At 40.3% G+C, this 72,089-nt stretch overlaps 1 protein-coding gene across 1 annotated transcript; it reads right to left on the reverse strand.

Annotated features, from left to right (window-relative positions):
* Positions 1-1,296: 1,296 nt before the first annotated feature.
* On the reverse strand, positions 1,297-39,262 carry ASIP (agouti signaling protein). Its single transcript, XM_074920298.1, has 4 exons — positions 39,193-39,262; positions 7,385-7,587; positions 3,147-3,208; positions 1,297-1,473 (listed from the first exon to the last, which is right to left on the reverse strand). Exons 2-4 carry the CDS (start codon positions 7,563-7,565, stop codon positions 1,297-1,299), a joined length of 420 nt encoding a protein of 139 aa, XP_074776399.1. The 5' UTR covers positions 7,566-7,587; positions 39,193-39,262.
* Positions 39,263-72,089: the final 32,827 nt, after the last annotated feature.

Below are 72,089 nucleotides of genomic sequence, written 5' to 3' on the forward strand. Positions count from 1 at the left end.
AAGTCTTCAGAGTTGGGGACAGCTTCTGGGTCTGCTACCTCTTTGTTCTCCTGTGACCTATCACATCTGTCCTGGTAGTTTAAGCAAGAAGGAATTTCTTCTTGTGCCATCTTGCATAACTCAAGATTAAGGCAAAGAGCTTCAAGAATAAGAGAAAGATATCTTCTAGACACCTGTTTGCTGCTGCTTTGAGCTTCACCCATACCTTCAGAGCTGTTTCTGAGCCTTTAAGGGTTGATATAGCTTTTTTTTTTCCCCCCCCCTGTGGTCGCTGGTTGTGTGCAGCACATGGACATCGTCACCTAAACTCATGTTTTGGGTAGGTCCTGGAGTTGCTCATAATAAGAATGGGCAAAGAAGGAGAGATTGATTCCTTGTAATGGTTTTCTTCAAGATGTACGTGTGGGGTACATATTCATGTTTTGCTGATCTTCTCTTTCTCCTCAAAGTCCTGGATATGTGTTCCTACTTTTGGGCTCTATATGCACTGTGTCCTTGGCAGCAGGAGAGGAAGGGCTGAGGACTCTATTCCTATGGATACAGCTGGGGAAAAAATGTTTTTTAAGTTATGAGGCACAGATACATTCAGGGTTCAAATATACATGTGTATTACACACCTTGGAGATACTGGTTACTGGTAAAATGACTAAAAGCCCCGGAGGTGGATGTACTGATGCTCATCTGGGGTTGATTAAAAAATTGCCTTATTGTTTTGTATCTGTCTTTTCAGGTAGAATAACCTATATAAATTCTTGTTCTGATTTTTGCTGAATGTATGAAAAGGGAGTTAACCCTGAAACCTGCATTTCCAGCATGATATTTTGGCTGTGCTGGAAGCTGGTGCTGTGCTGTCCTTGTAGACAAACCCTAGTTTTGGTCCCTCACTGGATTAACCAGTCCTGTTTTAGTGTGGCTATCTGCATGCCATTGGCGCAGGTTTTGCAGTGCCAGTTAGACTATGCTGCAGTCTGTGGTTAATGTGACCCTTCAAAGGAAAAAACTCCAAACCCCAAAACCAACAAGAACCCAGAATACTTTTTAAAACTCAAGTCAGTTTTGCTAAAAACACCTGTTTAGTGTTAGTCTCCCTGATTGCCTGCTCCCTAATAAAAAAATCCTATTCATGATAGCATTAATCCAATGAAAAAAAACCACTGTCCATTTAATTTTAAGAGGGGCAAATCCAAGCTGACAGCTTCAAAGCTCTCTACTTTGATTACTATACACATGGGGCAGTTTGAAACACGCTTGAGAAGCTAAGGAAAGAAAGAAGCCTTATTTTGTTCCCAGTTTGGCTTAGCACTTTGGGTTTAACATTAGACATTGGCAGATGGTCTGAAAAATTCGGCATTTGCACAAAGCACAGTAGTTACAACATGAATTCAAGTGTGGTTTGCAGGTTTTGAAGTTTGGCACACAGTCAGCAGCTGGTGTGGGCCTTGGTTTTGGAGGTGCCTTCAGCTGTGCATTTTTCTAGAGGAAAAAAACATAAATATTAATATAAAAATAAAATCATTATGGGTCAGAATAAAGCATAGGTGCAAAGAGAGTGAACTGTGGAATCTTCTGGCTTGAGATTAGTAGGTGGTTGCTAGCATGAGACCTGTATTAGTACCAGTATAGAGATGTGGTGGGACTGGATCAGGGGAAGTGCTGGATTGGGACCAATTTACTGAGCAGAATGGTAAACCTCATGATCCCCATAGTTTGAGCAATTAGAAACATGACTGGATAGAGAGTTGGAAAATGCTCTGTAGCTAAGAATGTGGTAGAAGTGAAGAAAAGGCTGCAAGTGTCTGCAAAGACAACCATTATCAGTAAAACAAAGTAAGGAATTACTCTTGGATGTCCACACCTTTCAAATGAACAAGTGAAACCTCCCTGTCAATCTGTAGGGCTAGTACCTGCTCTGTCTCCTGAGCTGCAAGGCTGAGAGAGAGGGGATGTGACTTGGCAATCCTCTACCTCACATGGTTTGTCAGGCTGCCATTGGAGCTCGGTAATCCTTTGTGCATCACATTTGAGCGTGGGAATCCTTAACTGCAGACACAGGTGAGCTGAAGATCTCAGCCTGCCCAAGGAGTGCTGCTTCTCTGGCTGTGATTTGGAAAGGATCCCAAGAAAACTTTGGGTTGATCAGCATTTGCCTGGGACCTGGGAGAGATCTATGGACCCTTCCAGCTACAGGCACCTTATGCACTTTTTTAACTTCGTAATTTCTCAGGAGTTTCAATTTTAAGGTAAAATGTTCTGTAGTCTCTGAGTGCCTTAGGAGCTTTTAAGCTAAAACATTTCGACAAAGTTTGATTGCAAGAATGTCCTGCTTTGAGCTGAAGGTGGAACTAAATGATGTCCTGAGGCCCCTTTCAACCTGGGTCATCCTGCGAATTTAGGAAGTGTTTCAAGGAAGGTTAACCACACAAGACATCGATTAAAAAGGGAAAGAAGGAGCTCTAAATGTTTCTGGTTGCAGCAGTGTCTGGATTGGCTATAAATGGCTATCACAACACACTAAAAATAAAGTAAAAATATTTTCTACTCTTCTGGGCAATCTTTAAAATATAGGAATCCAGCCTGTGTAATACTTCACATTTAAGACCTATGAGTGACATCATATTAAGGAAATCTATCAGTCTGAATCTACTGATCTCATAAAATCACCTGTTAACATTTTCAAACAAATACCAACTTCATTGTATGCCTTTAATTTTTTGGCACCTGCAGTTAAAAATCGGTAGATAGTGTGTTTGTGCCCTGGGCTGCAGAGCCTGTACAGTTAACCCACACACTGTGACTGGGAATGATGCCTAAATAATTGTAAAAGTACTTAAACCAGCTCATGGTTAAGGTACCTTTTGTGTAAGAGAGGACTGTAAAAAACAAAGCAAAATCAAAACCAACAAGACCCCCAAACCCAAACAATAATTTTTAGCTAATCTAAGATCACATAGTTTCCTTTTCACTGCTAATGTTTTTCATCTTTTTTTTTTTTTTTTTTTACAGTATTTAGAGCCTCAAACTGTATGTAAATTATTTAAATCAGGGAATGGCTGTAAAAGCTTTGCAAATGAATACAGTGAGGAAAACTCTAGAAGTACTGTACTAAACAGTTCTAATTCAATAATGTTTTGTGAACAGCCACCTACCTTGGAAGCTTTCCTGTTCTCTGCCTCTTTCCTGCTGACTTTCTGGGATCTTTTAGTTAAATCTTCAAAGAGAATAGCACAATAATATTAAATCAATTTTACAGCACATGCTATTTAACTGAGATGCTTAATACTATTTTTGTGCAAGAAAGGCAGATAACGTGCAATGCCACCTCATCGCTGCATGTTTTACAGTGAAGACATTTGTCTCTGGGAGCCGTCCTCCCTTACACATAATGTGTCTGAACTTATGCTGTCACCGTTGCTTGTGTGAAAGCAAAAGAACACTGATGTTTGTATTTTAGGAGGGCTTTTTTACACATTGTTTGATCAGATGTGAACAAGGAAAATAATTTCAGAGAAATAAAATTAAAGGTGTCTGTGTAAAAGGTAGGGGTACTTATGCACATTAGACACATGAACAAAAATAGGAAAAACCTTTAGAATGCCCTGTTTTTTTCTGTCAAAAGGTGGTGTTACCTGCATAATTTTGGCAGGAATTGACAAGTGCATGCTGGTTTCCGAAGCAAAATACTCTTGCTGATTTGGCATAAACTCTTCATCTGTATGATGCCACCTTTAATTCTTCAGATCTCTGTTCCTTTTTCACCTACCATCTTATTTTACAAAACGTTACTTGCAAAGGTGTTTCTCTGATGTGCCTGAAGCTTTGAAAGATTTGTGAATATTTATAGAGTTAAATCTTGGATCTGGTAAATTTAGGGCATGGAGTTCAGACTATGCCTGACGCAACTTTTTTTTTTAAATCAAATCACTAGTATTTATGAACTTCCTCATATTATGCCTTGAGGGCTCATAGCATTTACTGCAGTTGTTGTTATTATCATATCAGCTTAATGCTATTTACTACTATATATAAACTCCATGACTAAGACTTGTCTTGGGATGTAACACAGCAAGACTGTTAAAGTGTGAGACACTTCCCAGCTCACTAATCTGTTATGGTATTTTTGATACCTTTATTCTGTGTGTGTGAGGTTTATAATAAGCACTACTTATATGTAATGAATGATCGGGATAAAAAATTTACATATTGAATGGTGATACATAGTGAATGGTGATGAATGGTGGCTCCTTGTCTGTTCCAGTATTTGTTATCCATATTTTTTTTAGTATTTAATAATTGCCAGGATTTGCAGAATTACAGAATGAAGAATACACATTTTGGGCTGTTTTGGGAGGGGCTTCAGTTATTATCCTTGCATCATTATAGTTAGGGTTATACATCTTTAAGAAACAGTGGGAGAAAAAAAATCTTGCTTCAAGCATGTAAAGTTGTCACTTAATAAGAGCACATCTTAAAAAAGGCGTTGTGCTAACTAGGATTAGTGGTTTAGATCCAATTCCAGCTGGCAGATTATGCTGGTTTTGTTATGCTGTCATTTGAAACTTTCTGACAGTAACCAGGATACTTGTCTACATTAATTTAACTTTCTGTAGTACAATTGTACAGGATTGTCTGGATCGCTTTACCCACAAAGTTGTTTTGATAACATTGAGTTACAGTGTATATGATGCATATAAGCAGAGACTTATACATTGGCATGATGTAAACGTGCTTTAATTATTCCAGGGAGTTTGGTAAAGAAGAAAATGATGCCCAGTGTACAAATGAGAGGGAAATGTATAGATGCTTTTTTTTGACAGGTGAGTGGTGTAATTGTCTCTTCTATACTTTCTCTCGGTTGGGTAAAACACTTGCTTTTCCTGACTGGCTTCTAATCTCATATTCCTCATGCTCTACATGCCATGTTTCCAACAGCTGCCCAACTGACGAGCTCCTCACAAATCTCATCTGTGATGATATGGGAAAATGTAACACAGGCTTGTGAAAATATTGATAACACACACCTCTCACCCCTGTTGATACAACTGTGATTTGAAGTGCTATAAAAAACATGTAGTAATTAGATGATTGCATATTTTACTAGTTGATGCTAGCAAAGCCTCTGCTTACCTTTCAAGGTGTAATTCAAATCCAGCCTCAGGTTTTATTGAATTTGAGCCAGACATATCATCTGTGGATACTATAAGTACTACAATTGATGTGTAAACAGGTGTGTAAACAGCTGATTGAAAATGAGTTTTATTACTCAAGTATGGCTACAGCAACATTTAAAAACTGAGCTGTAACATGAATGCCTTCATCTCTGTTCTGTGTGGCCAACCAGAAGGAACCAGACTTGGTAGAAGAAAATGTCACTGAGATGGGAAGCTCTATCCAAAACGTTTAAACCAAGCTGACAAGAAATATTTCTGCTAGCTTATACAAAAATACATTATGTATATCAGCACGGCAAGTTATAACTGATAAATCATAAAGAAATTGACAGTATCAGGAGGGGAGAGGAGGCTGTGGTTATCTAAACACTCTTAATATTCGCTCTAAATTAATTGTTTCTGTGGCAGTGATGGGAAAGACCAGCCTGTCAGCCTTTTGCCATCACACTGTTGTTATAATAATTACCGTGTGCAGCTTCATTCTTCACCCTCCCTTCCCGAGCATTGCAGGGGTTTTGCTGGGGCTGCAGGCAGAGGAAGCAGGTGGAGAAGTCATCTCTGCACCTGCCCCTCCTGCTCCTGTCTGCCTGCTTTTTCCAGCAGCTTTCCCCTGTTTGCATTAGTTTCTCCCATTTTGACCTGTTTCCATCCTCTGCAGGATTGTTTCCAAGGCAGTCTCTCAGCCTCTAGCAACTCTTCCCACTCATTTCAGCCCCCAGTTCTGTGAAGGGCACGGCTCCATTACTTCATCCAACGGCTGCACAATGCACAGACCCTGGCAAAAATCAGCGGAAGAGGATGGGCCTCCAGTTGTGTCTCACAATATGCTGGAGTGAGGCAGGTGACGTGCCTGTGAAGATGGTGAGATCTGCTGTCATCCTGCCTCTCCCAGCGGACCCTGTATCAGCAGGGTTGGAAGGTCCCTTGGCCTGGTCACCTGGACCCCAAAACAATGTCAGTGTCTGTCCATTCTCCTGCACCTTCTTTCTCCACCCATTTGAAAGGTCATGGGTAGGGACTTTCAAATGCTCTTCATAAGCCATGCACTAGTGCAAGCTTTTAATTAATTTATATTTAGTTTATCAAGTTATAACTCAGTTATGTTAGTTAATAAGGGATGGAGATAATGTGGCTACTGGTTGTCTGGAATAAAACCCAGAAAGTTTTGATCATGTACCATTTCAGCTCTAATATAAACTTATTTCAAAACACAGGTCAGATTCCTTTGAATGAGAAAAAGAGGAATGATATGTCTCACTTTTATTACTCACTTTGTACTTTTCCAGTTTTCTTTAGGTGTGGGGTAGTGGAGGATCAGACTGACCTCTTGCCTTTGAACAACTGGGCTGTAGAAAGTCTTTGGGATAACTCTGGAAATGCAGCCCTGGACAATGGTGTGACAGTGGGTTTTGCATCTATATTTTCCTTTTCAGAATAGTCAACCAAGACAAGTGGACTACAGAAGTGTTATACCAGGATCCGCTCCTTTAAATTATTCTTGCATTTTCAGTGTCAAAGGTTCATTCTGGTTCCATGTAGGAAAAGAACGAGGGTAAAGCAGCGCAGTTGGGCTTCACCACGGAGTGCTGAGGACACAAGGATGCTCTGCTGCTGCGGGAGGACGTGTCTCTGGCATTGCCCTAACCAGGTTCTTCCCTAACAGGACAGATGGTCACCTGTCAGTAACAGCAGGGACATAGCTGGTCCTGTCTTGGATAAAGAGGTGACCTCTGGCTCTCCCTTCCAGTGCTCTTTTATTTCCTGGTTAAAGATCACTTGGCACACAGCTAAACTGAGGTTATATTAATACATTAGAGAACTGTTTTCTCTGCCACAAGAGCAGATCCTAAAAAAAAGAGTTACGTTCTCTTCTTCCATTTGCACTAGACTTTCAGAGAAAGATCAATGCCCACCTTAACAGAAAAACACTTCTTTTCAGTATAAAAAGACTTACAGTATGATAGGACCTGAAGTGAAATCCATAAAACTAAAATAAGTTGCCTGATCTTTTACTTTTTTTTTAACTCCAAACTGTAGTTTGCAACACTGCCATTCTTGGGTTCTGTGGCTGCATTGCCACTGCAGTTCTGCATTCTACTAATGCCTTTGTATGAACTGCAGCATTGCAGTAAGCTGTCAAAATAATCCATATTAATTGACAATTGTATTTTCTGCAAATCTTGTTAATTTGGCACCAAATGGGAAATTTTACTAACCTACTATGGAGATGGGTGGAAGATCTGAGAGATTCATTTTGTTGCTTCTTGACAGGTTGCATTCTGTCTTCTCCTCAATTACCATATGAGAATCGGCAGCTCTGAGCAAACTGTAGCAGAGCAATAGGCTTAGGAAGAGGTTCTTACTTTCCATCCTGGGGAGGAAAAATTCCATTGTCATGAAAACCAAAGTCGGTCAAAACCTGCATATAGGAGAGACACAAGGATATGAATCTCAGCAATGGTGTTCTGTCATGTTGTGCAGCTTTAGCAACGTGCCTTTGACAACTGTCTCCAGCACTTTGCCTCTGATACCAGAATACTTCAGATTGCAGTTGTCTGAGTGGAAAAATGCTGTCCCAAATAAAACTCTTAGATGATCTTTTAAAATTTTTTTTCATCCCTTTTTGCAGAAGGTTTATTTTCCCAAAAGCTGTGAGTGAGTTCTCCCCACTGAGTTTTATGGTGTTGTTTATTGTATGACCAAGGGGAGAACTTCTGATGTCACTTTTGACCAGCTCAATCACATCATCAGATGTTTCCCAGAAAATCTTGCTTACAGATTTGTTCTAGAAAACCAAGAAAAACAATGGTAATTAAAAAAAAAAATCAATTAAGTTTCCTGTTACTTTTCTTCATTTGAAAATAAGTCCTGAAGAAAGATCTTGTTTTATTATACCCTAATGTGGCTGCCCTGATCCCACAGTGACTCACAGCCATAACTCATACAAGTTATAAAAGGCCCAGTGCTGTAAAGCATTCATGGGCCTTAGGGTTTAGTGTGAGTTAATAACTTCTAAGATGTAACAAAGTTTATGAAATCTGAGCATACTTATGGAGAAACTTGAGCTTTGCAGAATGTGGCCATACACCTTGGAAGGAAGCCACTGGCCCTGGCCAACCTCTGCGTGACACAGTGCAGCTGTATGGGGTACACAGAGCATATCACCATCCTTGTCTTCTTTTCTTGTAGATTCTTAACACTGTTGCAGTTTGCAGTTATTTTTATTTCCATATGTGTTAGTTTTAGGCTGTGTCAGAGTTCTAGGAACCTTCCCCCAGAGGCACTTCCAGCCTCAAGATTTATGGATAGCTTTTTGTCAGTGAAAAACTACTAGTGGCTGTAAAAAGAGGGAGTGTAACCAAATGTTTTGAGCAACTTAATCTGGCTATAATGACTTAATTACTAGAGAGTTAAAAGATAAAGTTTCTGCATTGGAAGAGCTTCAGTCTAATCACTCCGGCTAAACTGAGTCTGTATTACAGTTGCTTTTAGACCCTCCACGGACCCACTCTTCCTTGTGAGATGTTGAATATTACACCTCTGATTCCAATTGTTTGGGCTCATTTCTAAGACTGTTCTACAGGCCATGCTCATGTAACAGATCAGTGCTGAGGACATCGGCACTGCTGGTTATAGCTGTGCTGTGAGGGTATGCACCCAGACTATTAGGACTCAGTTAGCATTTGCAGGGCCACATGTGGTGAATCCTTTGTGATTTAGACATCTGCGTGAGCTGTAACTGAAACAGATATATCTGAGCGTGGAGTTTTACAGTAGGGGGGATTAATTTATGGAGAACTGAGTGGTGCTATTTCAAATTATTTCTGTATTTCAAATTAAATGCAGCTGGTGTAGTTCAAATCTGATATGAAAGTTAGACCCAAGCTGGATCATAGTCATGAATGTGGATAGATGTATCCTTTGAATGAGTTGATTAAAATTTTGTATATGATACGGGAGGAGTCTTTAAATTGATCACAAATCACCTACTGAAGTACATCTTCTTTAAAAGAAAATGTAATTTGTAATTAACAATAGAACAAGTCATGCCATGAAAATGTATTGTGATGGTAAAATTGTGGGATTGAATTTTCAGCTATTGCAATTTAGTAAAGAATCAAGATGGCATGTCTGTTTTCAATTTTTACATACTCTGGTCTTGCAAATTCTTATACAGAAGTTCAGCCTTTGCCTGTGGTAATCGCCTAAGAATAATGGGAAGTATCTGAAAATATTTGCGAGGTCAGGAACGTAGCCTCATTTTTTTTCTGTGCAGTAGAGATACTCTTTTATAGTTTTTTCCCATCTCTTTTCACAAAAGATGCCCAAACATGACTGAGATGTCTTGATGCTTTCTAAAGACTGTTCTAACACATAGTTATGTATGTAGATAACCATTTAGGTCATAATCATAACCCTTTAGGTCAAAATTAGAACTTCTTTTTATGTAACTAGTTTTGCCAACCTGAGTATCCCTGGTGATGTTCATATTCTACGTATATGCTTAAAATTCAAAAAAGAGCTGAATAACAGCTTTTATTCTCAAAAGCTTGTCTACATTTTCCACATATGCAGTCGGTCAAATAAAATATATTACTTAAAAAAATCCTAGCTTGCTTGACTTTTAAGGATGCTGATTTTTGCAGGAACTAGGCATACAGGGAAGGAAGAAATTTTTATGATGAGGATAGTGAAACCCTGGCACAGGCTCTGGGCAACCATGAACTAAATGCCCCATCCCTGGAAACATTGAAGGTCAGGTTGGATGGGGCTCTAAGCAACCTGATCTACTAGAAGATGTCCCTGCCCATGGCAGGTGGGTTGGACTAGATGACCTTTAAAGGTCCCTTCCAACCAAACTGTTCTATGATTCTGTGACACAGGGAATGTCTGTGACAGGTAGATAGATATTTGGGGTCTAATTCTTTCCATGCTCTGAGCTGGAGTGAAGAGAGCAAGGTATGAGCTGGAAGCTGTTTAGATTTGCACATAGTGGTGTTCATGCAGTAGATTTTGCTTTTTTAAGCGTCATTTTAGGCTAGTTACAGGAGATGCTCTATAACATATCTATGATTTTCAGATCAGTATGTGCTGCCCATCTGCACGGCTGGCACATAACTGTCTGCTGGAGACCATGTTGACATGCCCCCAAAATGCTGTTTAAATAAACGTCTTCCATCCCAAAATGTTGTATCCATTGTAATTCCTTGTCTTTGTCTGAGCAAAACTGCCAATGAATGCGATTGTGCCTGTGCAAATGTAATAAAATAGTAAAATTTTACAGCTTGCATCTGTTCACTTCAAACAGAGTGACATCTGAACATGCTCTAGTGTTAAAATGCAAACCTGGCTGCATGTGTTGATTTGATTTTTTGTGCATGTGTTTTTTTTTCTTTGTTGCCAAAAGCACTTATGTGGTAGGGATTTTGCAGCCTTCTAGTGACTGAACCTGGAAAATACCTATATTATGAATATGCATTTGATCTGAAAACGATACCAGGTAACACTCCTTAGAGCAGCGTAGTCTGCTAGGTCTGTGCAGCAGAGATCCTGAAAGGGTGAGAGGTGGAAAGTGGAATCTGAAGTGTAGATGAGAAAAAAGGTGCTTGTAACGTTGGGTTTCATTTTTTGCAGCGTATCACAAAACCTTTGCCCAAGTTTTCTATTTTCCTAATTTTCTTTCTGGGACTCATCAGAGGCTGTTTAAGGCAATTTGCCTTAAAGCTGTTTTCCTTAGCTTCAGCAAGCTTCATATCCGCTTTTCTACGAACGCTTATTTTTAAAAGAGTTTATTTTCCTATTGAGCTCCTAATAATGGAGAAGTAAATTGCTTTAATAGCAGTATCGTTAGAGGGAGACCATTTATTGCTTTAATAAAGCTAAAATGTACTAGAAGAACTTAAACATATTATTTTTTTCCATTGTTGTTGATGGAGTCTTGGTTTGCACAGCACTCAAATCTAGCCACTGAACTTTAGCTACAGTTCAGCAAGTTCTGTAAGGAAATAGTTAACATATGGCAGTGCCCTTTTTTGTCAAGAGAATGACAGAAGTTTGTTTAGAAACAAAAAAAAAGCAAGTGTTTGAAAGTTTGTTAACTGTCATCAGAGATCTCAGTACCCTTTTCTATGCCATTTCTTCTGTGCTTTGGCTTATTATATTTAATATGTAAATATGGTATTTTAATATTTACTCCAAGTGTTAGCTGTCATGAGCATTTTTCCTGAATGTAAATTTGGAAAATGACGGATGATGTGAAACAGTTTTTGTCTCTTTTTCAATATATATTTTTTGTGATGTCGTATTAGAAGTCTTCATGAAGAAATTTGATTTCCCAAGAACCACCCTGTACATTCAACACTTTTGAGGGGTACTCATTTCCTGTCACAGCTGATTTCACTCTATTTGGAGATTTATCCTCATATAACAACAGAGTGAACAGTTGAGACATTCATACATGAAGTCTGCCATAAACACTGGAGGAGACAAGTTGAAATTATAAATAGCTGAAAACAGCTGCTTAGAAAAACAAGATGTTAAAGCACATGAACAAAGAAACATAAAATACTGAAGACTGTTACATCACTCAGTAGCTTGCTGACAAATCTTCACCTGTGCTCTGCTGCTGTGCTCCCATTTCAAAAAGGATAAGACAGAAAAAGAGAGAATGCATGGAATAAAGCAAGAATTAGTGGATGTCTTGAAAGGTGTTGAGATTTTAAGATTAAGAGAGACTGAAAAAATTAGGAAATCAAATGTGGAGGCTTATAGGAAGACCGTGGAGGTTCTGAGTAAATATTTCATGGTCATCTAGAGCTGTGCTATCTAATCTCCAGAGCAATCCCATCTCAACCAGCAGGTTTCAGCTAAGGAATAGCAATAAAAAGGGAAATGGCATGTTAAGGGGCATTTGAAGGGAAAAAAATGAATCCACCTGAGACAGATGGGAAACGTAGTGCTCCAGGCAGCACTCCACTGGCTCCAGCCACGGGTCTTCCTCTACGGTATTAGTTTCCTAACAGCGTGTTAGTATTGACTGCACAGAATGCAAAGCAAAGATATATGCTTTTTCAAGGCTTTAAAGAGATTGTCAAGATGCAAAAACACATGAGTAAATATAAAGAAATATCGGCTACTCATCTGCAATCCACAAAATAATTTAAAACAAAATCAACGCAAGCAAAGGTCTCCCCACAGAATGAACCTGGAGGCCCTGTTTGGAGTCTAACCCGAATCTCAGTGCATTTCAGATGTTTCATTCAGTGTTGCGCTGAAAATCTTAGGTCCCCTTTTTGCATGGACCTTTCATACACCTCTGAGGTTCTGAGAGAAGGATCACAGGGACAAATCTTGCAACGAGTTTTTGGTGTTTGAGTAGACACATGAATTCCTCAATCCCCTTCCCAAGTTTTTCCATGCTCACCTGGAAGATTCTTTGCCAGCCCCACCCAACACATCTGCCCTTGGTTTGCATGCCATTGAAATATGAGAATAGTTCAATGAGAGCTTAACAATAACAGCTTTACAAACATGTGGCTATGTAGTATGTGTACACGCTTAACATATGCTCAATTCTGGTTGGTTTGGTGTGGTTTCTAGCCTTTGTGTGTTATGAGATCGACCCTTGGAAGCATGAGAAGGAAAACAACAGCACGTTTCTGTTACTCTGTTGTGTTCTAGTCTTTGAGTTCTTAGGCCATTTGAGGATCTAGTTTTCATGCTTTTCAAATGCAATTGCAAAAGCCAAATATTTGAGCACATCCTAAGCAATAAAAACACGAGAAATTTTTAATTTCCTGGATACATCAGGGAATATGTTTTCCTCAGCATTCTGATCTAATAATACTTTGCTTTAAGTACAACTTGGCAGTTGTGATTACACTGTTCAAGTTGTTGGAGGAGGACCAATACAGGTTCTTCTATACAGCCTGCACTTCAGACTGAGGTGAAGAGTTTCTCTGGGATTGCCCATGAAGTTCAGTTTCCAAATGTTTTCTAATCTTTATCACTTTCATTGACTCTGTTAGGTAACAATCTATCACACATGTTAGTGATATGGGAAGCTTATTTCTCCAAAAGGGAGGAAATATTACATCCATGACTTGCCTTGCTGACATTTTGTAGGAAGAGAAGTGACTGACTCGTTCTTCTCTCATCTTCATCAGAAAGACAATATCTGGTGTGGCTTGATCCAATGGGAAGGTGTATACATGCAACAACCGTCAGAGCTGTGCCAAAAAAGTTTTAATTCCTGGCACAATTCCCTAAGCTATATACAAAAAGTAAAAGCTATTCAGGGGTCCGACTGCTGAGAAATGCTCAGTTAGGTACTATAGTATAAGTGAAAGGGAATGTAAAGAGAAACAGTTGAGGAAATATGCCGTGGCAAATATTTTAGCATGCTGTCTTGAACAAAATGACAACTATTGAGGAAAATTGTCAGGAAACCAAAGGTCTAAGAGTTCCTTAACTAATGTTAAACATAAAAAGGTTACTTAATCTACCACTTTAGCAGAGAAATCTTCATCTGTGATTCAAGGAAAGTCACTGAAATTTCTGAAGTAAAGGAAAAAACCCCCTGTCAGTGGCCCAACAGTGATTAAAAGAAACTGTGAGAGTGTGATATATTTGGGAAGGCAAGTTGTCTGCCATTCTGAAGGAGTACGATTACTTGTGATTTCAATAGAAGAAAATAACTTTTAGATTGCTTTTTGCTCCAGACAGGTTTCACACACATCATTGACACGTTTCACACATTACAAGGCTGAATATGTAATAAGAACCACCAATGGAGTCAAAGCTGGTTTACAGTTATTTAGTGAGTAATGACAATCTCAGACTTGATGGTGTTTTAGCAGTATCATTGTTGACCCTTGGAACAATGATGCTTTAGCACTGCCATTGTTGGCTTTGGGAACAATAATGCTAAGGCAGAAAGTGTTAGGTATGAAGATTTGAATTGCAGCTGATGTTAAAGGCTTATCACTAGGAGCACACCATTTCCTCATAAAAATATTAATAAGTAAACTAGAATTTCCTAGATAAAATCTCCAAGGGCTATAGTGACCTTCTATATTGTGTATTCAGGAAATTCATGTGAAATGTCCAAAAAGAAATGAATATGGGGGAGAGAACACCATGAGTAAATACAGCATATGTGTGGTGAAACTGAGAATTAAGAAGAAATGTGAAATCTTCAAAAGCAGTAAGAAGATTAATAACAGAAGTTTACAACAGCAAAAGAGACATTACCCCATAGGAAATTGTCTCATAGTATAGAAGAACCATTAAGAGCGAATACAGATGTTTGACAGAGGAGCAAACTAAACCAATGGAGTTCAAGAAAACAGATACCCATAAATTTGAAAATGATAGGTAAAACTCCACAAGAAACAAAGTAAATCCAAACAATCCAAAGTAAAAAAACCCTCATGAACTCATGGAGTTCAACAAGGCCAAGGGCAAGGTCCTGCACATGGGTCAGGGCAATCCCCAGCACAAACACAGGCTGGGTGAGGAGTGGATGGAGAGCAGCTCTGAGGAGAAGGACTTGGGGGTGTTAGTGGATGGAAAACTGACTGTGAGCCAGCAACATGAGCTCACAGCCCAGAAATCCACCCGTGTCCTGGGCTGCGCCCAGAGCAGTGTGGGCAGCAGGATGAGGGGGGGGATTCTCCCTCTCTGCTCCACACTTGTGAGACCCCCCTGCAGTGCTGGGTCCAGCTCTGGGGGCACCAACAGCAGAAGGACATGGACCTGCTTGAGTGGGGCCAGATGAGACCACAAAGGTGCTCGGGGGGCTGGAGCACCCCCTGTGAGGGCAGGCTGAGAGAGTTGGGGGGGTTCAGCTGGAGAAGAGAAGGCTCTGGGGAGAACTTAGAGTGGCCTCCCAGGGCTGAAATGGGCTACAGGAAAGGGGCGAGGGACTCTGTTATGGAGGGTTGTAATAGGATGAGGGGTAATGGATTTAAACTGAAGGAAGGTAGATTTAGGTTAGATATAAGGAAGAAATTCTTCCCTGTGAGGGCGGTGAGGCCCTGGCACAGGTTGCCCAGAGAAGCTGTGGCTGCCCCCTCCCTGGAAGGGTTCAAGGCCAGGCTGGACGGGGCTTTGGGCAACCTGGGCTAGTGGAAGGTGTCCCTGCCCATGGCAGGGTGTTGGAACTGAATGATCTTTAAGGTCCCTTCCAGCCCAAACCATTCTATGGTTCTATGATTCTATGTTTAACCCTCTACCTCTTGAGGATGGAAAAAGAAAAACTGAGTGGAACTCCTTTAATTGCTGTGTCCAATACACAGTTATCCCCCACAATCAGCACGTTTGTCTCATTGTAGGTTCAAGACTAGACCTCTGTTATTCCAATTGTAAACCCCTTCTGTATCTCCCCCCTTACTTTCCATATAGAAATTGAAATTCCTTTTAATTTTCTGCCTCAATTTATATTTATGGGCCTTGTGGCAACGTTATCCTGCAGCACTGAATTGTCTCCTCTTCCTTTCTTGCTCAGCTATTGGAGAAAACAACCATGCACCCCTCTGTCTTTATTATATAACATGAGATACTTTTATAAGCTGTGGTGCTGTATAACTGTATTCCTTTAATCAACTTTGACAAGTCATTTGCCATTTAGCTGTGCAGTAGTTTAGGCAGTAAGGGACATGTGGAGATCTGTAGTCCTACCTCCTGCTCAAACCAGTGCCATTTTAGATCACGTTGACCTGGGGTGTCAGGCAGCCAAGACCTGAATATCTCCATGGGCAGAGTTCACAAAACTTTTTGTTTGACTTGCTCCTCCTGCCTATCAGCCACTCTGACCAACTTGGTATGACTAGCAAACTTTCTGAGAGTGTACAACTGCTGTTCAACTAAATTATTAATAAAGATGCTAAGCAGTACTGACCCCAGTTTTGACCTTTGATGGACTCCACTAGTAACTGCCCAACAGCTGGACTTCACACCAGTGATCACCACGCCTTAAGCCTGTGAACCAGCCAGTTTTCCACCTCCCTTATGGCCCACTAATCCAGGCTGTATCTTGCCCGTTTGGCTATAAGGAGACTGGAGGAGACTTTGTCAAAGGCCCTGTCGAATTCAGGGTATATGCAGGAGAGCGTATCGCATAATTCAGGAGAGCAATATGCTCTTCTTTCCATTTAGGTATGCATCCAGTTATTCCCACATTCAGTCACCCCAGCACAGAAGGCAATCAGTTTGGTCCGGTATGATTTACCTTGGGTATATCCATGCTTGCTCTTCACAGTTCCTTTTTGTCCTTCCTGTGACTGGAAATAGCTTCAAGAAATATTTGCTCTATTGCCTTCATAAGGACTGAGGTCAGCCCAGCTGACCTGTAGTTCCGTGAATTCTCTTCTCGCCTTTTTTGAAGGCGGATGTGGTATTTCCTTTTTCCAGGCATAAGGAGCCTTCCCCATTTGCCACGACCTTTCAAAGCAAGCAGTCTGGCAGTAACATCAGCCAGCATCTTCGGCACCCTGGGATGCACCTGGTTGGTCCCATGGACTTTTCTACGTCCAGCTGGTTTACACAGAATCACAGAATTGTCTAGATTGGAAAAGACCTTAAAGATCATCCAGTCCAACCATCAACCCAACATTAATAGTTCCCAACTACACCAGATCCCTCAGCACTAAGTTGACCCGACTCTTAAACACCTCCAGGGATGGGGACTCCCCCCCTGCCCTGGGCAGCCCATTCCAACGCCCAACAGCCCCTTCTGCACAGAAATCCTTCCTCAGAGCCAGCCTGACCCTGCCCTGATGCAGCTTGAGGCCATTCCCTCTGGGCCTGGCACTGGTTCCTTGGCTCAAGAGACTCATCCCCCCTCTCTGCACCCTCCTTTCAGGGAGCTGTAGAGGGCGATGTGGTCTCCCCTCAGCCTCCTCTTCTCCAGACTAAACCCCCCCAGTTCCCTCAGCCGCTCCCCAGCAGACCTGTGCTCCAGACCCTGCCCCAGCTCCGTTGCCCTTCTCTGGACACGCTCGAGTCATTCAATGGCCCTTTTGGGGTGAGGGGCCCAAAACTGAACCCACTCATCGAGGGGCGGCCTCACCAGTGCCGAGCACAGGGCTCAGATCCCTTCCCTGTCCCTGCTGGCCACGCTATTGCTGACACAAGCCAGGATGCCATTGGCCTTCTTGGCCCCCTGGCCTCTTTAAGTGCACTACTCTGCACTGTATCTTCCTCTGCAGTGGGCAATGCCATGTTCCCAGAGTCTCTGCCTCTAGGCTGAGGCCATAGCAGAACTGACCGGTCTGGAGAAGACATCAAGTACCTAATCTCTTTATATATCCCTGCTCCACAGACTGCTTGAGTCACTCTGGATACGCACAAAGCCTCCCATGGCTGTGTTGTTGTTGGTTGTGTGGTTGGACAGCAATGGATAATAGCACAAGGGTCCAGAGGAACCTTGGCAGTCTCTCTGCAACTTCCCAAATCTCAGCCCTAGAACAAGTTTGGAGTTTGGCAGATACAAGCCTCCATCTCCAGTAGATTGTCTTTGGTTACTGCCTCTCACTGCTTCCTCTTGATGTGGACACTGGGTTCAGCCTTGTCCTTCTGGATGCCTCGGAGTCTGCTAACCCCCTCCTGCAGATCCCTCACTGGTGACGTGGCACCCCAACCCGTGGGCACCTCCCAGAGGTACGAGGCTCAAGGGGATGCACCGGGTGCTCCCTGAGCCTGAGACCCCGTGGCTGTATCCTCTGTCTGGGTGGTACAACATGGCAGTGGCAGAAGCGTGCCCTGCAGAGTGTCACCACACCGTCCGTGGCAGTCTCGCACAGCTTGCAAACCCAAGCAGTGTCTCCAGGATGTCTTTGCACTGAAAGTTAAGTGCTGCAGTTCACGCTGGACGACTGCTGAACTCCAGTGTGTCCCCCTTCACGTGTAACACTGAATGTGCTGCTTTCACTTAAACATAACCATAACCTAAGTGCCTAACCACCAATAATCATCGTAGCAAAAGTACTTTTATGGCCTCACTACCCACAACAAAGATGAAACAGAGTACAGCGGGTCTCCTCATGTGTGCATCCATCCCCTCTCTTTGACCTTAAGTGCAGGGTCAGTATAAAAGGCTTTTTCCTGTGGGAAATATCCCGTATATCCCCATCTGCTATTGATCATAATAAGAAATCCTCAAAATACTCCCAAGTTTTCCTCTTTTCTTCAGTACAGCTAGATGTAGCATAATACCCTACATAACCTTCAGATAACTTTCTTAGCTACTGCCAGCTCTACTGTTTGCCTCTGCTTGCATAGGCGTATCTGTACGGTTTGTTCCTAACTAGTTCACATCACTTACATTTATAATTGCCACAGCATTTGAGTTCTGCCCAACTCAGCTGTTCTGGAAGCCATGAGAGCAATGTTAATTCCACTTACCAATGAGTTTTGACATTGAAACAGGAATTCAGATTTACATTTTTGTGGATCATTCATATATAACTATAAAAATCATTGCACAAATGTATTTTATACAAACCATAATAGCCATTACATATCTTCTGAACATTATTACATATTTATAAGAGTAATGACTCTTGATTTTTTTTTTTTCCCCCCAATATCTATTTTATATTAGTCAATGGCCAGGGGAAATATCACTGTTTGATTGTCCATTTGTGTACTTTTATCTGGGCATCTTCCATTCTAACAAATTTTCTGATTCACTCTTAGAAAATTGCTGGTGACTGTGGAAAAAAGGTTCCATGTTTTGAGAGACTGTTTCAGTCTGACATGTCATTCATTATTTCATGTTCTACCTTTGCATTTTGACTTGTCTGAAACAATGCAGAATATGCAGTTGTGATGTTTGGGTCTAAATATAACCTCAGCTGGGTTAAAAAATGATCCTGCTATCTGTGAAGATAAACGTGTCTGTAGCTGTAAAGCAACCATTTTCAGACTTCAAGGAAATTTAGGTCCAAGTCTTTTTTCTTTTAGGGGTAATAGTTGAGACTCTTTTTATAGTTCTCCTCTAATGACTCAACTTTGTGCTATCAGCTAAGTTTGTCCTCTAGACTACATATTTTCCCTTAGGCTTTCCAAAAATCACCCTGGAGCCAGAACTGCAAGTGAAGCTCAGTGGTTGCATACCTTTCTCTTGGGGATTTCATCAATCTGCCCAAAGTGCTGCCAGACAGGCATGTGTTCCTGCTGCCTGTGCGAGACCCTCACATGGAGCCCAGTGTGATGGCAGGGCACCAAGTTCCTCCCTGCTGTGGCCAGGTGGCTGCAAGAACTCAGCTTTCACTTTTTATAAAATGGGTTTAAATCCTTATTCACCTGTATAAAATGGTGCAATCTTAACTTGTTTATAAACAAAAAAATGACATGAATTTCTAGGATTTTTTTTTAATGGGATGCCAGTGTGTTACATCCAAATTTCTGCTTCTTTTTGCCCTTAAATTGAAAACAAGGCTAAAGGCAAAGTCAAATTGACAACTGGCATTGGAGGACTTCTCTCAGTTCATTCTCATTCCTTTTGTTTTTTTTTTCTCTTTCCGACTCTTATCTCTGGTCTTTTGCGTATTTATTTTCATCATTCCCAAGTATAGAGGCCTAGCACAAAGGGCACGCTGTCTTTTCTCTTGTTTCTCTAAACCAAAACCACAGTCAGTTTACTGAAACGAACTGTATATATTGTACAGAGATAAGTGCACGAGAGAGACTTCAACAGTATTAGATGCAGTATGGGGTTTTTTGTGCAATTTTAATTTTAACATCTTTTTAAGTTATTGAACCCAGTCTACTCTTCTTGCTCCCCTACTTTTCTTTCTATTTTCTGGTTCTACCTTTTGTTTTGTTTAATTTTCAGTCTTCCACTGTGCCCTGTTGCTTTTGACACAGTTTCCTTTAGACAAATTTCTCTTGCCTTTCATGCATTTGGTTCTTCTTCTTTTTACAGTCTTTCATTTTTTCCCTACCTTGTCCTCATCATCTCCAGCTGGATAATATTGAGGAATGAAGCAGTGAAACTGGATAAGATGCAACAGTGCAGAGGCCAAGTTCAAACACTTAAGCTTGAGAGAAAAAAAATTCTGAACTTAATAGCTTCTGGATTTCAAATGATAGAAGGGGTATGGCTGTATTGATCACAGCATGCCCAAGAGTGACAATGTGTTGCAGCTGTGAAAAAAGAAAATTCAATTATAGGTTGTATCAAGAGAAGTATTTGTAACAGAAATATGAAAGCATTTGATATTGTGTGCAGATAGTGGTCTTCATTTAGAGTGTTGTGTTCAATTTTGGTCACCCATGTGGAGCAAAAAATGCGTTTAAATTAGCGTGGATGCCAGCAAAAAGTAATAAATTGGTTACAAAATACCAGTGCTTGAGATAACATGTGATCTAGCAATGTCTCCAATGATACTGTCCTATTTCTACTCCACCTGAGATAACTTAATGTGGAAAGTGGTGCAGGCCTCCATTCCCTCATACATGTTGATGACAAATGTGAGAACATTTTATATACACGTGATAAACCTGAAAATTATCAGGCAAAAGGATCTTGTTCGATACCTAGAAACAATGCTTTAAGGGTCAAATATTCTTGATTTTTTTTTAGGATTCCTGGATACACTGTTATTACTTGTAACTGCACAGTTTTAAAGCATCTTTTTAACATATGCCATTCCCTCATTTCCTTGATTGCATCAAACTGTTTTACTGTATTTTCAATAAAAGTAAAATGTGCTACAGTGAAAATTGTTTCAAACTTCCCTCTTTAGTTTGAAAAAGGAAGGCAGTTCTGCAGTTCTTAGAGTATCTGAGACATGTTCAATCTCTGTAGTAAACTCAGTTGTACTGACTTTGAGCTTTACTCTTCTTGTGTAGAATGTTGCCTGTTCCTTCATTAAATAAAGAATAACATAACAGTCATCCTTCAAGTCCTCAAATCCTGGAGGACTGCAGTAATTGAATTCTGGGGAAGGCAGTCCTCAAATTCTGGAGGACTGCAGTGCCCAAAGTCTGAATGAGTGGTGTTCTCCAAGTTTGGGGCAACACACATTTCAGTAACTGAAGCAGAGGCTTTACAGCTTTTACACCTTTGAGTATCTCACATTATGCATATGTATAACTAAAGCATCAATATGAAACTGTGGCATCCTCTACAGTCTATTCCTGTTAAGAATAGTCATAATTTGATCAATGGGAGAAAGCTTACCCTTTCCTTTATCTGTGTCTGATAACCATACACACAGATGCAGTTGCAAAAGCCGCACAGACCCTTCTTATGACCTCAAACTGCCTGGGGCTTCTTGATGACTACAGAGCAGATAAGAAAAACAAGGCACGCAGCCAATCTAAAAAGATTAGCCGTGTGCAGAAATATGCAATGACAGGCATAACTGGGCTTGTATATTTCTAAAATCCCTGAGTTACAGATGCTGTATGTATTATTTTTGTAGATATATATAAATACAATAATTTTTAACTCTGTGTGTGTATGTAAGGAGGGGATAGCTCAGCACAGGCTCTTTCAAACCACCCTGCATTTATTTTTCTCTCTGCAGCTACACTTACCTATCCAAGCTCCTATAATTAGGCCATATATCACATTATTTAGACCAAAACTAGTTCAGCTTGGATGGGCTGGAAAGGAAAAAAAAAAAAAAATTCATCTTGAGGATCTTCAGCTGAGTCCACTATGCCCTCAGAGCTCAAATTTTGGGATGGTAAAAAGGGTGAGAATCACTCTATGGCCGCTAGAAGCTGAGACTTGCTGGGGTTCAGAGTTCAATGATGTTTGGACTAAAAAGGAAGAATCTTACTAGAAGAAAAACTTGTTCATCTCAGATACTATACCTCACTATAAATTATGCTGCTTGCTCTCCTTCCTTCTATTGACCATTCAGAGCCACCCCTATCTGCTCAGATGCTGTGCTCTTTGCTCAGGATGGACAGGACAACAAGGTTTGAATCACAGGAGAAAAGTTAGAGTTGAGACATAAGGAACACCTTTCAATGTTCAGGATAGGGAAGCACTGGAATAGCTTGCCTGGAGATAATTATTCTCTCTCCAAAGTCAGAGATATTTAGGAATGTATGTCAGTCATTCTGCTATGTCACTTCTCATATTCAAAGCCAACACAGATAAAAATAACAAATGAAAACCCAGACAAAACTACAGCCTCTTAAAAACTATCCAGTGTGATGGTGCATATAAACCAAAGGCTTGGGTCCTTGTCTCGCTTTTCATACAGATGTTAGATGCCACAGTTGAGGATGGAGTGAATTTTAAAACTAAAACCAGACTGCAATAACGGGAATACTTAGACACAACTAATGTCAGAAGAAGCAACTCTGAATGATGGGAACTGTTGTTTTGCCCAAGTGGAAAAGGCACGGGGAATCAGTAACTCTTGTGCTTCTTTGTAGGGTTCAGTAGGAATGATGTGGTTCTTCTAAATTGTTTCATAGATACTGCTTGTAACAGGGCTATTGTGTTTGTTACTGTATGTTTACAGTGAATATTGAACTGATGATTTAAAAGAGCTCTTGAGAAAGTAGCCAGAAGCCCCTACAATAGGACTGGATGTACAATGTGCTGCTAAATATCTGGGAGAAAGCAAAGCTTTAATGAAGCTACTGGCTTACAAAAGCAAACAAGACCATTGTGATCATATGATCTGAGTTCTTCTATGACAGGCTATAGACCCTGTCTGGATTTCACTGCTTAATTTTTAATTAAACCAAGTAATAAAGTGTCTGGTAAATCGTTAATCTAAATTTGTCTTATTTCAGTTTCTAGGAACTGAATCCCTTTAAACCTTTCTCTTCACTGTGGTAAATGACTTTGTTTTCTTTTTTTTCCCTCCTGAGAGGCACTTGGATGAGCAGATAACTTCCCAATATTCTCCCAGCTCAGGTGAACAGGTTGAGCCCATAGAATTACAAAGTATAAACTACTTTTCTCCCTGGTCTTCAGTTACCCACATGGGTCTTCAGTTTTCTGATTTTTCATTAGAGGCAGTGTTCCTTTAGTGACCTCACCAATGCCAAATAATCTTACTCCACTCTAGTTATTTTTAATCAAGTTCTCTATTTTCTACTCCAAAATTTTTCCAGGATCTGAGTGCACATATAATGGCCTTACTGTCCACATAGCCATTTAAGTTACCATCAATTATCTAGCTGTTCCATGTCTTACTGAAAATGAGCTTCCCACCCATCTTAACAGTTAGCACCTCCTTTAAACTGGTTATGTAGCCTTCCTTCAAGGAGCAACTGATTCCACCTGTATGGGATGAAACTGTGAGGTTGTGGATGGATGGATGGATGGATGGATGGATCAATCAGTCCACTGATTATAGAAGGAATCCTAGATTCCTGCCTTAAGGACAGCAGAGGGAAGGAGCGCTCCTCTCTCTCAATGCTGAACGTACATCTCAGTTATGATAAGCTCCTTGTTCATCAGCCAGCACGTTAAATGCTTTGTGGCAAGTTATTTAGACTGGTTGATTAAAAACAACTTCGGTATCTGTCTTCTGATTGACTGATGGAAGGTAAAGTGTTTTCACTATCCGTTTTTACCCCAGTAGTGAATGGAGTAATTTCTTTTGGTAATTTTGGTCTTTTTTGTGTTGTTGTTTTCAGTTTAAGTTCAAGTCATATGTTATCATGTAATAGATGCAGAGTATTATCAGGGGAGCTTATCTCCAGTGTACATTTCCATTTTGCTTCTTGTTTTCAAAGAATTCAAATATTCTCATTTATTTTTCCTAACATCAACCTCTTATAATATTTTATAATTTTAAAATTAGAGCAGTGTTCTCTTGGTCCTCGGGTTGTTTGAAGCTCAGGGACAAGACCCTTTGATTTTTTGAAAATATACTCCTGCCTTTCTACTGGGATTTAGGGCACTTTATGAAGTGTTCTTTAAGTGTTCTGGGCTGTCCTTCATTTTCTGCATGTTTAAGTCTTTCTCCTAGCTCATTTGGGAGAAATGTAAGATATAATTCCTTCCAGCTCTATGGAGCTGTCTCTAGGAGGATAAGCATGTTCTCAGAAAATGGGAAACTGGCAAAGTGTCTATCTTTGAAGGCTGTAGGAAAGAGGAAGCTGTGAAATTATTGTTGCTCCGTGTTCACTTTCCAGAGAAACAACTATATGAAATACTTATCCCATTATTATCTTGTAAGAGCTTACATATTGTTACATTATGTTTTTGACACATCTTTCTACTCTCTTCCTATGCTTGACTAGATACAGGCGTTAGAGACATGGATACATGAAATTTCCTATTTGTATTCACCATAAAGCCTCTATTGTCAGGTTTTGTTCTATCTGTACATTCAGGAACAAATTAGCTTTTATGTTACAGTCAAGACATTTAAGAAGTGAAGTTATTTTTTTTAAAAAGGATATGAGTTATGAGATATTTGATCTGTGACTGGTGGAGGCTGATGGTGGATTATCTTCATAAATCGTTTGGGCAAGAATAATCCTTCTGGTGATCATGGTAATGTGATAAATAAGAACAATAGTTGATTTATATCTGATGATAAAACCAAAATATAATCACACTCTGGCTTTTCCTGCTGATTAATTTTAAGCAACTTTCTTGAAAGTCAGAGGACAGTTTCCACAGTAAAGGTAACGGAACTGGAAGAAGTGCTGCGTGCCATACGATACCTCTTTTCCGTGAACGGAAAGAAGTGAGTAATAGGAGACGTAGTGTTGGTAGAGGTTCCTAATGTGTGGTACATGCATAGAAGATGGGGTACAGCTGTGGTGATCAGACTTGGTGATGATTCCAGGATGTTACATCTGAAAGGCTGTTGGGGCCTGGAGTGCCAGCAGGGTCTGCAGCCTCTTCCTTGCTGCTGGTGGTTTGGCTGCCTGTGCTCAAGCCTGACTCTGATACAACGCAGCTATAACGTGGGATTAGGCTACTGGGGAAGAGCTGGGAGATGCCTCCTCAGGGTCTCCCTCTTCGCTTGGATGCCAAGGAGAAGGCAGGAATTCCTCCTTAGCTGTTAGCAGAAAGACCTGCAAAAGGGAAACTTGAAGGGCTAGATTTAAAAAACAATGATAAATGTATTTTATTTGTTTTCCTTGTGTAAGAGAACTTCTAAATATCCTACTCACCTGCTCACCCATATCCTTGACATCCTAAACTAGAGGGTTCTGACTTTATGTTAATCTTCCTCTGGTAATAAGCATAATTTCTGCTTGAAGGTACCACTTGCATATTGGTGACATATGTTGGCCTGCCACAGCCAAGAAAGTGCTTAATGGGGGGGAGGGGAGAACTTTCTGGCATGATTGCTGATGACTATGGGGAGAAATTGATGTTTCTGGACATTCCTTCCACATCTGGGCAAGGTCGTGTTATCCTGGCTGTGGCATGGAAAATAATAGCTGTTGGAGCCATTAAAGTTTGCAGCAACATAATGCAAATCAATCTGTTGCACTTACATGCCCTTTTAGAAATGAGGAAATAGAAAAGAAGAATACGATCAATATCATTGTTCTTGTCTGTGTGTAGAAAACCTGGCATCAGTGACTCAGACATTGTGTGCCATATGGAAGAAAAACAGATCAGTCTTGGGTAACTATGCAAGATCAACAAGAGCTCTGGACTATCTCTACAAAGTTTTATGAGGCACAGCTTTTCTGATGGAAGATGGGAAATCCATGTGTGGCCCATAAGTGGGAAATAAGAATGAAGAAAAATGTCTGGAAGATACGTGTCAATTGATAAACTACCCATAGAAAAATAACATGCATTCTAAGAACAAAAAAAATTATGGAAAAACATCTAAGAAAAAAATGAATAATGTACCTTCAGGATGGGAGATACTGTTCTGGAAAGCAGTGACTCAAAAGTGTTTGGGAGTTGTGGTGAAAATGAGCTCACGGTGTAATACTGCTGTGATACGTGCTAATGTAGTGCTTGAATGAGAAAATAGGATCAACTTCAATAGGAGAGAGAATATTTATTTGAGATTGGTGTGGCTATTTCTGGAAGACACTCGAAGAACACCGCTAATTGACTGGAAAGGGTTTGGATAAACTGTAAAAATGATCAAAGGAATGGAAAAGTATGTCTAAAAAGAGCTCTCAAAGCTCAATCTCTTTAACACCAAAGAGAAACCGAGTGTCTCACTTCCTGAACACACTTGGCAGGGATGGAGGGAGGATGGGGTGACAGAAGGGTTTTCAAGCAAGATGCCAAAGGTATAGTGAAATGGAGTCACTGGAATGAGAAGCCAGGTGTAAAAAATTTCCTAGAGCTGGACTATTCTGGCTCGCTAACAATTATGCTTTAGAACATCTATCCAAAGGCTGAATGGGTTTTCTACTATAGTGACTTTATATATATATATATATATATATTTTGTACTAAGAAATACGAATTCTAAGCAAAATTGCTGGAAAGTACATAAATGTCTGTTATGTGCTAACTAATGATTAGACCTTCAGTTTTATTTATGATCTTACAGATCTCTGAGTCCGTGCCAGGAGTGTGGATGTTCACTTCAGCTAGGGCGTGCTGGGGACACACTTCTCAGAGATAATCCTGGAGAGAAAGACACTGGCACTACAGTTTTCCTACCAACTTGACCTACCTCTCCACTGACTTATTTCAAAGTAGATTGCTTTTTTTAAATTATTGTTTTTAAAGACTGAGATTTCTGAAAGCTCTTTAACTCTAGGAAAATAAATCATATTTATCTCCAGAATGTCAGGCTTTGAGTCAGACCTACTGAAGCAGCCCATTCCAAAATCTTAGAAAGCTGAAACAACAAGATTTGAAATGCAACATGCAAATGATAAAAAGCTCAGGGTGAATCCCTAAATAATATATACATAGATATTATTTAGGTATATATAAAAAATATGTAGTAACTGCCATGTACTTATTTTTTTCATACATTGTGTCCCCTGAAATGCAAAGTGTATTACTTTCACGTGGTCTGCCTGAATTTTTTTTCTGCCACTTTTTGTATAAAAACATGATAGGAAATAAGTAATTGTGGATTCTGAAAGGTTTGGTCTCAGAAAGGTGTCTGTACGGCTTCTTTCTAACTCAGGTTTTTAATTGATCACAGGACTGAACTAGATCTGCCCAGCACAGAACTTTATTTCATTTTATCATACATTACAACTGATGATTCAGTGCAGGTCATTGCGGATGGTTCCCCACAGTGGGATCAGTCACCTTTATAATTTTTCTTTTAAGCAAGCCTATTACCACCACCAAGAAGCACGGGTGTTGTTACCAGCTGCAGCCTTCCCATCAGCAGCTGGATATTGGACCTGCAGCTGCTCTGAGCAGAGCTCCTTATTTCAGGGTTGCTTTAAACTGGTGCAGGAAATACTTCAGTTATACACACCTCTGAAAAGTACATGGCAAAATCCACTAAAAAATGTACTCTACAGGAAGAATAGAAACAGGCTTATATGTGTACACTCAGTTTACACATTTTTGACTGGGATACTTCTATTGACAGGATGAAAACATACTTAATATTTTGCTGAACAGTTAATATTATCATGTTGAGTGGGTTTCAAATGCTTAATTAAACTCTATTATTAATGTAATGTCTTCCTGAGTGTTTGTAGGTGAGAATACATCTCAGATTTTTTTCATGGCATGAACATTTAAAAATGCAGAGAGAAGCAAATGGAAAAGGTGTAGTGAGTGCTTCCAGAGTAGAGCGCTGGTCAGTGTTGTCTTCTACTTCCTTATAACTCAAATTCAATATACTTATTTCAAAATAAATAAAATTTTAACCACCTGAGTCAAAGAAGATTAAAGAGAAGTAGTGTGATTTGAAAAACAAATTTCATAAGCAAATGTTATTCAAGAAGTCAGTGGGCTTTTGTGTTACATTTGCTATTTTTAAGAAATGTTAAAACTAAAAAAATAAAAAAGTTAGGCAATATTTCTTCTGTTCAAATATGTATCCCACATGAGCATGCACACTTAATTAGCAAGGTGTTAGCTATCTAATGGAGGTTTTAGTAGGTCTTTACTCTTCAAAATACTGGGGGCTAATTCATGCGTGTAGCTCTACTTACAAGTCAGTTCATGTGTAACAGATTAACGGGACTACTAATGATAAAAACCTATACTGAAGCTGGCAAAATGCTTCTGTTTTCAGTGAATTGTTCTTTTCCATGTACAAGAAAAAGAACATTTTCCCCTAGTTATCTTCTCTATCTGTGATCATTTGTGTATTTTTTGTATTTAGGCTAGAATGCTCATGAAAGCTTTCTTGAACCTGCTTCAATGCAGAAAAAATAATTTTTCTGTACAGTGAGAGATGCATAGGGCAGTGCAACTTTAATATTTGGAAAGCCAAACAAGAAACATGTTCTTTTTAAAAACCAAACAAAACCAAACAACAAAAAAAGCCCCAAACAACTATCACGAATAAACCACAAAAATCCCCCCCTCCCCCCAACCTAATAGCCTCAAAAGACCATTTTGAGAGAGACTGTGACTAAAACTGCTTAAAATATAGACTGGAGAGACTTCAAACTACCCAAATAAAATGCATGTAACTCAAAGGGTGTGTGTGTGCAGACTCTACAGTCAAATAATGCCTCAAAGACCCTTCCTGTCTCGACCAGAAGTGTTTCTGATGTTAAGAAGATGGCCCACAAACTATGAAAATGCCAGCAAAACAACAAAGGCACTTTTGGACATAATGAGCTATCTTTTTCTTTCATCATATGGCTGCAACTCAGAAGAAAGCGAGCTATTATAATATACAAAGAGAAATAAAGTAGGAAAAAAAGTAGACAAAACTATGGAAAACAGGAAGAAATGCATCTGTATAGGAAAATTACAAATGTAATAAAATGAACAATTTTATTGTTCATTTTCTGTGACTGCAGTCACTCCAAAATTGATAGAAAGTGCTGTAGAAATTTAACTTGGAATAAAAATGCTGGTATTACAAATAGCAATCATAAATTGTCTCTTCGTTTCATATCTTGTTAACTACATAAAGCAACTGTTACTTGCTAAACTTGCATAAAATTATAGAATATTACAAATATTAATGGAGGATTAGACACTTGGATATGTATAGCATAGAATTACTTTTTTTGTGATGTGCTACAGAGAGAACTTACAGGGCAAATTAGAGAAAGAATTACAGTCCAAAGTTTGAAAAGAAATATTACCACTCCCCAAACAAATAAACACTATACACTTAAAAACTTTCAGGAGTGATTAAAGCTTCAAGAAAAAAAATATTTTATTTCAGTATTATACAGTAATTTTATTTACCTCACTTGGACTGGGAAAAAAAATAATTTAGCTAACCAATTGAAGCAGTGAAAAAATACAGCTTAGGAAATGTACTTTAAGATTAAAATCGCGCAATAAAAGAGTGTATAGAGATAATATAATGTTTAAAATAATTTCAGAAAAAAACTTAGATAGACTAAAAAGCAAAATTTGCAACAAAAAATTGAAGAGCCAGATATATCAAACAGAATTGAAACAATCTAAATCATGGGCAATACTTAAAAAGAAATATTTGAAGCTGAACAGAAAACTGGAGCAAATAAATGCAGAAGAGCAAAAAGGTAAAATATCAACGTTAAGAGAGTTTTAAAACTTTACTGCTTCCCAGATCACTGAGATAGATTTGCAGGACTGATTTGAGTGCAAAGGAAGACAAGTATTTCCAGTGCCATGTAGCAGTAAAACACGATCTTTTAAGTCCAAGCAACGCAGCGGAAGTTAAATGCCCTGTAGAAGAGGTTAAATGTTTTGGTCCTACCGAAACAGTAAGCTGTTGTCCTATTCATCAGGCCCTAACGAAAATCAACGCAGCTGGTCTCCCTTGTTCTGCTGATCTGCAGAGAATATAGGCAAAGCTTTTGGAGTTGTTTGTCCTCCCGTTTGACAGCTGAGCAGCCTGCTTTTAAATATCACCTCCTCCCGAAAGCAGTGCAGAAGCATTTACCAAATTTTAGCTGACAAAAGTACAATGAGGATAGGCAGTCTATTCTTTTCTACTTGAACTTCTTCTTTTGCTCAGTGCTTTATTTTTTTTTTTTTTTTTTTTTTTTTTTTCCCCCTTCTCTGTTTCACTGTTGGTCTGAAAAAATCTGGTGGAATGTTGACCCTCAGCCCCTCCTTTTTCTCCCCATTGAAAAACCATAGGGACCGTCCTGATCCAGCAGTCTTCAAGCAGAGACATTTTCAGCTGATGGCAGCTAGTTTCTTCTGTCACTCAGGTAGAAAAAGGGGAACAACTGAAAAGACCTGCAGATAAAAAAAGCTGTTGTACTCTTTAGTACTTGTTTAGGGCTCATTACTGCAAGTTTCTGTGTCTGGCAGTCTCAGTCCCTAGAAAGATCATTATAAATGCTGGGCATGTACGCAAGCAGCTCCTCAGCAGTTTCCTAAGCATGAAAATAGCAGAGTTTTTAATCTATTAACTCCACTCCAATGAAACAGTTCTGTGGAGTAACTAAACATAAGAACACAGAGCAGAAAAGGCTTTTTTCTTAAGCTTGATAACTGCACGTACTAAAACCAGATGAGTTTACCAGAATGTGGACACAATTATTCAAGACATATCAAATGTTTCTTTAAAATTTCAAGGGTTTAATTATGCATTTCAATGCTATATTAATACTTTTTGTTGGCTATTTTACAGCCATGTGCATGTCATCTGTGCCATGAGGTTTGGGGTTTTTTATGCCTACTTAGTTAAGTTCTGTGCAAGGGGGATAGATAGAAATAAGTAATTGTTAAGCTATTTAGCTGCTGACAAGATGGCTCATGTTTGCACCAAAAGTTTCAGACTGGAATAAATGACAAAACGTCCATGGGTTTTTGGAAGCCAAATGTTCAAATTTGATTTAACAATCTCAGAAGTGTTTGTATAAAAACGATGATAGAGGGGGGAAAGGCCCTGACATGAAATAAAACTGCAGACCCTTTGCATTTCTTTGTGTGATTAACAAGTCTGTTTTTATAAGGACAGTTTTTTAGTGTTCCCTTAAGATCTCATTAGGACTATTCCTAGGTTGGAAAAAAATACCTTTTTGGGGAGATCTTTTATTTTTTTTTTTCAGTGGGCCTCCCAAAATGTGATAGTTTAGGTGAGAAAGACGATATAAAGTAAGACAAGCTGATTTTACAGAACCTGAAACATGGGCAAAAGATAGGGGCCATGGGAACTGCTGCCTTGGCATTGGAACCACTCCTCACAATCCACATACCGGAAAATTTTGTAAACATCAAAAGTTTAAAATATATTTTTTTTTACTACTTCTTATTTAAGGCACTAGCAGATTGTGAAGCTGCCTTTTTTTTTTCTTTCTTTTTTTTTTTCTTTCTTTTTCTTTTTCTTGAGTGCTCTCTAGAAAGTAGAATACTTTTTGCCATATTTGAAAAGTCTTTCAGTTTCCATCTATTTAACCACTGATTTCTTTTGAGAGGGAACAAAGATACTGTAGACAGTTTCTTTCTAGTAAATTATCCCAACTGTTCACTGACTGCAGCCATTTATTTGCTTGGTTTGAAATACTGTGCTCTTGTGATTGTCCTGAATATCTGTCATGACTGATTTCCTAGGAAACTCCAGTTATTAGCAGTATTGTATGTATATTCTGTAAGTAGGTTGATTTTATTTTTTTCTTTCCTCCATTAAAAGCTGTTTTCTCCTTTTTTGTACCAGGGTTTCAGCTTCGGTTCTCCTCTTCCATAGTGAAACAGAACAATGAACAGACCATGACCATGCAATTTAAAAACGGATTTGATATGCTAAGACTCCAAGGGGACAAAACCCACATAACTATGTACTTTTAGTATGTAGGTAATCTATTAAAGTGAGTGAAGTTATTCAAACACTTAAAAGTGAGCATGGGTTTGTATGTTTTCCCAATTCAAGGTAATTTTTTTTTTTTTCAGAGTCAGAAGTCTAAAGTAGTTTTACTTAAGTCATAATGCAACAATTTCAGTTTTACATGGAGATGATTAGAGTTGGAGAATAAAATTTGACCAAAGATAAGCTTTTTGCAAAAAACTTATACAACCATGTAATATCACTATGCAAATACAATGCTAGGGAGTATTCCTACTGCAGTAAGCTGATAGCACTAATGTAGACTTTCTGCATTTAAATTAAACCCCACCAGGGTGAAAAAGGGCTGCTAACACCTTTTCGCTTCAAACTGAATAATTTTATAAATCAAAGAAAACCTTCTGCATCCAAGATGTTTCTTTTGCAAGAAAATGTGAAGAAATGTGTTTTTCCATTGTCTGCCCTGATAAAGAGATATTTCTAAATGCTACAAAGAAGTAGTGATTAAGAATTTAATATTTACATCATTACCCAATAAAAGAGGTAACACTCTTTTAATGTTCTTTATTAAGATAGGTGCTGTTGTAGTACAGCAATAATAGTGAAAAGATGTCATCAGGAACTATGTTTTTAATGTGAAACCAGGCATTTGTGGCCAAGCCTCTGTGCTTTGCAAGCCAGCAGAAGCGTACAAGGACCCAGCCTGGTGATACACAGATAATTAGTTATAATTACATATAATGACATAACTTGAACCATGGAAGATTGGGATACCTTGGGCAATCTTACATGCTTAGGCCATTTTGCCTGTACTCCTTGGAACGTCTAACTGAAAGTTAATTCCCTCATTTGATTTGAAATGTTTGTAGATAACCTTGCCTAAATTTTGTGATATCAACTGAAGTAATTAAAGCCAGTTTAAATGTTGTTCACCTGTTGTTACAGAAAAATACAGCAAAGACCAAAAAGTTTTTCAGAAACTGTGATGTTTGATGTTACTATATGAGCGAAATCATGTTGCAGAACATCTGGGTGTTTCCCTTCCTACTAAAGGAAATGCCTCTGCTTTTCCAAAAAGCTTCCAGAGCTTGGATCCTGGAGTACTTGGGATTTCCCACTGGGTTCCTGCATGAGGGAAAGATGTGTCCAGCATCCAGAAATGTGGGGGAAAAATGCGTCTTCTGTGAGTTACCTGAACATGTTTGAGATGCTTGAGAAGCAATGTTTGAGGGACCAGGTGGAGACGAACAATATAAGAAAAAATAACTGTGGTGCTCTGAGTAGCTCCACAGAGTAGCTCTGAGAAGAAACCTAGGACAGTGGGAGGAAGACAGGCTTGCATAAGCATAAAATATTTCTGAGCCTTTTGAAAGGACATGTTTTTCCCTCATTGTTCTTTGCTTGTGTTGCTTCACTTTTGTTGGGTGATGAATATAAAACAGGACACTTAGCAGTAGAACTGATTGAATTTTAGAGAGTTGGAATGTTCTCAGTTGTTAAAATTGACATTTATCACATGAAAAACTTTAACTGCTACCAAATTTTCCTATTGAAATAATTTCAATTACGAAACGCTATGTGCTGATATCTGCAGGGGAATTAATGGCATCAGCATTTTCCTTTATTTTAAAGTTGCTGTTCTTACTCCATTTCAAATGTTCAAGTTAACAATGTTCTGGTTTTATCTTGTTTTCAATTTGAAATAAAAAATAACTTAGTCAAAATCTCCCGTAAAGGCAAATCTATTTTTTCAGACACTGCTGTTATCTGAATTAGGGCCAAATTCTGCTCTGAGCTTCTATTCCAGCCTTGAGGCACTGAATTTACATCTCGTTATACTGTGGACATTTATGGGATGTAATTAATTTTCTCATTTAAGAAAGAAAGAAATCCCAGGGATTTGCTCTGTGATGCTTTGAAATGAAACTCAGCTGTCACTCTGGAGAATGGTTTAGGTTGTCAGACATGATGCAGGAAGCCTGGTTTGCGTTCACAGTGCTAGCCATTGTAGCCTTGTGAAAGATTTGTCGTGTGTGTGCATTTGTGCGTCTCTCTTCTCTGATCTCAGTCAGTGCTTCATTTGGCTCATTATATTTTCTATTCTTGTAAGTTTAATTTTGTATTTATTTTGACTTTCCATTTTCCCCCTTATTTCTGCCTTCTTTCCACAGTTGGCACATCTTGGCTTTTCTTCCTCTTTTTCTGTACTGCCTCATGAACATATGAAGAAGGAACTATGACATTTGTTTTTCCACACTTCTCTTTCTATCCAACTGTTTCCCTTTCCTCTCTTGGATATGTTTTCAAGCTTTCTTTTCTGTCTTTCCTTTATTCACCTTATTTTTTTTATTAGCCACGCTTTTTGCTGTCAGCTCCCCCCATTTTATCATCCTCTCCATCTCCTCGTAATTTCTTCTGTCTCCCTCACCATACCCTTCATCGCTGTTTGTTATACCCAACACAGACTGTTGCGTAACACCCTGGCTCTTTGATGCCTGCCTCCTACCTGTACCTGGTATCCTCCTCATATGCACATCTTTCTGCAGATGTTATTAATTGCATTAGGACTGCGATGAGACAAGAGAAGGAGTTTTTCTTCTGTTCCCGTAAGGATCTGGATATCCATGTGGTCTGTTTGCCATTCAGACAAGGATCAGTGTGCATTCATCATCTGCAAAGTCCATTGAGTAGTCTGTGGATAGTTACAGATCATATTTTTTAACTGCCTCATACTACCGCATAATAGGATTTGATGTCTTTCATGGGTGTATCAGACCAGAATCCTCACAGCAACATCTCTTTGTTTTTATGTTTGTGTGAAAGAAAGCAGCCTGATCTATCTTATTTTGCCACATTTATACAGAGCAAGAATGTTACACTTCTAATTTTCTTTTTCCCTCAGTTGCAAATGCTTTTATCAGGAAACCACTGCTCTTCCAAAAACCTTTGCAATTTGGCTTAAGGTGTTTTTTCTAACGTATGAATAGGAAAGTTGAAAGCCCAGCTTAAAAAAAAAAAAAACAAAACGAAAACTTGTTGATATTTACAACTGTCACTGGTTTTAGCAGGAAGAAGTTTCTCTGCTTCTGTGACATGTTAATATCAGCAGGTGATCTAAACATATTTGCTGAAACGACAATCAGAAGAGATCATGCTGCTTACTTCTAAGAGGAGAAGTAACGTGTCTTTGGGCAGCAATACAGTGTAAGGAGAGGAAATCCTGTCTGAGCAAAATCACATTTCCACATCTCCATACTTTGAGATTCTTATGAGATTTCTGAATCAATTTAAGTCAATAACATGTCTTATCATTTTGTGATTAGAAACATTTCTATTATTCAGATACAGTGAGATCTGGGAATGTAAATCTGAAATAACTGTCAACTAAAAAAAATCTTTTAATAGAAAGAACGTCGGAGTGGAAATTTGCAGCTTATATACTTAATATTTTTAAAAGGGAACAGATTATTACAAGAAAATAAATCCTTATCCATACATGACGATATGGATAAAAATAATTAATAATAGAGTAATGAAGTGTCTGAAGCATCATGATAGTATGAGGTTCAAACAATACAATCAGCTATGAAAGATTTCCTTTGCAGAAGGGCTATCATCTCTCAGCGACGCTTCTCATTCTCTTAAATATGAGGTCCTGATCCCCCCTGAAAACAGATCACTTGGTTAAACAGATTATATCTGATCTAGTTCTTGCTTTTGTATGGGAATAAATGTAACAAAAGTCCCAGAAATACCCCCTTATGCACACCTGACTTTGGAAGGCAGTTTAAGATCATTATTATTTCAGTGGTACATCTCTTGCTACTAGTTCTGTGGAGTTGCACTGCTATAAAATGAATGTCTTTTCTGTAATAACTCATGGAGAAGATGGGCATATTTCAAGAACCGTCAGAGAAACCTTAGCATTTGGAGAAGTAACACATATGAATGATGCAAGAGAAATTGACCTAATTTATGCCTTTGAGTGAAATATTGTTTATAGTTGCATTACATTTTGGTAAAATAATACTATATCAGTTCAGAAGAATGTCTTATCTTTAGGCTTGAACTGCCTGGTATTTAATGGTTTATCCTCAAATCTGAGAAATGAAAGAATGCGATTTCACCGGAAGCTGTCAAAAGGAGTAAAATCCACACACAGCTACAGGTTACTACTAGATTTACCGTTGTGTTTATGCAACATAAAAAAGTGCCCTCATCCCTTCCCAGTCACGTTGGTATGCTATGGTCACTGTTACCACAGCTTCTCTCATTCCTTTTCATTGCTAGGAAATTCATAACGTGGGTTGTCTTTCCCTCTCCTGATGATCTAAAGTCTTTCAGACAGATTTGACCTTATCTCTTTACCTGTTGCCCTAATTTTCAAAGTATTATGGCCAATATGGGATACAAGATTTTGCTTTGGATTTTAAATACTTTATTTATCCGAGAAGAGAACTATAGAGAGTATATTGAGCATAGAAATACTGAAAATGTCAAAGCTGTTGGATTGTAACTAGGCACAGTGTGGGCTGAAAATTTTAAACAATTAATCAATACCATCTTTCGTTATGTTTATTTAATAATGGTAACCAACCATGAACAGTTAATCCTAAACCTTTTTTTTTTTTCTTTTTTTTTTTTTTTAGTTCTTTCATACTTAATCAGAAAGGGGTTTAACTGAAGGCTAAGTATTTAAAATTTCTGAATTTCTGTTATAAACTTGCTGGCTTGCTCCTGCTTTCATAGAAAAAAGTGGTAAAACGTTATATTTTATATATATAAGTTTACTTATATATAAAATGTATATATGTGCTATATATATTTATATATATCAGTATAAAACTTATATGTAAATGGTAAAAAAAAGAGGATGTGTTCTTAGTTAAAAGTTTCTTCACTTGCCTGGAGAATAGAGACGCAAGATCAAAACAGGTAGAGGGGAGAATTAGCAATAACACAGGGAAGAAAGAGGCAATAGAGATAAACTTAAAAGAGGCAGACATACCTTAATTATTGCCAGTAATATTTTCTAGATATGTTACTTGTCACATCTGTTTCAGCTCTGATCACTCTGCGATAGGTTTTCAGGACTTTACATTGTAAATATTTTTAGGGAAGGAATTATCATTAGTCTTTGAAGTACCTGCTGTATTTCTGCTCACTGCAAAACTAATACGCAGTGCATCACCATGCATCAAAATGTCAAATATATGCACTACGTACATATATTCTATATATAAAATGAGGTTTGCTTCAGTATTTTACATGAAATTCTTATATTCTTTGCATTTTAAATTACAAGTTGTAATGATAGTTGTGACCAACGCATGAAAGGAAAAACATTTTTTTTAATGAAGTAGATAATTTACATTCCACATTCATAGCTTTGTTTATTCATGTTACAGTCACAGCATTTTTCACACCTTAAGGATTTACTGCACTTTGAGGGATGTATCGAGGCATTAAAACAGGCTGTGCTGGTGGTATCTTGGAACCTCCTCAATAAATTTTAATTGTTTTACTACATCTATTTTCTAATTAAACACAGAAAAGGATTTTTACTACCCCATAATATTAAAGTAATGTTCCCATATTCCTGTTTGTTGGAACATTTTTGCAATGGGTAGTTCTCAGTAGTGCTACTCTGTGTTGTCAGATAAATCAGTACAGTTTTTGTTGCAAAGGAATTTGAAAGGGAGGGAACAAAATCCCTTGCAAAACCAGCCGTACAATAGATTTTTCTTCTTTGTTTTGTTTTGTTTTTTGTTTTTTGTTTTCTACCATTTAAAACTTAAAGGTACGGGAAATGAAGATTGTTGATCTAATTGCCCTACAAAAAATTGCCAGAGCTTGCCATCCTCCTTCAACAAATGGAGTGCACATTCTTACATACTTGCTAGAATTAATCTTAAAGCGTAAAAGTTCTTTAGCGTTTGTGTGAGAGACACAAAATGGCATGCACATGGAATCAAGCATCACATTTAAAGACCTATTCATTAAATTCTTCAAATATTCAGAACTCCCACCTTCTTATTTTCTACACAAGAAAGGCAACGGACATCTGATCCTTGTTAATGCCACCAGTGTGTTTACAGGTTTCAGAATTTTATGCACATCATAAAAACATCATGTATAAATCTGAACAGATACAATGTATAATATTTATAAATAAGAGTTTCTGGTACTGGAAGAGGGCAACGAAAAAATTTTGGAAATGGCTTAAGAAAAGCAATTTAACATTCAGTGAAATCACTCCTGAAACAGAAAGAAGATTTGACTCTCTAGAATGAAGACACTACTTATTTTCCCCTATAATATAAAGAATTTGAGGCCGGTACAAGACAAAACAATAAAAGCAGCAAAAGTATGTTTCATATGAAAAGATATTTATAAGTCTTAACTGTCCAATCTCTAAAGGAAAACTGATAATTTTAAAAGCAGGAAGAAAACACTATCATGCCCATAAAGAAGAGTTGCAGAAATTAGTATTTTTCATTTAACTAAAACTTGTCATCTCCTTTTTTATTTCACAAAAAACTGGTAAGTAGTTATTACCCTTCATGTTTCAACTGACCAGTGCTATTATTTTGAAAACAAATGATATATATTGATTTATGCATACATATAGGCAGAGTGTTTAAACCATAGATTTCTCTGTCCCCTGTATTTTCATTTTAGCTTGCTAAATAAATCCATTATCACACCTACAATTCTCGCTGGAGCTATATTTTCCTAAAATATTTTGTTTTAGTTCAGAAAAACACACAAAAAAAGTAATTTATGAATAATTTATGAGTAAAAGCAAAACATCCACTTAAATAACAAATAATTTACTCACGCCAGGCATGTAGCTGAGGAGAATGTACTTCCAGCCAGATTTGAAAGTCATAGCTGAGTGCTATACGTTGACTGGCAGTTCTGGCTTTTCTCATTGCAAGAAATTTCACTGCAAGTCAAGTGAAGTTAACCCTGCTAAATCCTTTGATTTATGCAGAGCTCCCTAGGTAGCTCAGGTTTTAAGGCCTTTCTATAGGTTTATTTTTCTTAAAAATGAACCACTGAAGAAAAGGAGGTAACTGTAAAAACTGCTGTAGCATTAAGGCATCCTGGCATTGTAGTATAGCCTAAGGGCAGCAAGGAACAGCAGGATATGCTCAATACATTTTGTTCAGCTGCATTAGAAACGAGACTCTAAATGCAATATCACATACCTTTCTTATAGGCCTTCTGCTGTCTGTATTTTTAACATTCTGGTTCTTCTCATACAAATCAGAAGTTAATTTTCAATCAGTGAATTAAAGATGCGAGAGTTCTTGCTTATATTGAATATGCAAGACACGTTGGCAGGGGCGGTACTTTGAAAGGGTTATAATTTTTTTTCCTCCCTCTCCAATGCAATGTCAAATGGGACTACTGCTGCCAGTTCACGTGGTCCTTTGTACTTACAGAATAAAAATTTATACATCAGGTACACAAGACATAGGAGATCCAGTATGCGGTTCTCAAGGAGCAAGCAACTGAAAATATGTTAGTTTGTCTATGTATGGTTATGTTTCTATGGCTGTGACCTGTTGCTTTTGTGCCTTTGGTATTGGCAGCTATTAAAAGTAGAAAGCAAAGGCCTAAAGACTATATTCAGTATTGTCTTGATAGCAGGTTACAGAGCCATCATAGACGGAAGTCTGTTGGGTTGGCATCTTCCTTTTTGGAGGCATGAAGGGGCAGAACATTTGGTCTACTGGGGTTTTGAGGTTTTCCAGAAAAACACACATCCCTCAAAAACTAGGTTTCACTAACCAGATATCACATCTTTCCCAGGGGCATGAGGTCTCATGGCATCCAGATCAATAATCCTCATTTAACCTCAGTAATGGTGGGCAACAGCACTGGAACCTTTGAGCATCCAGTGCTAAAATCCAGCCACTGAGTGCTGGCTTTCTGTCAAATTTGTGGGGGATTATAAAAGGTCAGGGAGCTTTGGGGGACTGTAGAGAAGGCAAATACCTTTTGCTGGCTCCTGTGATGGGTTCCTTTGCCAGGAGGTTCTGATTTAGCGTCAGGATGACATTGGCTTGTAGTACAGTGTGCATCTGAGGATTTGGGGCTGCTTTTCTTTTTCCCCCTTCTACAGTTAGAAACCTCTTCCTTCCCCAACAGAAGAGCATTTCCTTCCCTCCCACCTCCAGGGCACTCACTGATCCCATATGTGCTGCAGCTCTACTCCAGCAACTTGCTCAGGAAATGGAGGAACACCAATGGCTAGGGGAAGAGGAGGGAGTGTGTAGACTGGCTCTGACTCCTCCTCTTTTCCCACTCATAAAGTAGAGAAGGACCACAGTGGTAACGCTGTCGTGGCCTGGAGACAGAAAATGGGGCAGGGACACAGAAGGGCCAAATATTGCAGAGGAGGGTCTAACTTGGCTGTGTAGGGCAGCAGGGTGAAGCACAAGGCTACCATAACGAATGTGTGGTTGTATGGATGCCTGGTTGTAATGCATAGTTATCCTCACGCTACTGCTGTGGTTGGTTGTGGTTGGTGTGCCATCCATCCTTATGCTGAAAGGGTTGTGGGACATGCACTGTACAGCAGCTGTGTCCTGGGTCAGGGCTGTGCCTGGGCACTGTTGGTTGTGGGCTTCAGGGATGTGGCCAAAAGCCTCTGCTGTTGGGGAGCATGGGGAAGAGCCCACGGCATTTTGTACAGTCTGGTTCATGGTGTGTTCAGCTTGTACAAGCCATACTCACAGAAAAGAAAGGTGCAGACAGCTACTAGAAATGCACTGCATTCTCTGTCTGTCTTCTACTTGGTCACCATCCTCCATTGTGTGAGTCAAGGACTGGGAGGAGAGGCTGTGCCTCACAGTGACCAAATGGATCTTGGATTGATGAGAACCAAAGAGATCATGTCAGGACAAGGGGAGAGGAAGAAGTCTGGAGCTACAGCAGCCAAATGAGTTCCTGCTTCTCTGATAGCTGGGGATGACATTTTGGTGAGGTGAGTTCCACTTCTGCAAGACCTGCCTCTGCTAACTGGGCCCAGGGTAGGTTCTCCTCTGCATTTCCCTTTCTGCAGCTCTACTTTTTCTCAAGTGTAAGGGTATTTATTTGAATGGAAATTTTTATTAATCAATTACTAATCATGAATAAGAATTGTGCAGTCTTATAAGGCTTCTCCTCGCTTTTACTGTGTGCAAAACTTGTTGATTTTTATTTTTGCTAGCGGCGTGACAGCAGTAAAGCTGGGCTGAAAGCATTGCACATGGCGAGCTGTGCTTTTTCACAGTCCAGAATGTACCACACACAGGCTGCGAGAGCATGTCAGTCACTGCTAAGTATGGGGACTGGAACTACATATGTAAGCAATCTACTCATTCAAGTTTTCTCAAGAAGGAAATAAGAAAACAGAACAACTTGAATCAGATAAACACTTAAAGATAGGGTCCTTAAAAAGATGGTGAAATGTTCTTCATTGAGAAGAAATTTCTAGGGTCTTTTTCTTATGTTTTGGGGCTGTGCAGGCTCTTGGACATATAATCTTCAATAGCTGGAAGTAACGCTTTCAGTAGATGAAAATATTCTCTATTATCTAGTTACAAAATTGTTTTGGAACAACTTTTTTGTAAACTGTCCAGACAGAGAACCAAGAACAGTTAATACTGAATTTACACTTTAATTGAGGTTTCATATGGAAATGTAATCATGTAAAATTCTTATTTCATTTTTAAGGGGAAACCATGCAATTTGTCTTCCCTTTCAGTATTTTCCCTGCTTTTTGCTCTTGTTTCAGTTTATCTGGTTTGCATCAGGATGAACCTGGACTAACATATGGCCAGCATATAGCCTTGCCAGAACCAGCTGGAGCCTCCTCACAGTTGCCTGAAACCTCTGATTATTTCAGCTTCCTATGACAGTGATTACACAGGGAACCTCCCGTAGGGAATTTGGTTATATATTTACAAAACAGGCCTCTTAAGTTGTATATTAAAAGAAAATTAAGCTGGGAAGGGTACTGACATGTTTTTGTCACTGAGGCTATTTTAAGCAAAACCTCAATTTTTTTTTTTTCTACAAGTGTTTTAATTCTGACTGTATAAGATGCATTCTCTCCTCTCTCCAGGATTTATATATTTTTCTACTGTCCCCTTTCACACAACACAATTATATTGTTTAATTTTTCTGTTTATTTTGTTTAATTTTTCTCAGTACTAAATTTCCAACTGAGTAAAAATGTTTAATATTGAGGACCAGATCTTCAGGTGACTGAAGTTAATAGGTCCAAATGGAGTTCTCATTTTAAACCATCTGTAAATTTGGATCTCAAGGCTCTTTGTAGCTGGTGTAGAAACTCCTAATAATACCAGTTTGAAAAGCTTCACTGCAACTCTGAAACAAGACAAGACTAACTTTGAAACAAAGAAAAATGTGTCCTTTTTTCAGGATGGCCTAGTTAACTTCACAGCCCCATCAAGCTCTGCAAGAAGGCTCTTGCCTTTGTGCTTATGTGAAGACTAAATTATAAAATATTTATGGTAAGGATACCCTCTATTGCCTGTCCTTTTTGAACAGTTCTTGTAGTATTTCACAGAATTGTAGAATGGTTTGGGTTGGAAGGGACCTCAAAGATCATCTGGTTCCAACCCCCCTGCCCCAGGCAGGGACACCTTCCACTAGCCCAGGTTGCCCAAAGCCCCGTCCAACCTGGCCTTGAACCCTTCCAGGGAGGGGGCAGCCACAGCTTCTCTGGGAAACCTGTGCCAGGGCCTCACCACCCTCACAGGGAATTTCTTCCTTATATCTAATCTAAATCTCCCCTCTTTCAGTTTAACACTATTACTCCTCATCCTATCCCTACACCCCTGATGATGAGTCCCTCCCCCCCTTTCCTGTAGCCCCTTTCAGCCCTGGGAGGCCGCTCTAAGCTCTCCCTGGAGCCTTCTCTTCTCCAGCTGAACCCCCCCAACTCTCTCAGTCTGTCCTCACAGGGGGTGCTCCAGCCCCCTGAACATCTTTGTGGCCTCCTCTGGACCCACTCAGGCAGGTCCGTGTCCTTCTGCTGTTGGTGCCCCCAGAGCTGGACCCAGCACTGCAGGGGGGGTCTCATGAGAACAGAGTAGAGGAGATCAATCCTCTCCCTCCACGTACTGCCCACACTGCTCTGGGTGCAGCCCAGGACACGGGTGGCTTTCTGGGCTGTGAGCTCACATTGCTGTTTTCCATCCACTAACACCCCCAAGTCCTTCTCCTCAGAGCTGCTCTCAATCCACTCATCCCCCAGCCTGTGTTTGTGCTGGGGATTGCCCCAACCCATGGGCAGGACCTTGCCCTTGGCCTTGTTGAACTCCATGAGGTTTGCCCGTCCCACCTCTCCAGCCTGTCCAGGTCCCTCTGGATGGCACATCCCTTCCCTCCAGCGTGTCACCTCACCACACAGCTCGGTGTCATCGGTGAACTTGCTGTGGGTGCCTCGATCCCACTGTCCGTGTCACCAACCAAGATGTTAAACAGCGCCGACCCCTGAGGATGCCACTCGTCACTGCTCTCCACCTGGACATGGAGCTGCTGACCACAACTGATTGTGACCATCCAGCCAATTCCTCATCCACCGAGGGGTCCATCAATCAAATCTGTGTCTCTCCAATTTAGAGACAAGGATGTCATGTAGGACAGTGTCAAATGCTTTTCAAAAGTCCAGGTAGATGATGTCAGTCGCTCTTCCCTTATTCACCAATGCTTTAAACCCATCATAGAAGACCACCAAATTTGTCAAGCACAATTTGCCCTGAGTGAGTCCATGCTTGCTGTCACCAAAAACCTCCTTATTTTCCATGAGCCTCAGAATAGTTTCCAGGAGGATCCGCCAGTCGCAGAAGTGAGACTGACTGACCTGTAGTTTCCTGGGTCTTCCTTTTTTCCCTTTTTAAAAATGGGGGTTACATTTCCCCTTTTCCAGTCAGGGGGACTGCCACGACTTCTCAAATATGATGGATAGTGTCTTAGCCACTTCATCCATCAGTTCCCTCAGGACCTGTGTATGCATCTTGTCAGGTCCCATGGACTTGTGTACCTTCAGGTTCCTTAGATGGTCTTGAACCTGATCTCCTACGGTGGGCAGTTCTTCATTCTCCCAGTCCCTGCCTTTGCCTTCTGTGACTTGGGCAGTGTGGCTGGAGCACTTGTTGGTGAAGACTAAGGCAAAAAAGTCGTTGAATACCTCAGCTTTCTCTATCTCCTGGGTAACCAGGTCTCCTGTGTCCTTCTGGAGAGGGCCCACATTTTCTGTAGTCTTCCTTTTTCCACTGACATACCTACAGAAGCCTTTTTTGTTGCCCTTGATGTCCTTGGCCAGATTTAATTATATCAGGTCTTTGGCCTTCCTAACCTGATCACTGGCTGCTTGGACAGTTTCTCTGTATTCCTCTCAGCCTATCTGTCCTTGCTTACACCCTCTGTAGGCTTCCTTTTCTGTGTTTGAGCTTGTCCAGGAGCTTCTTGTTCATCCATGCAGGCTCCCTGGAGTTTTTATCTGATTTCCTCTTTGTTGGGATGCATGACTCCTGAGCTTGGAGGAGGTGATCCTTGAATATCAACCAGCTTTCTTGGTCCCCTCTTGCCTCCAGGGCTTTGTCCCATAGTGCTCTACCAAGCAGATCCCTGAAGAGGCCAAAGTCTGCTCTCCTGAAGTCCAAGGTAACAAGCTTGCTGTGTGCTCTCCTCACTGCCTTAAGGATCTTGAACTCCTCCATTTCATGATCGCTGCAGCCAAGGCTGCCCTTGAGCTTCACATTCCCCACCTCCTCCTTGTCAGTGAGAACTGGACACGGTCCAGTATAGCTAAAATATTTACCATTATTTTGTCTAGTTTACTTTTTAATTAGAGTGGGATCACTAAGATAAAAACTAATATCCTAATAAAACATATATCAGAAATCTTGCTGAGAATGATGCATTCAGGGAAAGCAGTATATTGCAGAGGAAACATCAGTGCCTTGTCATTAAACATACACAGTAATTTGTTTCAGGACCCAGCATAGCTCCTGTTGTGGGGTGTATATTTCTTTTCAATATTGTAGAGGAAAAACCTTTTTATCTGACTAATTTCGGCTTTCACAAGCCTGTGATATCAAGGTGTCTGTATTAGCTCAGTTCCCAACACTACAGTTGGATACTAGACATTCAGAATGAATTCTGCAAGGTGGAAGGGCATTGTCTGGGTGAAGAGACAAGTGCACTCCTTGAAACCAAGATGTTTGAAGTGTGTATGTATGTTTGTCAAATACATACTCTGAAGTATTTATTCAGTATGTAATGAAGTGTGTTATCATGGTATTGCATATGAAGGCAGGATAATACTTTGTCCAGAGGACCATATAGCTTTTGATGTTTCTCCTGCATCTGTACTTCCCCAGCACTGGTCAGGGTTTTTTCCAGGTGAGTGCTGCTTCTGGAGTGTTTTTGTCCAGATGTATTGTAGTTTAGGCCCAGCCAACGAGAAAAGCGCCATGTGGTCACTCACTCAGCCCTTCTCCCTCAGGAATGGGAAGGAGAAAATAAAATGAGAGGCTCAGGAATTGAGATTAGGACAGAGAGGGATGACTCACCCATCACAGTCATGGTCAAAAGACAGACTCCTTAGGGGAAGAAAAAAAACATCAATTTATTTCAGACACTAAGCACAACACCACTTAACAGACAGAGTAGGACAGTGAGAAGCATTACCACATCTTAGAAACCCCTGTGCCCACCCTCCCTTCTTCTCTGACTAAGTTTTGCTCCTGTTTGCTCTACCTCCTCCTCCCCAGCGGCGCAGGGGGCAGGGAATGGGGGGCTATGGTCGGTCCTGCTGCTCCCTGCTTGGGAAGAGGACTCCTCACACTCTTCTCCTGCTCCAGTGCGGGCTCCCTCTCACAGGAGACAGTTCTCAGGAACTTGCTTTGACATGAGTCCTTTCCTCAGGTCACAGCCCTTCCTGAGCTGCTCTGCTGAGGGTCACCCCCACCTGTTGCAGTCCTCCCAGTGCTGAACTACAACAGTGGGGGCTGCTTCTTCCCACAGAGTCCCGGCCTTCTCTGGCCACAGCCCCTGCTCTGGCGTGGGCTCCTCCAGGGGCTGCAGGGTGGCAGCCGCTCCCCCGGTGACCCCCGTGGGGGCAGGGGGGCGGCCCTGCCCTCGCCCCATGGGCTGCAGGGGAGCTGAGACTTCAGTGCTCGCAGAGGTGTCCTCCTTGCATCTCCTCCTCACAAATCCCACTCCCTCTCCCAGGTTTCCCTGCTTAAATGCGTTATTGCAGAGGCGCAGCCACCACTGATAATTGACTCATTCTTGGCCAGAGACGGGTCCGACCTGGAGCCAGGGGAGCTTCTAGCAGATTCTCACAGGAGCCACCCTTGCGTGCTGCCAAAACCCCTGCCACACACACAAACCTAGCACAAGATGAAACACTTCGCAGCAGTGTACCCATCTCTGGTGGAGACCAGGTCAGGAGGCCTCCAGGAGCTTTTCAGCTCCTCTGACGGAGTCCTGGCAGTCCACCACCAGGAGAGTTAACACAGCTGTGTAAGGTACAGACCTGGTTTGGAGACACGTGGCTGTCTAAGTCATTGCATATTTGGAAAAACTAGGTACAAATGTGCTTGCAGTACCATCAGAACTGAGGGCAAATTAAATAACTGCTTTATTCTAAAACCTGCTATAAGACAAAGGAACATGCATTGGTTTCATGAGCTTAAAGAAGACATAGAAGTTAGATGAGCATGTGGGAATTTAGATGAGAAGCAGATGACCCACAGTTTTGATCTTTTCTCTAAATAGATGACATCAAGCAATTGGCAGACACCACTGCTGTTTGTTTCATCAGGGATTGCGGCAGTTGATTGGGACCACAACGCTGCCAGGTGGACAAGGTAGTTGCATCTTGGAAAGGGACAATTTGTGAAGCATTGTGAAATAGTTGTGTAATTGTGTAAATACCATGGGCAAAGTGGGCTGCACAGCCCAGGGACTTCTGCACCTTGTAGCACACTCTCCTCCCACTGTGGCAAATAAGATTTAGTGCATACAGCTCCTCTCTCTGCTTATCATATTCTCCTTTGCTTTATCCAGGGAGAAAAGAGTTATATTTTTAAAACTTTCTGATCATGTAGTAATTCTGCTTACATCAATTTTCTCTATATAATAAAATATCCCATTTCTCTAGTCTATGAGCTGCCCTTTTAGTATTACAGTGAAAGTGACTAAGAAGCCTTTTTTTTTTTTTTTTTCCCCCTCAAACCTGTCACATCAGTTTTAAAACCCTGGGATAATTTCACAGTATGAGGGTGCTGAAGGCTCCCCAGCCCCAGCTACCTTGGGGCTCCCCACACACGCTCTGGGGCCCCATGTCTGCTGCAGCCCTGGCACCAGGGCTGGGGGTGCCTGGTCCTGCCTGTCCCCCCACCTCGGGTGCTATGTAGGTGTGAGAATGGTGGACACACTGAAGACAGAAGTAAAAGCAGAAGTGACATCTTGGGGGAGCCCCACTCCAGTGTGGCTGTGAGGCTGCTGGTTGTGTGCATGGCTGTGGTGGTGCCTGCAGAGCGTGGCGTGAGTGTGCTGGCCATAGCTTGGGTGTTCCTGCATCACCTGCATCACATAGTGCTGACGATACCGTGAGGGAATCACCTTTTACCTCTGCATGACACCAAATAGATGTGTCTCCCAGGAAGAGCAGGCACAAAGAGCCTTTCTCAAGTGTTTCCACATTTGTATCTTCTATTTGTTGTACAGCTCTTCTAAGAACCAGAGGTCTTCTATGAATTGTGTTTGGTTTTAGCTAAACATGCTTCTCTTTGTCCCCTGACTAAAAGATAACAGGATGTGTTCCGACAAAGGCTCTTTGAATGCGATGTGCTTCTCTGAACTTTCAGATGATTCCTAAGGTTGTAAGTCTTATTTCTAACTAGTGTCATTTGTAAAGTCAAGTTTCATTTAATGAAAAGCTTTACATAGCAGAAATGTATGCTCGATTTCTTTTGTAACTATGAAAAAAATGCTAGCCATTGCCAAGAAAGATGATGAAGATGATGCTTATATGGCTGGTGACAGGTCCTCCCTTAGTGCTTTGTTGGGGACTGGGAAGAACAAAAGTCTCACCCAAGGTTTGTACATGCCAGCTTGAGTGCTCAAGCCAGTCAGCTATGAAGCACATTGTTTCCCTTTCTGTAAATGAATAGAAACTATGAAATGAATATAATAGATTTCATTGAAGGGAGTTTTGCTGAGTGGATGAATTAAAGCTACTGTTCTCTTTTTGTTTAGGACAGGGTGCCTGCATTCCTGTCCAGAAGGTCCTGGACAGAAATCTGGGAGTAATGCACAGGGAGCAGCGAGCTTTGGGTGAGAAGAGGCGAGTTTGCACGGGCACAGCTCTCTCTCTGGTGTCAGGCAGTCTGAGTGGAGATGCTACTCCCATCCAGCTGGGCTCTCTGATGCCTGGGACACACGCTGGTCCTGCCAGTGCTCCACCACAAATGCATTCATAAATAATAGACAACATCTTCATCCTGCTGTCTATAAACAGTACATGCACAGCCATTTCCCTGGCTGCAGGCAGTCAGTTGGAAATACCTCTACTGCCCGGAGTGGATTGCCAGCTCTAGGAAATCCATGGCAGTTTCCTAATTTCTCCATCCTCTCTTCCCTAAAGTGCAGTGGATAAAGAGGACATGCAGCCCCACAGATCCCGAAAAAGTAGGTTACTTAGCAGAACTTCCACTGAATCCGGTATTTTCACCAAAAGCTCTGATTTTATCTAGGTGGAGTTTTGCAGCTAAAATTTTAGCAGAGTGTTCTCAGCTGAAATGCTATGTCTGTTACATGCCTATAAAATGCTGTGTGCATTTTTATACTGCCCTGTGACCTACCTGTGTAGGGTTTGGTTGAGCTAATTTTGGTCATCTCTTCCCACACAGAGAATACTCATATTTTATTATATTTAATATTATAGTGTATTCAAACTGTTTGATAAACAGCAAAAAGTAAAAAAAAAAAAAAGTAGCAAAAAAAGCTAAAAGGTATATGACATCTTGGAATATAACTTGTATCATACAGTTATTTTTCTTCCCTTTGAACCTCATGAAAAATTTCCCATTTTTGGTGAAAGTCATCAGTAATTAAGAAGGCACACAATTACAGAACTATCTTTTTTTTTTTTTTTTTTGTTAAAGCATGTTTCTTCTCAGTGGTACCTGTGTTTCTGAGGAGAATATGAAAGTCCAGAAGATACTGATTTTACCTATAAAGCAGCTGCATACTAATGTATACAGCCAAAGTATATGAAGAAAGTGCTTCTTTAAAAGGAGAGAATTTGACAATTTTGATTTATTTTCTATCTGATTTTTGTGTTAGTCCACAAATATGGGCTCTTATGGGACTCAGCACAGCTTTGTTAATGTCTGCTTAAATAAGGAAGTCATAAATACGGAAAACGATGTGTAGGCCAGCTAATATTCCTCACAGGTAAGGGATTTGTTCAGTAGTTGAGCTTCTTTGTTCTTTGTTATCTGCACATTTCACACAGAGCTGACTGTTGGGTGTCCCACACAAGCCTGATGGAAACAGGATGTTTTATCTCCTGCCTCAATAGCAGGGTTTGATACTATGCATTGTGCTTACGCTTGCCAAAGTCACGCTTTAAACTCATTCATAAAAAGTTTATTGTTCTGGAGTCATGAGGTCAACCTCAGAACTTCTAGGTTCCCTTGCTTTGAACAGAGCATCTACAACTGAGCTGCTGGTACTACACTCTTTATCCAGAGTTTTTAAAGCAATAGGTAGAAATATTTAGTATTCAGTGAGAATCTGCAGTCTTTGTGGATAAAATTCATGTAACTAAATGTAGATGTCAACAGCTAAGCTAATCAGCCCACAATGCTTTCACTGTCAGAAGACAGAAAGTGCTTTAGAGTATCTTTTTCTAAAAGGAACTCACACCCTGTTTTTCTCCACTGGATAAAAAGATGCATGTGTGGATGTCTAGAATGAAATGCAAATAATAAATAATAATGCACAGGCTACTTGCAATGAATAATTCAAGCAATTCAACTAATGCAGAAAGCTTTGTCTCAACAGAAAATATTTTGGAAAGATTAAGTAAATGCATGTTAATTAATGAAGCATCAAAGAATAAGACTAATAAGATTTTTCTGTTAAGACAGATGTTGAGCAGTAGTAAGTAGTATTATAATATATAGTTCTTCAAGACAATGTCTAGCAAATGATTCATTGTGTATATGGGTTTCTGTGCTTATGGTCTTTCTGTGAAAATTATGAGACATAATAATTTGGAATTTGGCTGTCTGACAATGTACATAGTAAGTAAAGTGGAGGAAAACTTCAAAGACTGAGTCTCCAGATAGAACTAGTAGATTTGTTGGAACACATTTGGTAAGCTCTCAGAAAGTGGAATTACCATGTTAATTTATTGTTCTGTGGTCTTTCTAGGATCCAGGACAATGCTTGCACTGTTTTTTTAATTCTTAAAATAAAAACAATATTCATGGTTTTGGACGAAGTTTTGAAAGGCTTAGTTTATCAAGGTTTATTAAAGATCTGAGTGCTTGAAAAGGCAATGGAAGGAAAATATTTTCACCATTTTAAGGCTGACTATCCATAGCAGCATCTGGCCTTGATATCCTCTTAGATCTAGGATGGATAGACTCTGGTGTTTGAAACACTGCTGTGGGAAGGTCACATTCTGTCATGGATGGAGTCATGCACTTCACTCATAAGAGAGAAGCAACAATATACTTTATTGATATAACAAAATTCAATGGTAAATGTGACAGTGGTTTAACAATATTTGATGGCAAGGTACACTTGATTATTTACTGCATAGAGAACAGGGTCAGACAAATCTGTCAGGGAGACCCTCCCGTTGAGTCATGAGGTTCAGAAAGGACCCCCTTGCTTTTTAAACTCCTCAAAAAGGAGTCTAGGTGTAGCTGGATCCAATCCTAGTCCCAGATTTGGTCAACGGTTTTTGTCCACAGGATTATATATGCACAATCAATCCTTTATATCACTTAGATAAGATTGCAAAGTTTAGCATGCTATTAATCACTTACCGAGAATCTGTTGTGGCAAGGAATCTCTCAACCTCGGAGAGTAACCTTGAGAGGCGTCCCTACTCGGGGGAAGCTGCTGGCGTGCAGCCTGCTGCTGGGCTGGAGAGCTCAACGGGCCCTGGGCTGACCACTATTTATGGAGTAAGATGATTGACTTATAGTCATATTGGCATGCCAGCAAGACTTCTGGTTTACTGCTCCAGACAGCCCTTGGCTACCATGTTGCCATCTGTCCCCTGAAGCTCAGAAGTAAGCTGGATGCCGTCGTCACAACCCCCCAGGTGGTTCTGAATTTGGGGGGCGGGGGGGGGACGAGAGGCACTCTGCCACACATTCCCCGCCAGATGTTACATATATTTCTTTTTTCAGTTGACTTATAGATGGGAGGTGTCACCTCCTTATAACTTGTCAGCTTGAAATGGTACAGGCTTTGAGTCTGAGGGGAGGGTTTCATGTCAAAAATCTGGTGAGTCCTTGAGAAATAATCCTTAGGCTAAGAACACTCTTTGTTTTTGTACTTTGGTTCTTTGCAAAAAAAGTCAATGCTTTATTGTTTGCTTAATAAGTGACACATTCTTTTTTTCTTGTTTCATCTTCCTTAAGGGCTCGATTTTGTTAAATGTTGCAGTGCTTTGTCTAGGTTGCCTCTCTTGCTCCATGTGGATGTAAGTTTTCTTAGGGATGGGAAAATTAACTAAGGCAAATACCAACATACCATAAAGGCACATAGAGTCCAGTACAATATCTGTGCTCAGAACAAAGATATATTTGGGGGGGGAGGGAGGAGCAGATCTAGCAACTTATCAGTAAAACACGCAGGTCATGGGGGTTGCTTTCCTTTTTAGAGCAATTCCACCGGTTGAACTGGGCATAGAGCTTCTAGGTAGGTAAATTCTCACTGACTAGAAGCCCTGGATAATCAGAAATGCAGTCTGAACAAGTAAATTGTCATATTGCTTGTCTGACAGATAGAGACAACCTGGCCCATGTTGCATGACTGTAAGCACGGAAGGCAAATTAGTTAGATTAAGTTCATTACATGTGAAGCAGAGAGAGAACCAAGACATCCAGAGCTAGAGGTGCGGTGCAGGATCTGAGCAGGGTATTTTGGACAGAAGCAGAATTTATTACATTTTGGTAGCAGTGGGATTCCCTGAAGCCTTCTTTTCTCCTGGCTCCACAAGCCCAGGTCACTCAGTGTGCCCTCACAGAACAAGTGCTCCAGTGCCCTCAGCACCTTTGGGCACCCTCTGATGAACTCTAGTTTATTAATGTTTGTCTTGTATTGGGGGAGCCTAAAACAGGGTGAGATATTCTACACACGGTCCAGTGAACATTGATATGGGGGATAGTGAGGGTAGAAGTGCAAGTTCTCTGTTGCCTCCTCCAAGTCACTGATGAAGATATTAAACAGGACATGTCCCAGAATAGGTTCCTGCAGTACTCCACTTGTTACTGGTCTTCAGGTGACATATGAGCACTACTTTCTCAGCCCAATTGCTCAAAGGTTTTTTTTACCCATCTAGCTTTCCAACTATCCAGAGATATCCTCCTAATTTGGACACAAGAATTCAAGTGCTCTCTGCTCTCCCCTCATCCACAAATTCAATAGTGATTTCTATTGAACAAACCTGTGAGTCTCTATTAATAATTCCAGTGCGACTATCAGAAATTAATCCAACCTAGTTAGTATTAAACAGATCACACTGTTACCCTGATCTGGTGTTCAGCAGGTAGAAATAAGCATGAGTAGCCACGGAAGATAACCCTTTCTGCTCCTGCACACTTTGGCTGTTTAAAGGCATCATCAGTGGTGCATATGCTCACTGATTTTGCTAGAAATATTGAGGTTTTATCTGTCTGTTGTAAAAGGCAAGGTAGAAGACCACAGAACAAATTTGTCTTGAGACTCTAGGCGATGTTCAGCATTACTGATATACAGATCTTGGTATAAGTCGCTAATGTAAGCTTTATGCAGGGAGAGAAAGAAGCTTGCGAATTCCTATTCTGGCTTAAGTTTATTGACTTGAGAAAAACACAGTTCTTTTTCAGAAAGAAAAATTTTATTCTAAATGTAAAAAATAAAACCGTAAAGAAGGAGGCCAGAAATGTGATCCAGTGAGGTTGTCAGCATAGACGTGAGCAAGATGCCTACACAGTGCAGGCTGAAAATTCAAAGAAGCCGAGCTTAAAAAAAAAACCCCAACAACTTTAGAGCAGCATCCTAACTAACTAACTAACTATATCAGTATGTTTGCTGTACAGGAGTCCTCTCTTTCAGTCCTCTCTCTAAGTTTGGCTTGTTGTAAAATGGTTTTAATTTGTTCTGGTCATAGTGATTCTGATTATGAAATTTAATTTACACACATATTGTCCCAGACTTCATGCCTTTGAAGTTGCTGAGATTTATAACTTTATATGAAGGAGACTAACCTGAACCAAAGACCCTTAGAGGAAATAAGAGAAATAAACCCACTGCTCAGCCCTGCTTAGTGTCGAATCCTGCCGAGCTCGGCGCTGCCAGCAGCATGTGCTCAGCACAGCACTGCCCTCAGGTGTGCACACAGACCGGCCTGCAGAGCTGCCCTGCCCCGACTACCTCCTGATGAGTCTTAGGTGTCCTCTGCCACCTCCTTTGTGCTTGAAGAGAATCATGTACTGTGTCACGTCCAAATATTTAGGACGAAGTTTCCAGGAGCTGTCCTGGCTTTGTCTCTGCTTGCTCTGCATCTGTCTCCTACATCAAGGAGAACTCAGCATATTCAGGCACAGTATAATAAAGAAGCTGGGAATTAGGAAGGATAACTGAAACTCAGAATGATGGATGTCAGGTGGTGAGAGCAGAAAGCTGGTCCCCTGCTCTGATCTCTTCATTAAACTTTGCTTAGACTTCTAAAGAATAAGCCGTACTTGGGAACAGGGGGAAGGACATCCTCTGACAAAGCTTGGGAAGAGCAGAGTAAGTGTTCACAGGAGGTAAATCCCAGAATGGTGCTTGGAAAGAGATCAAAGTGTCCAAAGGGAAATAGGGGCCAAAGAGCACCTGAGCTCTGGCAGTGGGTTCAAGACTCTGTGTGTTTGTGTGGACTTAAAGGGGGAAAGAGAAACTAAAAGTTGGGCTCTGGTCAATTTTTATGATACCTAATAGAGAAGGCATTTCAAGATGGTCTACACGAAAGCCAGCATTTATTTTTATAACTGGACCCCGTCCAGTTAGTAAAACATCTTTTCCTAAATGGTCTGCAAACAGATTATGATTTCCTCAGATAATCACTTATCTGACTCTTGACGGACTTACTGTGGGTGCGTGTTTCCGTGCAATGCACTGTTATCTGATAAATATTTCAAACATCAATTATTTGAGGGAGAAACATGCTTGTGACTTACCATCTCTATGACTGCATGAAACCTAGTATTTTTAGATCCCAGAGCAAATGCTGTGACATCAAAAGTGAATATCTAGAGATATTTTTCTGTGTTTCATCCAAAGAAGCTGTCTGTAGGGTCTGTAATCTGCTAGGTGTGTATTTCTGTGTTTCTGCAGGGACTGGAACCTCAGCTGAGCAGACTCTCAGTATTTGCAGACTTTTCTTTTCCTTGTTTGCATAAACACAGTTTTGATATATATGAAACAGTGACTTGGTTTTAAGCCTAAACTTTCAGAATTACCATTCTGCAGAAATGACAGTTTGACAGGTTGTGATATTTTCCTGAATGTAAAACAACCATCTGAATATTTAAGAACAGTAAACATCGTCATTTACAAATAACAGCAAATTCACTCTATCACAGCTGTTCTTTAAAGTATTTATCATGTAGATTTGTCCCAGAAGAAATAAAAAATAATATACAAAACCAACCAAACAAAAAGTTTCATACTATTTATACTTCTGGTGAAACAGATCATATTGCTTTGTGTAGAAAATTATTGCTGAATCCAAGATGTTTGATTATTATTAACTTCAGAAATAATAGGAATTGCAGGGGGGAAATAAATAAACCTTATACCTGAAGTAAAGAAAGACTTGTTTTTAATCACATTTTGAAAGAAATTATTTTTCATGGAGATGTGAATATATGGTCCACCTTATAAAGTGGTTTGTGGGATCAAGGCAGTAACATACAAAGAATAAAATTACTCCTGTGTTATTTAGCTGAGCGTGGGTTCATATAACAGTCCTCTACTTTGTGAGCTTATTCAATGAAAGACAAGTTCAAGATTTCTTAAACATGCATTTTTAAACTTGATAATTGATCACAATTTTATAGAGTGAAAATTTAACCTCTCAGTCGGTTTTGTAGTAAAATTCAACACTGAGCTGAGTGATAAATAGAGGATTTCCTGTGAAGAATAGAGGATTGTCCGAGAAAGAAATGATGGCTCTCTGCTTCTCCTCAAAGATAGAAATACATGAAACTGAAAAAGAAATAAAGCAGTTCTTTGAACTTCAGAAACACTGCTTAAATAATTTCTACTGAAGGCAAAATATTTATAGACTATAGCATGAAGAGAGACACCTGTTTGTGGATGACATCTGAGAACTGAATATGTACCATAGTAGGATAATATCTGGGAGTGACACAGTGCAGGGTCTCCCTGTGGAAAAAAAAAAAGATTTTACTGTATCTGTGCAAGAAATGTATAATTTGAAAACTGCATTCAGTAGTGTGACCACTGGGAAACCGGTGTTGCTTTTGTTGTCCCTTCTTCATTGGCACAGGTGTGTAAATGAGCCAACCCTGAAATCTTTCGATGTTTTCCAGCAGCTTCTCTACTGCAAATTCTCAGTTGATGAGGATGAGTAAAGCTCCTATAATTTATGAAGCCTTCTGTCTTAAAAACAAAAAACTGAAAGACTTTCTGATGTGTTTGTTTCTTCAGAAAGATCTGTCTTGGTTTTTGAGAAGTATCCTTGGATGAGGCTCATCAAATGAGCTGAAATCAAATACTAGCAGCTGAAATGTGTGGGACTTTGCCCCAGCAACACTGATGGTGGCTGTGAGCCATGCTGCAGCAAGTGAACGCTCTCTGCTCAAGCCTAACAAGTAGCTGTTATTAATCTGCTGCTGGAAGTACTGTTCCCCATCCTAAAGTCATGTTGTGCAGGTACTAAGCTTTAGTTCAGGTTTGTGTTCCTTTGAAAACTTAAGATCTCTCGGCATCACCAATAGGACAAATTCTGAGTCTGAATTTTCATTTTGCTTTGACTCCAGCAGTGCACAAGGAGTGAGAATTTACCAAATATCCTAGCCAGTGCAGCGAGAGCAGAGGATGGCATAGGAATGGGAGCAGACAACTGCTCTGCCTGACCTTCTCATCCCAGCCCATGTTCATTAGTATCTCAAGTAATTTAAACTTTGATCTCAAAAAGAGCATTTAGCTATCAGCATTTTCTGGCTGTTCCTTAATCCCAGCTTCACAGTCACTCCACTGCCACCAGACCGATTGTTGCTTGACAAGATGAAGTGATTTAAGCCACAGTGTGGTGGGGATTTTTAGGTTTGGTTTTTTTAAATTATTTTTTTCCCCTCAAGTTAAAGTATGAAATAAATTTTGCTGGAATAAGAACAGTCATTTACAGAAATATGCTTGCCAGGAGGAAAATTGCTCTCTGTTCCACATGGATACCCGTCTGGTGCTGACTAGTATGTGCTGGAACACTCACAATCAAGAGAACTGGGAATTAAGTCAAAATCAAACTTCACAGTGATGGCACAAGAGATGTGTCAGAAGGGAGCCCTCCATTATGTCCTACTCTAGACACTTCAGAGTTGTTTCCTGCAGTGGCACAAATCACTCCTCTTGAAGCACCCTATTTTATTACTGTGGTCACCTGAGATGTACTTGTTGAGGGGTCCTTGCTTGCGGGTCATGGCAGGTTGTCTGCTTATCTTGAGAGCCACCCAAGACAAACTGCTGTGCAAAACAGTGGAGTGGTTGTTGCTCTCTCTTATTTAGCCAAAGCATGAGTGTGGGTTTGGTCCCTTTAGAAGTAGAAAGAAAACTCTGCACATCTGCAGACTGCAAGACTTTTAACCAGAATGTTTGAAGCTTTGTTCCTGATTGGTTCATGCAACTTGTATTTGAAGGTTGCTAAATGAGCAGCTGTCTTTATTTTTCAAAACAGGGAGATGAGAGCACATACACCCTTTGAAGCACATTCCACCTATTTGGCTTGTTTCAGGTAATACAGACTAGTATCTCCAAGTGATCTCTGTTGACTGGTAACAGCCAGTGCAGCTATCTTTCATCCATATAAGCCCCATAGTATAATAACCTGAATTAGAAACAAAAGAGGGGTTATATTCCAGCTGCCTGAGCTGAACTTTATCTGGTTTCCTGGAGCTTGGGAGCCCTGACTAGGTCTAGCGTGACCTGAAGGTTTTGTGGCAGACTAGCTCTGCACAAAGTGGAATTTAGAACAAAGATGAAGGATGAGGTTCATCAATCTTCCCCTTCAGATTCTTCAGGGCTCAGCAGACATTTTACATAACTGCTGTTAGATTTAGATGCCTGTGAACTAGATAAAAGAAATCTAGACCTGGTCTGGCATGTTCATGGCTAGGAGCATGGCCACAGGTGAGGAACATTAGGAACGACTCTGGGTTGTTTTTTTTACAATATACCTAAAATATTAAATACCACTGTTGGCTCCTTCCCAGGGCATAAGATCGCTCTGAAAACTGTGACTCCAAGTAGCCAAACTGATGATATCTCCTTCAATACATTTAGAACAAGAGAAGAAAATGGCTTTTCTTCCTTCCAAGGAACAGCTATAGTAGCTGGGATACTTCTAATGTGCTTGTTGTTGGTATTTCTGACATCCTCTGCCTTCAGAGATTGCCTGATCTACATATAGAAAAATGGGTCTTTTTCGCAGGTAGTCAAAACTCTAAAGATACCTGAAAACAGGCAAGAGGGAATTTCTTTATTGCTAAGTGCTAGATACAAAATTAATTGGTGCTAAGAGAAGTTGCTGGTGATGGCCAGTGAGGAAAGTTGGATAGGGCTGATTTTGAGACATACTTATAGGCAAAGAAACGGTATCTGGAATCACCATGTCCTTTGTGCCTTCTGTTAAAGCCACAACATTTGGTTCACCATGTGGTCAGAGAAAATTTGGCATACAGTACTGGGCAGAAAGGGCAAGTTTGCCAGGAGTACAGCAGTGGAATATGTGGGCAATCATTCAGCCTAATTCTACAGCTTTATATGACACTAATTCCTTAGTCCGTACTCAGGTGAGAATAATATCACATTGTTCTATCTTATTGTAGTTCTCCCTTTAATAATATGAAATTTATTTTTGTTCAAGACTGCTGAGTACAAGCCAAAGCAAGGCATGTTATGGCATGCATCACTAGAAAGAACTTTCAGAGGCTGGATGCCTCTCTCAGATGAGCTAATATATTACTTCTTACTACAAATGTTCTGTCTTAATACTTGATTTCTATGTATCTATAGAAACAATTACAGCAGTTTAATGCCCTGTCCCCTTTTCTTTCATTGACTCACAGCGATTCAGCATTTGAATGAGTCTTTATCACAAATTCCCCTTATCTTCTTATGAAGAAAGTTAGGAACTCAGTCAACTATTTGTGTTTTCTCGTTGTAGCTCCAATTGAATGAACCAGATACATTCAACAACAATTTGAAGGCTGCAGACCTCCCTCCCAAAGGAATATTTTACAAGAAAGACAGAGGAATCAACATTTTGTTGACTCTTGCTGTGAAGTTCTTTGCAGGAATTGGGGAGCTTCAGTTAATTTCACAATCCTGGTCTGATTTTAAAGAACTTGCATTTTCAGAGTTGAAGGACTGGAGCTATTAATGGCTATGTTAATGTGTTGAGGTTAGATCAGAGGTCTAAATATTACTTGAACAACATTTTCCAGCAGTGTGTCACTTCAGTAATTGACTTCACCCTTAGTCTGAGATAACTGAAGAGTAGTACACTTTCTCTTTGTTTTGCAGCTCCACCCTTACTGAAGTGTTTTAATCTTTTTCTCTTCTCCACATGCATTTTGCTTTGGGAATCAGTAATTTTTGTTTAGATCCTTTTGCATCTCTCTCACCTTCTTTCCTACATTCAGCCAGCTCTGTACTGGCCCCTTTCAGGAAAAGGATCTGAGACAGCAGCCGAGGGAAGTGGGCAGTGAAACCACTGACATACAGCACAACTCCCAGCCCCTCTCCTAGCAAAGTTTAAATTCATAAAGCAACATGAGTAACTTATTTAAAATATTTCCGATTCCAGATGGCCATTGGACTCATTACTATGGCATCTATGAGTACAAAATTGATAATTTAAGGAAAAGAATTTTCATAAGACAGAAGCTTAAATCTTGGTGAGTTCAATGCATTCCTGCCTGGTTTTCATGTTCAAAGTGGCACTTTTTAGTTGTATACTGGAGTGATTTTTTTTTCCAAGTCTCTAGCCAGTAAGCACTAAGCAGATAACAGAAATATAGAGGCTATCATTAAAGTGGTACTTTCATTATTTTAACTATCACAATTTTCTATATATATTTTTATAAGTGGTTACAAATTTTTCGCCTGTTATACTAGCAATTAAACAATGTGCATGTTCACACAGTATGTAATTAGAAGCATGGTCTGGAGAATATTGGTTTCTTATTTAGCTTGATTTTTTTTTGACACAAGAATGTTAATAAGTTAAAAGATTTTTTTGAAGCCTGCTAGCATATTCATGCATAATCATTTAAGCACATAAATTGTAAAAAATATGTTTGAGACAAGTCTTTAGATTTTAGGTGCTGTTGAGCACCTCGCCATTCATGGGCACAAGATGGAATTATTGATAGTCATTGGCTCTGAAAATCACATCTTTAAGCTAGTGTAGATCTACAGATAGAGACACTTAACCTTTTCCTACATAAGTTTTGATCCTGTGCAGAGATTTTACCTCTTTGCTTTGTTTTGTTTTGTTTTGTTTTTTTTTACTTGGTCATCTAGCTTCAAGTTGTGGTCAAGGATCATCCTACTTCTGCAAAACTAAAAATGCTGTTTACTGCAAAGATGCATCCCCTGAATTGTTCGTGTTGATTATAGTAAAGTTGGGTCTTGATTTTTGAAGCCTATTTTATTATTGAAGGAGTACTACTAAGCATTGGCTCGTAAATGTGGAGGCACGTGTTGGTGTGTTTTTGCAGGGTTAGGCCACTCACTCACTCATGTAGTTATGAGCATTGTCCTATGTCATATGAGCACATGCTGTCTGTCATTTGTTAGCATCTTAAGTACCTTCACAGAAACCTCTTTTACGTTTTTTGAACATAGATAAAAGGAAGTCAGTGGTGAAAATTCAGTCATCTAACTAAAAAAGTAAAGGGAAACCTTTGGGTTTGAAAACAGGATGTATAGAATTATTTTGTGTGCTTTTAACTGTAAAATCTTGTGTGGTGTGAGCTGTGGATAAGATTTAGTTCTGAATTAACTCTTTTCTTTTTTTTTTTTTTTTTTTTATTTGTTTTTTGCCGGTGTTCATGAGCATAGGGAGGAAGAAGCTGGATATTGGTTTCATCATTCAGGAGTTCTCCCTGCTGGAGCATAGATTGCATCCAGCTGTATGGAAATCAGTCCCTGACTTCTATGTTCTGGATGTACTTCTGACCTGATAATATCTTTTCTGTCTTCTCTCTGTCTCATTTGAGCTAATATAAAGAGACAAGAATATCTCCCCAGATACCTGATTTATGACATTGAAATGCCTATAGTTTCAAGATTAAAACCAGACAACTTGGGGTGAGGGAGAGGGGAAAGCTGTGGTTACTGCTATGGAGAAGAATTATGGAGATAAGAACATACATCTGTAATGATCTTAATATCATTATCCACCTGCAAAAGCTGATACTCGAAGGAAAAAACAGCTTGAAAATCACAACGAAATTATTGATTTTTTGAACGTTATTTCAGCAGCAAGCAGATGCTTTTGAAACAATTCTTACTCCGAAAGGCCCTACAATCATCACAGCAACTGGAAGGCAAATGAGCATCTTAACAGAAGTCATTAACGAAACTAAACCTCAGTTTTGACTAAGAGTAAAATAAAATGCAGGCAGGGCGGGCATAAAGTTCTGGACTGTGGAGGGTTGCTCTGCAAGTGAGCTGCTGAAGTGGATATATGTGATCCGGATCTACTACAAGGCAAGATGTAATACTGCAAGTTGCTTTTTGAAGTGGTGCTCTTTGGCTGCCTCTCTTAAATGCTGCAGAGGTAGGGTGCCACATTGAAACTGCTGTTAGAAATCCAAGGACTCCCCCACACGAGCTTGCAGTGCTGATGGCACTTCAGCCAGCAAATTTAGGCCTGTAAGGTCTGTAAGTGCAATATTCTGTTTGTTGTAATATGATGTGCCAGACTTCTCCCTGGTATATTTGCATTAATGTAAATCCATTTTATGTGTGACATTCATTGAGTTTGTGAAGTTAAGGTCTGTGAGAAGTTAAAGGCTCATCAAAGAAAACAAATGCAAGTGAAAGTTTTGTATAACTGATGTAACTCTTATTTCTTTTACTTCCCTTCTGGCTAGGAAGGTAGATGATTTTAATATTTTTATGTTATTTATTTAACTGAAAAAATGGGGAGAGGAAGAAATGCACAGTTTAGCTTTTACTTGTGAAAAGAGAAAATGTGGTATATGTCCTGTCCCTGGTAATAAAATGTTTCATTTGACTTGGCCCAAATGTTCATAAATGTTTCATTCCAAGTACTCCAGGAAAGGCAAAGGAAGAAAAAAAGCTTCTTCATTAAGTTGCTGGAGCAGGAATATAAGAAGGAAGGGACAGTGATTGTACTCACTCTCATCCAAACAGGCAGCCTGAGCAGAATTTTGTCATTGCAAGGCATTTTTTTAAAAAAATACTATCCACACCAGGTTATTTTATAATCATGTGCTTGCCAGATTTAAAGACAAATAGATATTCTCTTTAATGTACGTATCACACAAGGATTCGGAATGTTTCCTGAAAAGAAAACCTGTAGGAAAGCCAACATCAAAGCTGTTGCTGTGGCTGTTCCTACTACCTTGCCAAGAAAATCACTTTGCTGGCTTATTCCAGGCACTTAAATAATTCTTTCTGGCTACTACCTTACCAATATGATGATATTACTTGAGGATCATTATTTCAAAGTACCCCAGATTAAAAATGTCTCTTAGTTTATCAGAAAACTTCTGCTACTTCTTCTGTCAGCTGACTGTTCTGCGATCGAGGATGCTAAAATAAACTCAGATACCAGAGTGAAAGAAGTAGGCTGATTTTACTGTTAATAGTCAAAGGATATAGCTAAGTACTACAGAAAATAAGCAGTAAGAAAAACAGAGAATAGTACACTTAATTATTACTACATACAGTTAAGCAAGGCAATGCACCTAGTCATTACTACCCAACGGGGAGAACAGTGATGAAGAAAGATCCATCCCCACTTGCGTACGTTACCATCATCCAGACCCGCAGTCGCTGGCAGCCCCGGTTGCAGCGAGGATTTGGAGTCCCTTTCCCTGCAAGTGGGGAGTCCTACACGAAGCGTCCATCCGTAGGCGAGGCATCCAAAGCCACAGCAAGTGAGTCCAGCCTTACAGACCAAAAATCAGCAAGCCAGAATAACTTGCACCTTTGTTTTGAGCAGAAATGTCCTCCTGTTGGATTCCACCCAAAGACCAGGGCTCAGGGGGGAGAACCAGGGGAGTTTCTAACAAGGCCAAACACTTGGGTTCTGAGCCTTGAACAAGGCTGAGGAAGGGAAGTTGGATACATTCGCTCAGCATTTCATCCTCACTACTGGTTATATTCTGTCTAACCTACATCTTTCCCTAGTGAGCATGTATTTCGTTAATGATCAGATACTAATAATTATCACTAATAGTAATACAGATTATACTAATTAACAGATACTAATAATGTATAACGTTTAGTTGTGAGGTTCATCTAGAGGTTAACTTCGTTTCAGGGCCTATTATTCAGGCTCAAGCACTACACTGACCCAGTGTTTATGACTCCCCAGGCTCACAGAAAAAATCCTTATTTGTTATTACTTTCCACTCTCTATCTTAAGACAGTTTTCTTTTGTGTGTTTATGAGCACATCTTTTTGTCTTATGATATAATTTCATTTTCTGCTATTCTTTTCTAATGCTGAATTTAAAACAGCAAGGATGGACTTATATTGTACAGCAATATCTTCAACAGATTTATTTTATGCTTTTTGTAAGGAAGAATTTTGAAGCATGGTTTCCAAGGACTTGGCTTTTCAGATACAGTGAAAGTGATGAAAAGAAAAAGATTGTGTCAATTATGCATATCAGAAAATGCTACCTTGACAAAAGCAAAATATTTTGCAGAAATATATTAATTGCAGTGAACTCCCTCCAAAACACTAACAGGTTTTGATGACTTCTTGCCTGCTTTTTTGATCACTTCTTGCCTTAGCTTTGTGCTCTTTTTGGAACAATGACTCTAAATGCTTGGCTGGGGTTTTTTTGGTGGTGGTTTTGTTGGTTTTTTTTCCCTCCCCCTCCAAGATGAGGCTTTCAGGGTGTTGTGGTTTAGCCCCAGCTGGCAGCTCAGCCCCACAGAGACACTCGCTCACTCCCCTGCAGTGGGATGGGGAGAGAATCAGAAGAGTAAAAGCAAGAAAACTCGTGGGTTGAGATAAAGACGGTTTAATGGGAAAAGCAAAAGCCATACACACAAGCAAAGCAAACCAAGGAATTCATTCACCACTTCCCATGGGCAGGCAGGTGCTCAGCCATCTCCAGGCAAGTAGGGCTTCGTCAAACACCATCGCTCCAAATGTCTCCCCCTTCCGCCTTCTTTCCCAGCTTTACACGCTGAGTGTGACGCCACAGGGTCTGGGGTAGCCCTTTGGCCAGCTGGGGTCGGCTGTCCCGGCTGTGTCCCCTCCCAACGCCTTGTGCCCCCCCAGCCTGCTCCCTGGGGGGGTGAGGAGCAGAAATGGCCTCGACTCTCTGCAAGCCCTGCCCAGCAGGAACTAAAACATCCCTGCGTTACCAACATTGTGTCCAGCACAAATCCGAAGCACAGCCCCAAACTAGCTACTGTGAACAAAATCAACGCTGCCCCAGCCAAAACCAGCACACAGGGCAAATGTCTTTTTGCTAGATTACATCCTTCTCTCTGTGTAGAAAAAAACTTCTTGGTGTGAACTGGTGAGATACTCTATTCTTAACATGAACAGGTCTCAACAGCAGCTCCATATGATTTCAAATTAATCATTGTGACTAACAGGTTTAAGCCAACAATGGCCTTGGGTAAGGAAGAAGATGTTTTGAACGTTGAACTTCAGATTCAAATAGCTATTTCTTGTGATACAGTTTGTCAGGTCTCAAATGCCGTAGGCTTGACTTCTGACAAGCTGTTATTGTGTAATTGGATTGTTTTTGCCTAAAGATCAGGCAATGAAATCTAACCTCTGCTAAATAGGGAGCGGCAGATATCCAAGCTCAGAGAACAAGCAAGGGGGAAAGACATAATTTCAACTGCGTTCCCATTTGGTTAACAGTCAGAAAAGAAAGTTGTGAATAAGCACTGGGAAAAGAGGAGGGAAAAAATCCATCTTGATCAAATGGAAGGAAAATAATCTCAGAGCTGCTGCTTCAGGAGCAAAGATTGCTCTCCTTCCTTCCTCCAGCTCCTTGCATTTATCTTCTGAGATTCTCCTCCAAGAAGCAGAGCTGAGATGGGAACTCCTGCTAATGGCATTTCTTTGTCAGTCTCTGCAGCTCTGATGCAACTTCAGACAGTAAGGGACACCAGGCAAAGTGCTGACCTCTTTATTCCTCAGGTTGCATGTAGTTTCTTTACTCTTCTTTACTTCTAATGCTACTTAAGGTTTTGTAATTAAGGACTAACCTACCTTTGTGTGACATCTGCATGTCATTCCCCAGGGCAGGATTCGATATAGCTTCAGTCAGGGTCAGACACTTTTACCTCACAGTAAGCAGAGGGAAGAAATCATGGTCTAACCATCTCTTCTCAGTCATTTTCTTGCTTTTTCTCTGGCTGTCCACTGAAAAACCTGAATATGTTTTTTTATGGTATCCCTCTACCTAATCCTTAGGACAGGTGTATCTAAGTTAGTAGCTTGTCCAGACATCACCCTGCTTGTAAACTCCACAGACTCTTTAAAGCATGTACTCACATACATAAACAAAACCTTGAAAGTTACCTTGCTTAAGAAGATAAGGAAAAAGAATCAGAGGATTAAGACCTTGGTACTAGAAGAGCCGAGTTCCAGAAAGCCAGCCCTTCCCATGGAGACCTATCTTTAGCACTATCCAAGATGTTAAGTTCTGCGATGAACATAAAAACCCAAGAAATTCCCACCAGGGCACACTGTCTGTCTGACTAACCCCATACTCTGTCCTCAGCAGTGGCAGAAGCGATGCTATTCAAGGAAAGCATCTGAGCTAAACCACAAGGGTGATTTGCTGCCCTGGTACTTTCCCTCCCTCTTCTCGTGGTGCTGCAACTAGTCTAACTGCAAGATGATCGCGGGTTTGTTCCAGTGACTGGAGGATACAATTATCAGAGAATGTGACCCCAGCTATTATGGTGTAACAGCCTGGCCATAAACCTATCTTCTCAAACGGACTTCAAGACTGCCTGGAAGTTTGCACCTGGAAACCATTTTAAAGGAGTGATGCTGTCAGGGTAATGTTCTCCTGGAAATGGTTAGGTAGTTAGGTGTGTAAGTGCTACCATATGGACACGCAATTATTTGACAGTTGTGTAAAACTTTATTTCTGATTACAGAATCGCACCTGTCATCTTAAAATCATGCTGGGGGCTGATTGTTTTATTTTGCATTGATGGCATTGCGTGAGAAAGTAAGAAGTCAGTGAAGTGGTGGTTTTCTGTAATTTATTTATTATTTTTGTACCAAAAGTTAGTGATTTTGCTTCTTAAGGGTTTTTTCCCTTTTTCTGGAAGTTGAGTAAAAAACAGCATTAGCTGGAATGTAGCCCGCGTATTCGCTCCTTGTGGTTACTGATAAGCAATCCAGGTAGACTACAGCTAATCAAAGTTTTCCACTATAACTAATAGCAACCTGCAAGTAAAATTTTACTGAGAAGCATTAAGAAACATAATAAAACTGAGTGTAAGCATCTGGATCTAGTGAAGACAAGACAATTGCACCACAAACTGCTTCTACATGCTTTGTGTAGGTGTGAAGTAAAACATGCACCTACTTTAGTGTCTTAGTTCAGACCAAGAGCACACTTCTGAAGGATATATCCCGATAGACCCCATTTCTTGCCCTTGGGTTTGTGTTGCAGCCACCAGGTTTGTTCCAAGCGAAACTGCACCCAAAGGTGCACTCCAGGAGCCCGCCTAATGCACTCGCACTCCAACCCCTGCCATTCAGGTCACAGCACCAGATTAGAGCAGGACTAAAGTAAAACCTCTGCAAAGTGTGTGTTGTGGATTCTGGCTTCTCAAGTGTTTACTGCATTGCTTCATGCATCTGCTGCTATTGAGCTGTGTTACAATCCATAGCTGTTGCAGCTCCACTAAGATCTTCCACCTATGCTATATCATCTGGTCTCGCTGTATCTGAGTTCAACTTGAAGCAATACCACAAGGTGATAAATTATCATCAGTCTGAACTGGAATAGGCTGTTTGTAGAGCTGTGTATGTGATTGTTATTCATGTGAACGTCTGATTTCTTAAATCCAAGCAAGTTTTGCTGTTCCTTGTTCCCTGGAAACAATTGTAATTAAATAAAATGGCCCTTTATATAAATTTTCCTTATTTCTGTCAACACTTTTGTTAAAAGCTCTGTTAACTATTTCAATCTGTCCCTAACTTCTCGGAAGGACCATATGTATTCTTCTGCCCATTTGCGTATTTTGTTTTATCTATGTAATCTTTCCATATTATTTTCATTTGTTTAGAATCATGGAATCATTTAGGTTGGAAAATACCCTTAAGATCATCGAGTCCAACTATAAATCTAACACTGCCAAGTCCACCACTAAGCCTTGTCCTTAAGTGCCACATCTATACATCTTTTAAATATCTGCAGGGATGGTGACTCAACCACTTCCCTGGGCAGCCTGTTCCAATGTTTTACAACCATTTCTGTGAAGATATTTTTCCTAATAACCAATCTAAACCTCCTCTGATGGAACTTGAGGCCATTCTCTCTTGTCCTACTACTCCTTACTTAGGAAAAGAGACTGACACCCACCTCACTACAACCTCCTTTCAGGTAGTTGTAGAGACTGATAAGCCTCGTTTGTAGATACTGATGACACTCAGCCTCCTTTTTCTCCAGACTAATCACTCCCAGTTCCCTCAGATGCTCCTCATAAGACTTGCTCTCCAGACCCTTCAACAGCTTCGTTGCCCTTCTCTGGACACGCTCCAGCACCTCAGTGTCTTTCTTGTACTGAGGGGCCCAAAACTGAACACAGTAATTGAGGTGCGGCCTCACCAGTGCCAAGCGCAGGGGGACAGTGACTTCCCAAGTCCTGCTGGCCACACTAGTTCTGACACAAGCCAGGATGCTATTGGCTGCCTTGGCCACCTGGGCACACTGCTGGCTCATATTCATCCAGCGGTCAAGAAACACACCCAGGTCCTTTTATACTGGGCAGCTTTTCAGCGAAGAGAAGAGAAGAGAAGAAAAGAATCATTTCAGTTGGAAGGGACCTACAACAAGCATCTAGTCCAACTGCCTGACCACTTCAGGGCTGACCAAAAGTGAACGCATGTAATTAAGGGCATTGTCCAAATGCCTCTTAAACACTGATGGGCTTGGGACATCAACCACTTTTCTAGGAAGACTGTTCCGATGTTTGACTACCCTCTCAGTAAGGAATTTCTTCCTAATATCCAGTCTGAACCTTTTCTGATCCAGATTTGAGCTATTCTGTGTGTCCTGTCACTGGATCCCAAGTAGAAGAGATCAGCAGCTCCCTCTCCACATCCCCTCCTCAGGAAGCTGCAGAGATCAATGAGGTCACCCCTCAGTCTCCTTTTCTCCAAACTAGACAGACCTGGAGTCCTGAGCCACTCCTCACAGCATATTCTTTCCAGCTCCTTGGCCATCTTGGTTGCTCTCCTCTGGATGCATTCAAGGACCTTCACATCCTTCTCAGATGGTGGGGCCCAGAACTGCACACAGTACTCAAGATGAGGCCTCACCAACACTGAATACACGGGATAATGCCTTCCTTTGACCGGCTGGTTATGCTGTGTTTGATGCCCCCCCTGGATGTGGTTTGCCCTTTTGGCTGCCAGGGCACACCGCTGGCTCTACTGAGCGGCTGCCAACCAGCACCCCCAGATCCCTTTCTGCAGGGCTGTCTCAAGCCACTTGCCTCCCAGTTTATGCTTGTGCCCACTGTTACTCAATCCCAGGTGCAGAATCCAGCATTTGTTCTTGTTAAATCTCATCCCATTAATGGTTGCTCAATGTTCCAGTCTACCTAGATCCCTCTGCAAGGCCTCTGCAAGGCCTCCCAGTTTGGTATCTTCAGCAAACTTGCTAATGGTGCTTTCAACTCCTGCATCCAGATCCTGATACATTGAACAGAACTGGCTCTAGAATTAAATCCTGCGGAACACCGCTGGTGTCCAGTCACCAGCCACATGTAGCCCCATTCACTGCAACCCTTCAAGCTCTGCCCTTCAGTCAGTTCTTCACGCAGCGCACCATGAACCTGCTCATCCCACATATGGACAACTGGTATAGAAGGATGCTGTGAGGGACAATGTCAAAAACCTTACTAAAATCCAGAAAAATTACATCCACCACCTTCTCTTCATCCACTGGGCGGGTGACCTTACTGTAGAAGGGTATCAAATCAGTAAAACAGGACTTCCCCTATGTGAACCCATGTTGACTGTGCCTGACGATTGCATTACTTTTTAAAAGCCTTTTGATAATACCCAGTACAATCTTCTCTATAATTTTTCCAGGAACTGAGGTTAGACTAACAGGTCTGTAGTTTCCTGGATCTTCCCTCATGCCCTGCTTTCAAATTGGAGTAACATTGGTTAGAGACTCCCAAGACCTTTGATAGACGATCGAGAGGGGTCCTGCCATAACATCTGCCAGACTCTTCCGCTCCCTGGGATGAATCTCATCAGGCCTCATGGACTTGTGAATATTCAGCTGATCCCTGACAATTTCAGTGTCCACAAATGGAAAGTCACTGTTCCCACACTCATGGTCCGCCCACTCAGGGGACTGGGAAACTCAAGATCTATCACTGTTACTAAAGACTGAGTCAAAAAAGGCATTAAATGCCTCCACTACTTCTTCATCCCTATTAGTCATCCCTTATCCTCAACAAGTACTCACCTGGTGGTACTCACCAGGCAGTTCTGTTCTGCACATTGATGTTTCAGTAATGAGGACGATTGCACAACAGTGCAAAGCTAGTTTGTGCTGCTCATAAACAAAGTCTTTTTCCCTGAATCTAGTTCTTTCTCCTGACCATCTCACAGGAGTAAGTGTTGAATTTTTTTGAGAGCCTCTTCCTCAAAACATACATGGACCTGATAAAAAGAAATTTATGTGAGTTTGAGGAGCAATATTTTTTTTTTTCCAGAAACAAAGGGAGGTTTGTGATCTGAAGCATGACTGTGAATTTGGAAGTTTTTAAGTTTTCTGAATAAAGTCTTAAAGTCTTTCTCCTCTCTCTCTCTTTTTTTTTTTTTTTTTTTTTTTTGTAATGTGGGCACTGTCCCTTTTGGGTGAAGGAGCCGCCCCAAATCTTCTTTCATAAGAGTCCAGCTCTCTCCTGGCTCCCTGATTAGCACAGGATTTTTGCCTTCTATGAGTCACAGCTTGTGGATTTTCCATACACCTGACAGCCTGGGGACATCCTGGCCAACAATATATGAAACATCTGTTCTGGTCTTAAGCTACCATGTGTTAAATTGAAGAAGGATTCCTCATCAGCATGGTTAATTCTGGGAAAATAACTATGCCTGGCAGTCACTTTTCAAGATGTGCAGATCAGAGGGTCTGCTACACTAGGGCAATTGTAATTTTCCTCTTGATGTTTCCTTGAAAATTCTAGATCAACATCTATGTTCAAACCTGGGGAATGTAAAAATAAAATAGGCTCAGAGTCCACTCCAAGAAAGTTCTTCAAAGAGCACAGCCCTCCAAATCTTGATAAACAGGGCTATATGCCCAGTGCAAACCCGTATCCAGCTTTAACTGGCAGACAACCAGAGAGGTGATTGAGGAGGGACTGTCCCTTGCTCTCTATCATTGCTTGTTGAAGAGTTCACCCTTTGTAGGCATGTCAGCAAACTCTGAAATGAGCTGGCATCTCTTGGGGTAGTTATGCTGTAGGGGAAGAAGGAAGGGGTAACATAACTGTTTTCTTCTAGTGTGGGTAACTCTATTCTCTTGATATATCAGACCGACTACTTTGGTGACTGTACATCCTCCGATAGAGGAGTTTAACATAGCACGTAATTGGGGAGAAAATAGCAAGAATGGATTTGTTTGAGGAAATTATGCTATCACCATGTATTTTTGCTCACTGTCTGAGCCAGGCTCAGGGCAGGGATGGGGCAACTGTTGGGTTTGTATGGTTCTGGTTCCTTAATCACTGTTTTGGTACCATGCTGCATTCTTCTCTGAACACTGGCCGTATTACATTGACACTACTGCTTTAATACTAATCTCACATGTATAATCTTTTGTCACTAGATAGCAAAATGCTTTACAAAGAGAAGTCAGCATCATTACAAATGAGGAAAAGGACAGTGAAGTGACCTTTACATGGAAATGCAGTGATGGAAACAGGCGAGATCTGCAGACTCCCAACAACTTTCCATGCAGTTACAGGTTTGAACTGTGAGTCCCATCAATAGAAACTTGGAAAAACAAGTGTAAGTAATTAGTATGAATCTCAAAGCTGCCCGAATGTTCTGTTTTCCTCTAGAAAACAAAGCAGTTTACATGTTCAAAGTTAAGTCAGTTAACAATTCAGTCCCCTCTTGAATGCTTTGATGGAAGAGAATGTTGGCTTCAATCTGGTTACATGTGATAGAAAGGGCTGAGGAGAAGCATGGAAAACAAGTAATTTTTATTCATTTTATCTTGGAATCCAGTGGAATTATAAGTTTTTGTTTTCAAGATGTGTGATTGCTGTGCCGGATGACAGCATAACAATGCTGCAGTTTGAACACAGGAAAAAAAAACACATCAATATATCTAAAGAGTGCCTACAATTCGCAGCTGTGCAGTCTTTCTGCTGGCCAATTTCAAATTGAAAGAAATGGAAACTGTGTATGGCACAGTCCCCTACATGCAAGTACAAAACTGAGTGAATCCATCTGTTTCTAGGAGATCTTCAGCTCTAACACTCAGAATACAGCAGGGACCAGGGTATGCACCTACTGCTGGGCTTCAGCTGAAAGTAAGCAGGATCAAAGAAATCATCTGGAATAAGGATGGAAATGTGGAATACTGCTGTAATTTTAGATATTTGTTCTTATTTCAACCATTTCCTCTTTTTTTCATCTTTGCGTGTTGGGTTTTTTTTTTAATAGCTCAGGGAAAGATTCTAATTTCTTTTGTTATTTCCCTTGGGCAATGAGAAATACAGAGAAATGTAGTGAATTTCAATGCCTCCCTATAGTCTCTCCAGTGCCTCCAGGGCTAGCAGTCAGAAAAGCAATGGTAAAATCTTAATTCATTTAGATGTATATAGGCATTTTCAGTAAGTCTTCCTGACTGCACAGGTGGCTAACCAGAACTCTATATGCCAGTGACAGAACAGACCAGTCCATTTTATCTACAGATCAGACTGTAGTGGGGGCACAGCTTCTACTGAACAAACAAAAAGATTGAAATCCATTCTCATTGAGTTTGGCGAAAAAATTTTTAAAATAATACTGCATACAAACTGTTCCTGTCAGAATATTTTTAATATTGTTAAGAACTTGAGAATTTCCATATTTAGAAAGAGAAGCCACTCACTTCAACTGA

This window comes from Athene noctua, chromosome 16 (genome assembly GCF_965140245.1).
Source record: "Athene noctua chromosome 16, bAthNoc1.hap1.1, whole genome shotgun sequence".
NCBI classification, from domain to species: Eukaryota; Metazoa; Chordata; class Aves; order Strigiformes; family Strigidae; genus Athene; species Athene noctua.

Bases quoted from the DNA above. Each gene is read 5' to 3' on its own strand.
- ASIP (XM_074920298.1), bottom strand. From the start codon at position 7,565: ATGACAATGGAATTTTTCCTCCCCAGGATGGAAAGTAAGAACCTCTTC. The intron at 3,209-7,384 runs GTTAGTAAAATT...TTCTCTTTGAAG, and splicing joins TCCACCCATCTCCATAGTAG to ATTTAACTAAAAGATCCCAG. The intron at 1,474-3,146 runs GTAGGTGGCTGT...TTTTTCCTCTAG, and splicing joins AGAACAGGAAAGCTTCCAAG to AAAAATGCACAGCTGAAGGC.